The following is a 72089-nucleotide window of genomic DNA, read 5'->3' on the forward strand; positions in this document are numbered from 1 at the left end:
AAAATTTTGTCAGAATCACCAATGTGGACTGTAAAATATTGGGTTTGTGTAGGTGACCGCCCACCCAAAATGTTAAGAGCTAAAGTGGGTCATGTTATAGAAGGTTTTCATATATTAAAAAAATACAGTGAATTGGGTTATTTAATTTGCTCTTTTGGTAAAATAATTGAAGATCTGGCTCTGAATTTATAAAGGAAAACAATCACCAACCACTTTCGTGTACCCCACCACAGGTACATCACTCACCCGTGTCCTTTATATGAAGTGACATCAAAATTTTCCCACTCCATTCTGTCTATTGCTTCCACTTGAGTATTCTTCTCTCTCTCTCTTTAGCTCTCTGATATATTTTTCTCCATGGAGTTAGGAAGTATATTACAGTTCCTTGAGAACAAGTCCATTTTAATCACTGGTGCTACTGGCTTTCTAGCAAAGAGTACACCCCTAACTCTCTCTCTCTCTCTCTCTCTCTGAGTGTGTTAGTGTAACGATGATTTTAGTGATAAATTTGCTTGTATGGATGCAGTTCTTGTGGAGAAGGTACTGAGGGTTCAACCAGACTTGAAGAAGCTCTATCTTCTTCTAAGGGCTAAGGATACTAAGTCAGCCACACATCGGTTAAATAATGAGGTATATACATGGTTATATATATGGTATATAGCTTCCATTAAGTACAAGAGAGAAGTACATATTTCGAACATTCCTTGCCATTTCTTGTATTTTCTGCTTCAAGTGTGGCAGGAATGGACATATATATTATAAGCAACTTAATTATATATATTATAAGCAACTTAATTATCTTTTTTAAGCAACATTTGCATACTAATATTTAAAGATCTTACAACTATTACTCCATTCTCTTTCACTATTTGGCAATTTTATATTAATGGCTAGCTATACTAATATTGACTAGTGATCACAATATTGTTGCATTTTTTTTTTTTTTTTAAATAGATCATAGGGAAGGACTTGTTCAGAGTGCTAAAGGAAAAGTTGGGTACAAATCTAAATTCCTTTGTCTCTGAAAAAATAACTGTGGTGCCTGGGGACATCTCTCTTGAAGACCTGGGCTTGAAGGATTCCATTTTGAGGGAAGAGATACTGAACCAAGTTGATGTCATTGTTAATTTAGCTGCCACTACCAACTTTGATGAAAGGTAATCAGTGAGTACCAAGTTAATTACTACTCCATGGTTTAGCTACTTAACTGAAATACTAATATATACATTTTTTTTTTTAATGTCACCCAGATATGATGTTGCATTGGGGCTCAATACATTTGGAGCTAAGTATGTTTTGAACTTCGCAAAAAAATGTGTTAATCTAAAGGTGCTTATCCATGTATCCACAGGTTAGTGAAGTACCTTTCCACTTTTACTATTACTACTATTATTTTTTATTGGGGGGAACAAAACTAAGATATATAATTTGTTTATCAAGTGTTGCGTCTTAGATTTTCTTTTGGAATATCATAGTGATAATGTCAAATTCTTCAATTTTGACTTTTGTTAAAGTCAAATTAGCATTAACATTCCCTAAAAATCAATTTTTAGTTATACTAGTAGAACCTGCTTATTTACTAGTAGTGTTTCTTCAGCCTATGTATCAGGAGAAAGAGGAGGACTAATTCTGGAGAGCCCATATCGCATGAGTGAAACACTTAATGGGACCTTTGGATTAGACATCGAAACAGAGAAAAGACTGGCTGAGGAAAAAGTGAATGACTTACGAGCCGAGGGAGCTACAGAAGAAGAAATTACGTTGGCCATGAAGGATTTTGGTCTTGAAAGGTTTGTCATCTAACTATAATATTCCCTAAAATCTTAAATGTTTATTCAACCAATTTGGTGCTATCTATGCCTGCATTGAATTTAATTTATTTTAGGTATTATCCTTGTGATTCAACCATGTCTCATATAGCTAGGGGTACATATGAAACTAAAGTAATTAAGTTTGAAAATATTATTTTCTTTTAACACTGAACTGGGATTACGCAAACATTTAAAAAAAAAATTGGGATAAGAATAAGATAGCTATGAACAAGACTATAAGTTATTTAGTGACACAATTTGTCATCAATAAGATTTGTGATTAGGTGCAATAGCTATCAAGAGTTGAGATTGACAGTTGAAAAAGTAACTTTCAGTATCGATCATTCAATAAAAAAGAATGAAAAAAAAAAAAATGCTAAAGTTGAAAATAAAAGATGGTAAAAATGTTTGTGTGTGGGAGGGGTGAATTGCACCAGCAGTAGTATCCTTATACCGGGTGGGTATTGCATCCGATTCAAATCCCTCCGTTAGGTATGAGTGATTGGCAATAAAAATGATGTTAATAGTGATTTCATGCAAAAGTAACTACCTACAAATTATAATTTGTCATTCTAATAAGTTGTGAAAAAAAAAAAATTGTGTTTGTTTGTTGGTCAACAACCAATCATAGGATGCCATGTCTACTCAGGGACTTAGTGTTTGCATGTTTGCTTAGATGATTTTTTTATTTTGCTTTTAGGGTTTTATTAACGTACTAGTATTTGTGTGTTTGTTAGATGATTTTTTATTTTGTTTTTAGGGTTTTATTAACGTGTATTTTTAGAATATACAGTAGTAAATTATTTTAAGAATTTTTTTTTATTATAAAAAGTGATTAATTTTCCAGACAGCTTTTTTAATTTTGATAAAATCCATTAACCGGCCGGACCCTTAATTTTTAATACTTTCAGTTTGTTGTGTACTGAAGTTGTTGGAACAAATAAATCCCAATAGAAGTATATTTCCCTATATAAATTTCTCTTTTGAGAGGTAAAATTAGGTCCATATGTACAAGGGGTACAGGTTCATATGAATAGTTAAGACTCCTGATTTATAGGTCACCAATCTAGACAAAATTTACTGGCTTCAACTTACTGATTGTGTCCTAAAATGAAACAAAGCGAAAGCAACTAATAACGAAGTAATTAAGAACTTATTGGGACCATCTTTCACACATTTAAACCCTGAACTGACTCTCCCACCAAACACAAACTACCCCGCTAGCATCAAATTATATTTGTAAAAAATGATGATTTTTCCTCATTCCTAGTCTCTGTAGCAGAGTCGTACTAAGGCAAAAAGGCAACCGTTAGGTTTGGCTTTCAATAAATCACGACAAAGAATTAATTAAAACTTTAGGAGGTTAGTTGAAATTGATTTGATGGTCATCATAAATATCCTGGCACCTGCAAAATAACGAGAACAATATTTTAAGATCAGACCAAAACATTTCGAGTGTCCTTTTCTAATGGCAGCAAACATTTGAAGTCGTTTAATATTATATCTCAACAAAAAAAAAAAAAAAAAAGTCGTTTTATATTTTCCCATAAAAAAATAACGTTTATATTTTTTTGTTTAATATTTTGACATGTATCTTAGAAATGCATACATATCCAACCCATCCAGCAAGTGCAAGGCGGCCGGATAAAGAATTTTATTAGATCGAATAAATGGTGCAAAATATAATACTATATGTCAAGGTTTAGCCTATGTTTGTTTTTTGTTTCTCTTTTCAATAAAAGCCTTATTTCCCATTTAAAAAAAAAATATGTTAAGATTTGTGAGATGAGATATCCAATATTCATTTATTCATTCATAAACATGTCATGTTCGTTGAGGATATGGTGCATTTATGATTCAAGTGTTATTGCGGGTCTCGATGTGCCTCACGCAACTGCTACAATGAATTATTAATTATTATGACACAACATTAAGTTCCTACTTAAATGACTTTATATCATTAATTATTATTGTTTGGACCAGATTTCTCAAATTTCATTGAACATATGGGTTACTTGGCACACATGCCCATAAAAAACTGTTAGGAATAGACAAATTCCAAACAGTCGATTCGTACAATATTTAGAGGCAGGTCAATTCCAAATCTAAACATCACTGTAGCAGGTCAAGTAGGGCCAATTAGCCATATTAAATGGGTTATAATTTAAAACAAAAAAACAAAACCTAGTTTCAAAAAAAAAAAAAAAAACCTTTACACTAATTCTGAATATTTTATAATAGAAAATATAAACTTTGAACCAGTTTGTACTTTTCAATTTTATCGTCTCAAACAGTCAAACCCTTATGCCAATATAAATATATATATATATATATATATTTATATAAATAATTAAACCCATGCCCTTATCATTGATATTTTAACAATGGTAATTTTTGTGATTTAAAGATATTTAATTGTCATGGATACTGGGCATTTTTCATATATATATATATATATATTTGTTTATTAATATTTATTTTTTTTATTGTTGTTAAAATGTTGCATGCTTAACACTTTACATATTATTTAATTATTTAAACAACTGAAAAAAAAAAAAAAATCATTAGATTGACCCGAATATGAGCATGGTCAAGTGTGAGTTTAAGAAAAATAAAAATCCATTTAAATCCAGATAGAAAAGGGTACCAGCTGTAGCTACATAGATTAATAGTATATTGTAATTAACTGAAAAAACAAATAAAAAATAAACCTTGCTAGGTCTGTTTTTTGTTTTGTTTTTGTTTTTGAATACCGATTGCTGTGTATTGGTCTTAGGTAGAAGCATTGAATATGATTTTATGAGGTCCATGTGATACCTTTACACTTTGGTATTAGGCTGTCACACTTTTGCCCTCTTGTCATGTTACTTTAATACGAAGCAACATTTTCAATGAGCGTGTATATATAGTTGACACTCGCACAGTAGCAACTACTTAATTAATTATCACCGACTAAAACTCAAAAAGCATTTTCAAGGATTTTTCATTTGCGGCACAATAAATAAAGTGGGGTACGACACTGTTTTAAAGACCCTAAATATTGTTTTCCTTGTCGTGTTGGATTTGACTGAGTGGTTTTGGTGCCCTTTTATTGGAACATTTATGATCTACCTAATTGCTTGGCACCATCCATCAGTCTTTATCTCGTACGTGCTCATAATAATTATAGGAATATCAATCCCTTTGAATGTTGCTGCAATAGATGGCTAAACTTCAGATTCATCCCCAAAAAAAAAAAAAAAAAAAAAAATCCAAACTTCAGTAATACAAAAGTTACTGTTAGGTAAAATAAATTTACAGTGTGATGATATGATGAATGTCAACAAATCGGTTTGAGTTGAGTTTGACCTAAACTGATCATGTTGGGTGGGGAAGAGCAAAACCTGCTGGGTTTGTTCTATGACATCGATCTTCAAATTTTAGCCAAATGCTTGTGAGGCTAATATATATATATATATATATCATTATTTATTTTATTTTTAGGCAAAGTAAAGCAAAAGTACTGCTACACTTAGATGTTTTCCATAAATTGGGATTGTTACTATATTTCTGACTTTTTTTATTCTTATAAATTGATGTTCTTGTGATTTCGAATTGACTTGAAACCCAAATTATTCTTTCTTGGAGTTAAATTAATGAATTAAAAAAAAATTATTTCTAACAAATAATGCATTCAACTATGGGCAATGAATTCTAATAGTCTTACCTACCTTTGTCCAAATATTTTATCAGGGCAAGGATGTACGGATGGCCAAATACTTATGTATTCACAAAAGCAATGGGAGAGATGCTTATAGGGCATCTAAAAGAAAATGAATCTGTGGTTATCTTACGTCCTACCATTGTTACCAGTACTTTCAAAGAACCTTTCCCCGGTTGGGTTGAAGGGATAAGGTGAGAACACAAAATCTTTCTTAATTACATTTGTGCAATGGCAATTAACCCTTGTTCTGAATTATAATTTATTATCATTTTATTTTCCTATAGCATTAATTTCTTGTTTGGTTATGGAGAAAATGAGAGAAAGTATAGTTTGAATTATATTGCAATTTTAATTTGTAATTACATTTTGATGTTACAGGACTATTGACAGTCTAGCAGTTGGCTATGGTAAGGGAAAACTTACTGTCTTTCTTGGTGATCTTAAGGCAGCCCTTGATTTGGTGAGTTGATTAAGTCAATCATAACTCATTAATTATTATTTATTTACATATTATAATTTCTTAAGCATTAAAGATAAAGTGGAGACATGCTTTGAATTGGGAACTCAAAATCATTTGACATGATACATAATAAATTATTAATTTTAATTGTTCAAAAAACTCAAATGGCTAAGAAGCTATGAATTTAATCATTGACCATAATAATTTTAAACATGAGGTTGAATGGGTATAGAGTTTGACCTCAAGATCAGCTTTGATACCATATCTCATTTAATAATTAAGTTAAAAATCTCACATGTTTAGCATAGGGAAGTCAATATTGCACATAAGAAATATACCGTATTGGGCAATAGACCGGTATTAGTACTCCTCTAAAATGTATAGAGTTCGAACTCAAGATTAGCTTTGATACCATATCTCATTTAATAATTAAGTTAAAAATCTCACATATTTAACATAAGGAAGTCAATATTGTACTGGTATCGCCCGTACATAAAAAATATATTGTACTGGGCATTAAATCGGTCTTAGTACTCCTCTAAAATGTATAGGAAAAAATACCGGGTTATACTAGTTTGTAGCGGTTGTACTGGGCATATTTCGGGTATTTTGACCGGTTTGCCGTTCGGCCGGTACAATAAAAAAAAATTAAAAAATGTTAAATTTGTGATTTTTTTAATAAAAAATATGTTATTTAATCTAATATATTAGTTAATGTACTTAAGCTAATATTTAGGCTTATAAAATGTGGATTTAAAAATTTATGTTAATAAATACTATAAAAATGAATAAATTCATACTAACATAAATAAATACAAATAAACACACACACACACATATATAGGCAATCCCTAAATGATACACCGGTATCAACTAGTACCAAAACATTTTTGTTTCTTTGGCCAAATTGAAATGACATCTGATATGAAATTGATTCCCTTGGTTTAATTACTTTGGGTGAATGTGTGACCAAGAGTGTTAAGAATATTATAATTAGATGAATTTTTTCTAAAAGTTTAAATTGTTAGAAAAATGTGATGAATTTGATCATTTAGTTTATTATTAAATGAAATGTAAATAAAAATGCAGATACCCGCAGACTTTGTGGTGAATTCTATAATAGTGGCAATGGTAGCTCATGCAAATCAACCTTCTGATGTGATTTACCAAGTGGGTTCTTCAGCAAGCAATCCTATGAGAAACGTGGATCTTCAAGACTACGGCTATCGTTACTTCTCCCAAACACCATGGATTAATAAGGATGGAAAACCTGTCAAGGTTACCAAGGCTTTGGTATTAGGCGACATGGCCAGCTTCGAAAGATACATGGCCCTTCGTTATTTGCTTCTACTGAAGGTTTGTTCTTAGTTTGGCCAATACATTTATATGATATGCATGCTTCGTGAATAAAAATGAGTGATCATAGGTGTATTACTAACTTTTCCATTATTTTTTGGGTACAAATTAGTGTGATAATCAATGGTGCTGCCGAGTATGATATATGTGATACTCACCGATTTGAATCCATCTAGGACAAAGTTATAATACACACATTACATTTAACAATTATTAGTGGGTATAAATAAAAAAAATAACTAAATTTATAACATTTAAACTCTAGTAAATTAAATTTAATTGTTTATAGAGAAACTTTTGTTAAAAAAAAAAAAAATTGCATGAGGAATAAATTTTATCACTTTTGAAATGTAATGCTATTATATTTTGTATTTTTTTTTAATCTTTGATTTTTCCTTGTTATTTACTTTTTTTTTCTTATTATATGTATGTTCTTTTGAACCCCTAAAAGATATTGATAGAATAAAAAAGAATATATATATATATATATATTTGTTTTTTTTTTTCTATTTTCGTACTGAAGTTTGACACATAAAAAGACAATAGTCAATTAATTATGCTATAAAATATATCAAGAAAACAAATTCAACAGCGAATCGAACAAAGGCAAAATATAATAATAATAAAAAACAAGAAGTTTGTAATTGTAATAGTCCAATCATTTTTCAATAAAATAGCTGGGTGTGACCAAGAGGGGTGCATGTTATCTATCATCGATTGCCATGTCAAATGTTCTTGCTTCATTTTCCTTTGTCAACCATAGCATTATGGTATTTCTCTCAGCACCATGCATCTTCTGAACTCAAAATGCCCTCAGTTCCTTCTGCTAGCTATATATTATCTTTATTTCAATTGATTTTTTCTTCTTCTTGTTTTACAGGGACTAGAAGTGGTGAATGTAGCGCTTTGCAAGTATTTTCAGGGCACGTATATCAATCTCAGAAGAAAGATCAACTTTGTGATGCGGTTGGTGGAACTGTACAAGCCTTACTTGTTTTTCGGGGGCATGTATGTGTATGCTTTTACTTTGGTTCTTGTATTTGCTAAGTTAACCATTTTTTTCCTTCAATATATATATTAATATAAGCCTACTTTTGCATATAGCTTTGATGACATGAACACAGAGAGGCTGCGAATGGCATTAAGAGAAAGTAGTGCAGAGGCAGATTTGTTTTGCTTCGATCCAAAATGCATCAAATGGGACGAGTACTTTCTGAATGTCCATTTACCTGGTATCGTAAAATATGTTTTTAAGTGATATCCACAAGTGGATTATAGTATTGTGTTTTCAGAGTTTGTACTACTTTTAAAAACATGTGTGTTCCTCTAGAGTAACTTATATAGAAATATCTGTTCAACGCAGTCTATTATTGCTGCAAATTTATTTGAGAACTTAGGCAAGTGTATTAATTATGATATGTTCTAGTGTTGTACTAAGGGATGTGATGGATTTCTGTTACCAATATATGATAATGAATTAAATATATATATATATATATATAAAATAACAAGAACTTCATTGTTCTTGCTTTCATTATGGGGAAAAAAAAAAATTATGATATTCATTCTTTTTGCTGTCATTATGAAAATCTGGGATCTGCAGCTTGTTTGGGAGGAAATATGGGCTTGCTTGGAATCTTTGGATATATCGAGTTTGTTTGGAATGTGATGAAGCTTATTTGACTTTTTAGCTTCTTTTTTGTATTATTCATAGATCTTATTGCACTTTTTGATACTATTTATAAGTCTCATTGTACTATTCAGCTAGCATTTAACTTTTTTTTTTTTAATATTTTTTAATTTTTTAACATTTTCAACAAAATTTTTCAATTTCAACTAAATAAATTGTTCCCAAACGGATCCATCATCTCGGAAAACTGTATTCTGAGACTTGTTTACAAGAAAGTAAACAAGCCTTGCTTCTGATCTTTTTTTTTCTCCACATAGTACCCACCCCCTTCCTTCTCTTTTTCTCTCTCCTCTTTACTTTCTATTGTGGTCTTCTCTGGCACATTCGAGATGGTTAGCCCTGTTAGGCTCGAGATTTTATTTGAGAGTCTTAAGCCCAAAGCTTAACATTTATCCAAAGAAGAGTAATGGTTACCAGTGTACCTTTTTTTTTATTACAAAGGAAACCTACCTTGAAATCAAAGGAAGTATGGATAATGAATGAAAGTTTGATATGTATCCAACTATAAAAGGATAAAACAATATATTATGTACAATGATAAAAGTAAAAGTGAATAGGACAATGAATATCCATAGATAGAATAAAACATAACAATAGACTTTCAGCAATAAGATAAAACCGAAACAAAAACAGTCTCACCAGTAGGTGTAGTTCATTACAAAAGCAGTAAAAGTTCAGTAAGTGGCATATCTCAATAGTACAAAAAAACTACTAATTCAGTGGTAGTAAAACTATGAAAGTAAATAAGGCTTTTCATATTAATTTTTTCATTAGAGGGAGAAATTATGAGTGTAGTGGGGATCGAGGGATAGAGTGTAACCAACTATGTATAACAGTAAATTGACCAAGTTCCCTTGTTAACCACTAGTTTTGCAAAGTATGGGTCTCCTTGATAAAGTTCCTTTTAGTGAAGTGAGGATGGAAGATGGTGAAGATGTGGGAGAAGATTTTTTGAGATGTTATTGACTCTGGGTGGTGAGTGATAATAGTAAGGACTTATTTCTTGGTTCAGAATGGAAATTGATTTGTGTGTGTGTGTGTGTGGAAGTAAGGTTGTTGTTTTAGTGCATCTAAAATTGAAACTCATATAGGTTTGGCCAAACCTGACATATTAGTGTAGCCATGAAATCATGCAACGGAGAAATTATTAGGTCCACTAGGAGAACTGCTGACGAGGTCCTTCTTGACCTCCCAATCAATAAAATGCTTTTATTTATGTAAATGTGATATCACTTGATAATTTTTTTTATTTTTTTATTTTTATTCCTTGTGCTGATTAAGAAGTTCACTCACACATTTGCATAAATGACATTATCTCATTGGTTGGTAGGACCACATCAATAGTCCTCAAGCTAGCCAACCAACGGCATATACTATATATTAGGCTTTTAGAGCATCTCTAATAGATTAGCTAAATCTATTTTTTGGAGAGCAAACCCCAAAAATCAGCTCTAATAGATTCTCCAAATGCAAAACTTTTCCAAATATTTTTTGAAGTTGCTACACTGGTTCTCTTGATATAGAAAACATTGTAGCAACTCCATAGACTTATTTTATCTTAAAAAATTACCCACCCATATTAAATTACTATTCTTTCTCTCTCATTAAAACTCTTTTCCTTCTCTCCATTGTGCTCTTGGTTTCTCTTTAGAATACATCAACGTAGCTCTCTCTCTTTAGAAACTCTTCTCTCACAAAATCAACCCATCGCTGTTGCTGTCTTCACAAAATGATTCCCTCTCACAAAATGACTTGCACCATGGCTTTCAATCGAAGTTGGCTCAGCCACCTATGACGAAGAATGAAGTTTTGAAAACATTGGCTCAACCTTGAATATTGGTACCCAAAATTTTGATTTCATAGGGTTTTTGTCATGTTTGAATTTATTAGTTTATTGTACGAGTTGATGATTTGGTGGTTTTGAATGATTTGCTATTGTTCTTCACCAGTATCTAGGTTTAGGTTTTGGGTTTTTGGGTCTTTTCTCTCTGTCTCTCTTTCACTCTATTTCTTAATCTTATCTCTATTTTTCTATTTAATTAATCTTATTACAGTCAATAAACTAATCCGCTTCCCCTAATACGTGAATATTGCGTGGTTTTTTAAGTATCAGTATGTGAATAATTCACACATGTTGCAATAATTGTGTGTTTTTTTGCTGGCGGCAACTTGGGAAATTTGTTTCTAAATGACTTAGATTCTAATGATGATTTTGAGATAATTACGCTTCTTTCATTGGAAGAAGAATGATTAGAAAGAGAGAGGGCGTCAACTTCACATCGTGGTTCTATTCGAAGCCATAGGTTCATCCAACGTGATCATGAGCAAGCCTCCAAAGACTTTTTCAAGACTATTTTGCAGAATCACCGGTATATCCTCCTAATGTATTTCGGAGGAGGTTTCGAATGAATCATTCTCTTTTTCTACATATTAAATCTAATCTAGAAGAGAAAGATGAATATTTTGTTCAAAAAAGAAATGTTGCCGGAGTGCTTGGTTTGTCTTTCCTTCAGAAGATGACTGCCGTACTAAGGATGCTTACATATGAAGTAGCGGTAGATTTTATAGATGAATATGTGAGAATTGGAGAAAGCACTACAACAAAGAGTCTCAAAAAATTTGTTGAAGCCATAGTCAATATTTATTCTACAGAATACTTGAGGTCACCAAATAGCAATGACATTGCTTGGTTGCTAAGAGTTGGTGAAAGATGTGGATTTCCAGGGATACTAGGGAGCATTGACTGCATGCACTAGAAATGGAAGAATTGCCCATCGGGGTGGAAAGTTAAGTATACTGGTCATAGTTGTGAGCCAAAAATTATTTTGGAAGCAATAGTATCGTATGATCTTTGGATATGGCATGCATTTTTTGGGTTACCTGGATCTCATAATGACATCAACGTGCTAGACCATTCTTTTATATTTACCAAGCTCGTTTAAGGCCGTGCACCTTCAGTGAATTACTCAATCAATGGTCATGATTGTACAATGGGATACTATCTTGCTGATGGTATATATCCTCCATGGTCCACTTTTGTAAAGACAATCCCAACTCCACAAGGTAGAAAGAGAAGTCTTTTTGCTACAACTTAGGAGTCAACAAGGAAGGATGTAGAGCGTGCATTTGAAGTGCTTCAAGCACGATTTGTAATTTTTCGTGGGCCTATACGTCTTTGGAGAACAGAGGCTCTTGATTACATTATAAAGGCATGCATAATATTGCATAACATGAAAATTGAAGATGAACGTGATGCCAGTGGAGCAGAAGACTTTGATTAGGAACAAGTGCTTGAAAGCGTCCATACAACAATGTCCCACGAGCCTACAGAAGAATTTAGTCAATTTACGGCGTTCATTGCAGCCCATGAAAAAATTAGAAATAGAGAAACTCATTCTGAACTCCAATCGGATCTCGTTGAGCACTTGTGGCAACAATATAGTGAGTTGTAGGATCATCTAATTTTAAGTTTTATGCTAGCATTAATTTTTATGTCTTTAGTCTTTATTGTAATTTGAAATTTCTCTTCATTTATGTTAGTCTTGTATAAGTAAAATTCGATGTAATTTGAAATTTATCAAATCTGTGTTAATCTTGAAATTTATCAAGTCTTTTTGAAAAATATGACTATATAGAAATATTACCATTTGAAAAAATATGACCCTTAAAAAAAAGGCTACTGAGAAAATATAATTGTTGGAAAATTTAAAAATGTTATCGTTGGGAAATTTAAAAATATAGCTGTTAGGAATTTGAAAAATATAGTTGTTGGGAATGAATAAAGAAAGATTAAAAAAAAATTAAAGAAAGAATGAAGAAATAATATTTAAATGAGATGGAGAAAGGATACAGAATCTGTTGGAAAATGTATTTCAAAAAGTAGGTATGTAAAAGACAAATGTCATTGTTCACCCTTCAAACACTACAAAATTTTAGATAAGCTGTTGGAGATGCTCTTAAGGCTCTCTCTCTCTCTTGCCTACTTTCTTTCTCATTCAAGAATTTGAGACATCTCTCTCTCTCTCTCTCTCTCTCTCTCTCTCATTGTTTTTCTTTTTGTCAAAGTAAAATCAGATAAATTTAATTACAACAACAAATCTAAAATCAGAATAGAAACAACAGATTAAGAACAGGGAAAAAGACAAATTTAATTAGAACAACAAATCTAAAATCAAAACAAAAATAACAGATCAAGAACATGAAAGCCTATCTAAGCTCCATTGTAACAACAAAGTGAATCAGAACAAGAAAAGAAGGAAGAAAAACAGAGAGAGACAAAAGCCGATTTGACCCGACTAGGTTTGCATGCACTTGGTGGTGAGGAGGAGGAGGACCAATGGTGGTGAGTGGATGATCTCCGCGGGCCTTCGCAGCGACGACCTCTCTCTCTCTCGGCGATTTCTATGGGATGATTTCTCTGATCTTTTTTCTCTCTCTGAAACAAAAAAGGAAAGGGGTGGAGAAAAAACAGAAAAGTGTGGTAGAATTGTTTTTTAATGATACTAATTATGTTAAGTTTTTTTTTTTTTTTTAAGGAAATTAATTATAATTTAATGAATAATAAGAAATAAAAGGAATTGGTCTAATCCGTGTGGTGTGTGGTGGACTTTTTTTAATGAAAAATATGGTAAGTTTTTTTTTTTTTTTTTTTTTTTTTTTTTTTTTTTTATAATTTTCTAAACAGTTAATTATAAGTTAATGAATAATAGGAAATAAAATGATTGGTTTGAACATTTGAGAATAATGCTAGAGATACAAACATTTAAAAAGAAAATTATAAACTGCTAATGTGGTGTTAATGGTAGGCCTAGATGAAAACCAATAAAAAGTTGGTCAAATCAACAGTTTGTAAAAATGTTGTAATTTAGTTTGTGGCTATAACATTACTCATAAAAATAAAAATCTCTTAAAAAATATTACCATTTGAGAAATATGGTTAATGAAAAATTTGAAGAAATTATTATTATTTAAATATTTTTGTTAAAAATTTAAATGATATAGTTGTTAAGAATGAATAGAGGAAGAATAAATGAAGATTAAAAAAAGAATAAAAAATGAATGAAGAAATAGTATTCAAATGAAATGGAGAAAGGATAGAGAATCTGTTGGAATATGTATTTGAAAAAGTAAGTAGGTAAATGTCACTGTTCACTATCCAAATAGTACAAAAATTTAAAGAAACTGCTGGAGACCCTCTTAATTAAGGTTTAGATTGATGAATTTATTTATTTATTTATTTTTTTTCTGTGGATTAGATTTCCGCTTGGTTTGTAGGTTTTGTTTTTAGGGTTTGGTAATTTTTTTTATTTTTTATTTTTTTATTTGGGTTTTGGGGGGTTTCAGGTTTTAAGTGAATGACGGTTGGTTGTTGAATTAATATAAGCATTTTATGTTATGTTTCCTTTGTTTGTGTATGTATCTCCCTACTTTACTGTACCGTGTTTAAGATTTGTGTTCAAAACAAACAAACCATGAATGCTTGTGTTGTGTGAATGAATGAAAATTATGTGTGCATGTGCTCTTGTGATAAAATCTGTACATAGGTGATAAAGAGGGACTTGTAACTGTATCTGTATGTATGTTTTTGCTGCTTCCATATTATTATTATTGTTGTGTGTGTGGATGTGGAATACAAAATTTATTTAACCCCTCTCTCTTTTGGGCTTCGAAGTTAGGAATCAAGGCAGATGTGGAGTATGAGGACTATGAGATCGTAAAGTTTCCATACTTCTACGAAGTCTTGACTAATGCTCCATCTGAACCAGTGAAGCTACCTACCGCTACCATCGACTAAAGTGACTTTGGCTTCCCCGCAAACTTTCATGTTACAATTTGCGATGAACCAAAATGGACCCTTGCCACGGAGGTATGTACTGCTGTGCTACTATATTGTGAGTAGCACAATACAGTTGTATAACATTTTGGGTTTGGGTAAAGCTCTGGGGTTTGATTAGGTGTACTTCCCAGTTCGAGTCCCACCAGTTGCAACACCTTGTGGCCAGTGGCAGGCTCCCACTGCGAGCGGGGATTAGTTGAGGTGTGTGAAAGCTGACCCGGACACCTCGTGACTCACGTGGAAGGCAATTGCTTAAGGCCTTCAAGTGGAAGGGAGGCCCCAAAATTTTAGAAATGAAGCAGTAGTAGGGGAAAAAATTTGGTTTCAAATGAATCTAAAAATTCCAGAACATCCTTTTAACCAAAAAACAAATTTTTTGTTATACCCAGTTAAATATTGGTAGCACAAAAAAAAATTTTGGTCTAAATAAAATCAATTTTCCCAAAAATAACATCATCGTCCTCTAGATAAACCAAAATTCAACAAGATAAACTACAAATCTAGTCTAAGAAATTAACCACAAAACAATCAACAATCAAAACAAATAAAAAACCTCAAATCCCTAAAATTTTTACTGTCTTTTTCTCATTTTTTTTCTCTCAACTCTTGCTCTCTACCCTCTCATTCTTTCTCTCCACTGTTGCTGGGCCTGGCTGCTTGGCTCAAGCTTCCTTTCCTCCGATCTAATCGAAATCATTCGATTGCCTGGCTGCTGGCTCAAGCTTCCTTTCCTCCACCGTCACTGACTGCCCTTTTTTTTTTTCACTGCTGCCGTCAGTACCGTGTTGCGTTTTGATTTTGGCTGGGTATAGTGGGTAACGGGTTTTGACTTTTGAGCTTTAGGTATAACTCTATAACTAATAAGGCTTACGCTTGCTTAGTTGCTTTCCATTCTACTTTGGATTTTTTAAGAGGGCTGGGCCCTGCGTTTTGTGTGTGTGTGTGTGTGTGTGTGTGTGTGTGTGTGTGTGTGTGTGTGACTCTATAACTAATAAGGCTTACGCTTGCTTAGTTGCTTTCCATTCTACTTTGGATTTTTTAAGAGGGCTGGGCCCTGTGTTTTGTGTGTGTGTGTGTGTGTGTGGTTGTAGTTGTAAATGTAATAGGATTTGTTTTAAGTTTTTTTGTGGGTGGGTTTTGGCAGGTTCTTGGCTGGGCTGGGCTTGTTTTTGTTATGGTTGTGACTTTTTTTTTTTTTTTTTTTTTTTTAATTTTAATCTTGTGTTTTTATATATATATTTTAGTGAACGGTAATCTAATGAATAAATCTTTATTTATGCAGGTTGAGATTGCTAAAATCTTATTATTATTCAGTGAAACTACAATAATACTTTTTATATAAATCATGTTCTATTTTTCATTTACTCTATACTTGAAAGTTATTTTTTATTTTAGTCTTTATAAATATATTGTTTGATTAGAAATGTCTACTAGAAAATATGCATTTGGATATGAAAAAATTAAAAAAAAAAATTGCTAAAAAAATATTAAACAAATATTAATTTAATTAATACATAAGTATAAAAAATGCCCCAAAATTTTTTTTTTTTGAGAGTCAAAACAGAGTAATATTATTATGATGCTGGAAAATCAAAAATAACAACATGACTAATGTCTGTTGGAACATGCTCCATCCAGACTAATAAAGGAAAAGAAACAATTGCTCTCTTAGCTAAAGCATGGGCTATACAATTACCTTGCCGCCTAGTATGAGAGAAAGAAAAGGTTCTAAGCGAACCTACTATAGACATTGTGTCTTTGATAATCACCCCCATGGCTGAATGAGCCCCATCCGCTGCCTTCAAAACCCTCCAAACTACCTCAGAATCTCCTTCAAATTCAGCAACTGATAAGCCCAATTCCACAACAAATTTTGCTGCTCTTCTTGCAGCTAATGCTTCCAACACCTCCACTGAACCCGGGTAAGGTATTTTTTCAGCTAAGGTAGCAATCACATCCCCTTTATCATTTCTAACTATAACCCCTATCCCTGCTTCCTCCTACTTGGCGAACACAGCACCATCATAATTTGCTTTATATATTCCGACCCCTGAAGGTATCCATTTTGTATTTTCCTTCCGTTGCTGCACTTTGGTCTCTTGGATTTTTGATTGAAAATCCGAGAGGTAACTTCTAGCTTTTTCAAAAAGCTTATCTCTCGGCACACCTTTCTCATTTAGCCTCAGCTTATTTCTTTGAGTCCAGATAAACCAAGCCACCACCCCCAAACAGCTCCAGTCCCTTTGCCCTCTGTTCGACCAGGTTTAATACTTCTTGCATGTCTTGAAGATGAGGAAACTTTGTTCAGACACAGCTGAAACAGGGGTTCCAAGTTTCTTTGAGTGTCTCGCAACTCCACAGTGCATGGAACGCTGTTTCCTGATCCAGAAGGCAGGCACTGCACCTCGCATCCTCAAGAATTTTCCTTTTCTTCAAATTATCCTTTGTGGGCAGTGCATTAGAGCAGACTCTCCAGAGAAAAAACTTGATTTTGTTAGGGATGTGAAGCTTCCAAAGGCATTTCCAAAAAGCTGATCTGTGCGACGAGTCCAAGCTTGATGCAGTGCTGGAGTTTGCTTCCTTACACAACATTTGATACCCCGCCTTAACCGAATACTCCCCATCGTGACTGTCGGGCCAAATGAGGCGATCTTTCTGTTCAATCCAACTTAGTGGAATTGCTTTTATTCAAGTAACCTTAGAACTCAAAAAATGCTGGTTGAGCAGATTAATATTCCAAGACCGAGTGTTTGGATTTATTAGTGCAGCAACCTGAGATCCTTTTAATGCCGCTACTTGTGGAGAAATGATCCTGGCAGACCCCTTCCCTGGCAGCCAATTTTCTCCATATATATCTATACTTTTCACATCTCCTATTCTCCATCTCATACCCATCAAAATCACCTTTCTTGACTTAAGGATACTCTGCCAAGCATAAGAACTCGTGGCTGCTGAGGCTTAAAAAATGGACCCTTTGGGAAAATACTTCGCTTTAAAGACCCGATAAAAAAGAGAGGATTGGTCCTTCAATAGTCTCCACACTTGTTTTGCCAACATTGCATCATTGAATTTTTCCAAGTCTTTGAAGCCTAACCCTCCTTCTGATTTAGGTTGGCAAAGAACCTCCCATTTTTTCCAATGAATTTTCCGTTGCTCACCATTTTGTCCCCAAAAGAATTTCCAGATTAATGCCTCAATTTCTTGACAAAGACCCACCGATAATTTGAAGCAACCCATTGCGAATATAGGAATCGCTTGCACCACCGCTTTGAGTAAAATCTCTCTACCTGCTTGGGACAATAGCTTTTCCTTTCACCCTTGAAGTTTGCTCCACACCCTTTCTTTGATGAAATTTAGACTTGCTTTCCTATTCCTTCCCACCACCGCCGGCAAGCCAAGGTACTTCTCATACTCTTTCACCTTCGGTACTTGTAAAAAATCCGAAATTTGGGCCTTGTGTCTTCGTTCACTGCCTTGCTAAAACAGATGGTTGTCTTCTCCCGGTTTAGCTTTTGACCCGAAGCTTGTTCATACAGTGACAGAATATCTTGGATTGCCTGTAAATCTGCCAAAGAAGCTCTACAAAATAATAGGCTGTCATCTGTAAAAAAATAAATGTGAGATTTTTGGTCCCCTTTTACATAATGAGAATCCCCTTATTCTGTCATTGGAGGCTGCCTGCTGCAACATTCTATTCAAACCTTCTGAACAAAACAAAAATAGGTATGGAGACAAAGGATCTCCTTGCCTTAAACCCCTTGATGGCCTAATATCTCCCTTAGGCTCTCCATTCACCAGAATCAAATAGGACACTGTGCTAATACACTCTAGAACAAGAGACACTCACTTTTCACAAAAACCCAATTTCTCCATAATCTTTCTTAAATAGCTCCACTCCACCGGTCATACGCCTTACTCATATCTAACTTCATGGCCAAAAAACCTATTTTTTTGGATTTTTGGTTTTTCATATGGTGAAGGGTCTCAAAGATAACCAAAATATTATCGATGATTGCTTTACTAGATTGAAAGGCACTTTGAGATTCTGAAATAATGCTAGGTAAAATCTTCTTAAGTATATTTGCTATAACTTTAGAAATAAGCTTATACAGAATATTACAAAGTGCAATTGGGTGATATTTAGAAACTCTTACCGAGCTTTTAACCTTTGGGATGAGAGTGATAAAAGTGCGATTTATTGAAGGTGGGATTGAACCTGTATTGAGGCATGTGAGAACTGCCTCAGCTACTTCATCACCAATAACCGACTAGAATTGCTAGAAAAACAATGGAGGCATCCCATCAGGTCCTGGAGATTTCAGGGGGTCCATATGATTTAAGGCAATGTCAACCTCGGCTCTCCCAAAAGGAACAACAAGCTTATGATTCATCTCCTCCGTTACCACCTGTGGTGTTGCTTCTAAAGCTTCTTCAATCTGGTTTGGTGAGGATGAAGCGAATAAATTTTGGTAAAAATCCACGAAAATATTTTCTATGCCATTCTCATCCTCACACCTCTCACCCAAATGGTTCTCCAGCTCCTCAATTTTATTTCGGCGATACCTGTGAGTAGCTCTACTATGGAAATACCGAGTATTTCTATCTCCTTCATGAAGCCACAATTCTCTAGATCTTTGTTTCCACATTTTCTCTTCTTTTGATAACAAATCATTTATCTCTCTTTTCAACCATGTCACCCGGTTTATAGACCTCCCCCTTATTGCCTCCTCTTCCGCCTTTCTTAGCAACTCTTTTTTTTCCATCAATAGTCTAGTAATATTCCCAATTGCAACCCGGCTCCACCACTTGAGTTGTGTTTGGCAATGACTTATCTTCCCCTCCACCCTAGTCATAGCTTGATCGGGTGCATTGAAAAGCCAAGCAGTTTCTATTGTATCTCTACAACCCTCTTCCTCCAAACACATATGCTCAAAACACCATGGCTTTTGTCGGATTTTTGGGATACCCTTGAGACAAATAAGAATAGGTTTATGATCAGATGAACCACACTCTAAATGAATTACCTTAGTTGCAGGAAATTTAGCTAGCCATTCCATCATAGCAACTGCTCTATCCAGCCTCTCCCAAATTGTAAAGCCATTCGAATGTCCATTACACCATGTAAATTTTCCTCTCGTAAAGCCAAGGTCCCGGAATCCACACTCATCCAGAACATCTCTAAACTCTTCCATTTGTCTAGCTGGTCTTTGCCTCCCTCCAAGTTTCTCATGACTCCGTGCAATCTCATTAAAATCACCTGCATAAAGCCATGGGATTGAATTTCTGCCCTTTAGTATCCTTAGACAAGCCCACGATAAATAGTGATTACTTGTCTCAGATTCTCCATAGAACCCCGTGAACCTCCATTCATCCTCCTTACCCTTATTCAAAATACCATCAATGTGATTTGGGGAGAAGGTACCTAGAGAAAAATCTACTTCCTTTCTCCAAAAAATTACTATCCCCCCTCCTCTTGTATCTCTACACACTTCAATCATACCACCAAAATTTAGTTTGACTCGAATATCTTCTAGCCTAGCCTTATCCAGCCATGCTTTGGCTAAGAACACAACTGAGGGATCTTATGCCCAGATAATATCCCCAAGCTCTTGTTCTGTCAATTGGTTCCCAAGCCCTCGACAGTTCCAACATAAGAGATTCATTGCTCTTGGCGGGGCTACCCAACAGCCTTCACCATTGAAAATTGTTTTTGACTGACATGATCAACCAATCTCCTCTTGTTTTGTAATTCACAACCATCAATCTCCATGAAAAAGCGTTTATAAGTACCAGCTGCTTCTGCCTTTGTCTGAGCATCACCTTTCTGAGCAAAACGAGCTACCCGAGTCCAAGTTCTAGTTTTAGCTTGGCCTTCCTCTCCCTCACGGCTAGAAGCCCTTCCCTGAGTATCGGGTTTATTTTTTTTCCTTGGTTCATCAGTTAAGGGATTTAAAGCAACCACGTGACTAGCATCTACCTCCAAACCCTTTTCTAAAATTTCTGGTATCTTATTTGGTGACTCAGCGTTAGGGCTATCCACGTCTGTCTCCTTGTTTAATGCTGCCTCCCCCCTTTCAATTCTTTCAGTGATTTCAACGCTATTCAATTCTCTATCAATCTCTAGAATCTGATCCTCCAACGGGTTCCCATTATGTCCATAAATAACTCCATAATTCCCGCTATTATTCTCTCCATAAATGTTGCAATTATTCTCAGTTAACACCTCTACAGTTTCAGGTTTGGAATTCTCATGCACATTTATTTCTTCCGTGATCTCCTCTTCTGAATTTACTGCTACCCTCTCCGCCACTGAGTTGGCATGTTTGGCCCGCCCTACACTCTTTCCTCATCGGTTTTTGCATCTCAGTCACCGGAGTGTTGGACTGAAGACCACCCTTCTTCCTAGCCTTATAGTAACCTGGAACCACCACCATAGATTTCCTCCTTGTTTGGGTTGGTGCTGCCTGAATCCAAGGACTATACTCCCTCTGCCTACTATCTAACCATACTCCCTCTCCCTACTATCTAATGTTCCATCGCTTTCAATCCATCTCGCATAATCCCTATCGGAGTGATCCAGACATCCACACCAATAACAAATATTGGGAAGACGTTCATATTTGAATGACACCCAACACTCTTCGCCATCCTCCATTGATAACACTCAACCCCGACACCAAGGTATCGAAATATCAACACGCACCCGAATTCAGAAGAAACTGCCATGATCTACTTCAATATCCTTTGCACTTATATCCACCACGCCTATTGCTTCACACAAATCCTCAGCCACACCTCTGTTCAGATAGCTCACTGGAATATGGTGCACCTGGACCTATAACGATATTGAATCCAACTTCAATGCATTCATTGAGGTAATGCTCTCTAATCGTTGGAGGATCACGAGATGCCTATCAAAACTCCAGGGTTCACTCATCAAAATTTTGTTCACTACTTCTACATTATCAAACACAAATAACATTGTATGTTCGCCTGCATCACGAACTTTAAAACCATTTTTGGCTCACCACAAAGGGATGAAAGTCCTCATAATCGCCTCAGTGTTCAACACACGTTTTGTTAGAAATTTAGCCACAAGAGTAAACTCTTGGTTTGCTCTATCCTTCTTCACCGCCAGCTTGCCTCCCTCCCTTTCATTGAGAGACAAACTATGCCAATGCTTCGTCAAGTTCTCCGTCCCTTCTCTTGTGTTTCCCTAACCCCAAAAGAAAGACAACCCACTAGCCCTACCAGTAAACTAGTTACCCTAGGGAACCCAACAGCCTTACAAGAAGGAACTCTCACTTCTGCTACCTAAGAGGCAAAGAGTCTAGGACCCCTCCCTTAGTGTTAGAGAAACCTTTTCAGTTCAAAGCAAAACTTGGTTATTGGTTATGCCCCATTTTGGTTCTTGCCTTAGGCCCTAAAATGTCTAGGGCCAGCCCTGCCGTGAGAAACCAAAAAATTAAATAAATTGGGTCTTTCTTTCTTTGGCTGGCAATGGCATATTCTCTATCAAACACCAGACGTTCATTCTTGTGGGTTTCACTTTCACATGGGATTGCAACACAGACGTCACTCGGTCTTTTATCAAACTCAAACTCCAAAGTCCAAACGTCTAAAAGCCATGCACAAGGTCCTCTAATGTCAAAACTCCAAAGAGTAATAATGGGATTTGTTTTGGGAGTGACAATAGTATTGTTATTATGAATAAATTCTTTTTCATTCATTCTTTACAAACATTAAAACAATAAATAATGAAATTGTTTAATCTTTTATTGTTCCCTCATTTTTCTTTTTCAATCTTTTTTTTTTTTTTTTTTTAACCCACGAACTTAGTGTTAACCAATCATGTGTAAAATCTAAGTCAGGTTTAGGAGGGAAAAAAGGACGTGATGCAGCCTTGGAAAATACCAACGCTAAGATAGTTTAAAATTCAACAAGCATTTTTTTTTTTTTTTTTGGTAAATTAAAGTGGGAGATTTATGGTTATATTACACCTCCGGACAGGGTGCCAGGTGAACCGAATTTATGGTTACTACCTGTGCGGGATTTTAACCCCACTAAAGATGCCCACCAACGGACTCTTGCGGGTAGTAGAACTCGAACCTAGGTGTGTTGCACGAAGCGCCCGAGCCTTACCCACTCAGCCAAACCCCCGTTGGCTAAAATTCAACAAGCATGATTGATTGAAATACATTCCTTCCCACATTGAAATTCTGTGTGTGTGGGGGTGTGTGTCACTTTTCTGTTTTATCTAATTAGCATGATTCCAAGTAGAAAGCTTTATTTGCCTGGAAAAAAAAAAAAAAAAAAAAAATGTAGACACCATTATGGCTCTAACTCTTTAAGTAAACATCAGCAAGTGTCTACGAATATAATCAATAAACAAAAAGTTATAATCCTTCATTTTATTGTGTTCTCAGTTAATAAACATGAATTTAAAATCCTTCATATTGTTGTTGGAAACTTGAATTTTGATTATTGTACAGTACAACAATGGAACTATAAGAAAATTTATCAAGTGCACGATACAAATTGAGGGAAAGGCAAAATCCGTCATTGTAAATGTTATAGGTAGAAGACCACTTCAAGTATTGAAAAACATTGACTTACAATAGGTCACTAACGCTGCTGTTGCTGCTGCTCTATCATTCCATCATGCTTGATGGACATTTTTGAAACAATTGAGAAGCCTCTGACATGGAACCAAGTCATTGCTTCATTAAAAAGTATCAGTTAGGTGTATGAGATGGCTGGGAAGGAGATGGGGATCTCTCTTTTCGTTTACCCGTCAAGGAAACAGCTTTATCATCAGAAGACTGAAAGGAATGCACGCTGTTATGTAAGCCATTGCCTCTTGTAACACTCTCTGACTTGCAAGGACTTCTTGAATCCAGGTTGGAGATGCAATGACCATTTTCAGAAGTTTCTGCATTGACTGGGACTTTATCAAAAGCTTCACAAGCACTTGGCCTAGTAATGCAGAGCCAAGTTCTTAAAGATTCATTGCAGTCGCTGCTGTTGCCAGCAACAGGCACATGCCATGATCCTTTTTTTGATTCCTGAAATCCAGATTAGTGTCTCAGCACTCCATACAAGAAATGAATCAAGATATAGTTTTTAACTAATCTAAGAAAGATTAAATGGAAGCAGCCAGTTTCTTGTAAAAAAAAAAATTTAGGAACACATGGGCCAGAATACTCCATATGTACAGCCCAACTAACAAGTACCAACAGTCATTCCATTAGCCACAAAACTGTAACTATTAAGGGAATTATATATAAATTTGTGCATAAAGCTGCTTGAAGAATAGCCTTTTCCATTCAAGGGGAAAAATCTGATAAAAATTTTATACAGTAGAGAAAAATATATAAAAAATTCAAGATGGGGTGGGTTTTGGTAGACTTTAGGTCCAAATAAAAGTAACATTATCAACATTCTTTTTTTTTTTTTTTTTTTTTTTGGATAATGACAGACTATAAAAGTATCCAAGTATAATCTTGTACATTTATGAGCCATTATAAATGTAATGTGTTACTCAAGATGGGACTCCTCCTTCCCCCTTTCCTTTTTCATGTGCCTTGAAGGTTCATCTCATTTTAATGCAGAAGAAGATTGAAAAAATGACATTAAGCTCAGTTGTTATGAAATATATGATAAACTACAAATGCCCAAAATCAGAAACCACGGGAAGTCACAGAGAACATCTAAGCATATTTTTACTTTCATTTGAAAGAAGTTAATCACTTAATTGGATTTAGATTCTATTCTCTAGTATATCATAGAAATGTAATACCATGAACAACCACCAATATGGCTCGAAGTCATCAAAATTGTTGAACTTGTCCAAATTAAAATGTACATGAAAGTTACTAGAGGTATATATAGGAAACAAGCAAAAAAAGAATTTTACAAGAGGACCAAAAGTTTTTGTTCAGTAACAAAATGTGATAGACATGAAGTGTCTGTTTGGCAAAAATAATTTTTGCCAACTTATTTTATTATTCAGCTTATTTTTGTTACTATTTATGGGTCTCACTGCATTTTTGGTACTATTCATGGATTTCATTATACTATTTCAGATAATTTTTACCTTTATCTACAGTACTTTCAGCGAAAAGTTTTCAGTTTCAGTAAAATAAGCCGATCCTAAATAGACCTGAACTCCTCATTCCCTTCCAATTGAATTCCCCAAAGTGTATGCATAAAGTTGCCCAAAGTTTAATGGTTATGAGATAGATTGTACAACTTTGTTGAGTGCTTAGGGACTCATTATATATCACACAAGTCATTGTGAAAATAAATTTCATCAAGTTCCTATGTGATCGCCAAACATCATTCCTGCTATATATGCCTTTCAAATTTCAAACTCACACAAAATCATTTAAATTTCTATCAAATTCCGAATCTTACCACATTTTCCCTCTCCTTTTAATATATCAAGATCATAATCCATTTTGAAATCTAATCTAATGAGTATTGACCGTTATGGTTTTTTTTTTTTTTTTTTTTACAAAGTAAATAAGGATTTTATTGAGTAAGACTACTTCATAGTTATACAAGGAAATGAACACAAAGAAATCTAAAGAATTACTAAAGGTTACGTGCAGCTCGACAATCATTTTAAAAAATCAGCAATGGAGACAAAAGTGACAAACACAAGCACACAAACTTGCACATTCACGCGCTTGTGCACACACATACAGAAAATTAATGCTGAAATGGATTACGAAGCCTACAGAACAAATCTCTATAAAGACTGTCATCAAGTTGAGAAAACGATTGATGAATTTTTTTTTTATAGGCACATATGGGAATTTCTTTTATCAGACAAAAATTTAAAGAACCAAATTACGAATGGTACCTGGATGACAGAAGAATATGGTGGCGGCATCTGAAGTTTCAAGTTACCTTTCACAAAAGTATACCGAACCTGGAGCATGGGATGCAACAAATGTTTATTCGTACAGCGAAATAGGGATCTAACATATGATTCTCATCAAATTGATATCTAAGACTTAAGAATACATGCTTTGAAGAAGAATCCTAAGAAAATTTGATATTTGTAAATCTGAAAAACTGTTTCTTATTCCAAATATTAACTTTATGAAATGTGAACCCTGTTCCCCCTAAGGTCATTCAGATTGAGGAATAGTAGGGTAGCTAAGGACAGTAAAACATACATTTACTTATTAAAAAAAAGGCTCAGGACAGGAAAACAACTATAATCATCTCATTATCTGCATAATGACAATCAGAAGAAATGCCCTGTGCCTGATGCAGTGCCTCAGCTAAGCTCAACCAACTCACATTGCGCAATGTCTTTTATATTCTCATTCTCAAGATATGTGTATAATATAAAAATGCTTGGCTGTGTCTTGATAAGAGGGTGTGATTATCCATCTTATGTGTGAAACAGAGAATTTTCTGCATCTTAGAGTGTAGTCATAGGAGAGCCGGGGGCTAGCCAAGACGCCCGGACGAGGCAAGGCACCACTAAAGTGCCTTTAGTGAGGCTCTCGCCTTTACAGCCTAGGGTGAGCAAGGTGACTGCCTTAAGCCATGAAAAAGCGCTAAGGTGAGAGCCTCCGTGTTTTTAATTTAATTTAATTTTTTTTTAGTTTTAAATTTTGAATAGAAGGTTGTTGTAAAACCTATCATTAGATTATTAATTTTAAAAAGCATGTTAGAAAACCTATTGTTAGATAAATTATTTTACAAGAGTTTTTTGTAAAACTTATTGTTAGATTAATTAATTTCTAGTAGAAGCTTGTTATAAAACCTATTTTTAGAATAACTAATAGAGCCTAAACCATGTTAATCTTATTTTGAAACCATTTGATAGACCTCATTTTTCATGCAACACATTTTTTTGATAAGTAATAAGTTTTATTGATATCAAAAAGGGACACCCTAGTACACAAGGAGTGTACAAGGGGTCAACAAATCAATTGCAACATATTTAAAAACACTTTATTATAATATTTCAATACACCAGGAACATATGATTTAAGTTGTATACGTATAATAAATATATTTAGAGTTTGGTGCCTCGCTTTACTCGGGCTAACGCATTTTTGTCGCCTCACGCCTCAGGCAAAACAAGCCCTTGGCACCTTTTACTTTTGACTACCCTGTGTTAGACATAGTTATAAGTCAGTTCTTTGACCATATTAAAACAACAGATTTGGCAATTCATAAATGAACTTTTTGGACAGAGGTATTATAGACAAGGATTTGAATTTGCATTTTTAGTTTAAATGACTAGAAGAGATTTTTTTTTTTCCTTCTAATGATGAAATTAATAATGGATTTGAAATGATTATGTGTAAGATGTCATTTCAAATCTATAATATTACAAGTGTTAGTGATTGAGCAAAATCTTAAAAGCTTAAATCATCAGTATAGTAAGATTTATATTAGCATTTGCTCTTCAATCAAATGATTTTAAATCCTTGTATACAATGCAACTAAACAATACTGAGCAAAAGGAAATACAGTTTAATAATGTAAAACCAAAAGCATCCCCACATCTAGCCAAAAGCGTGCTCTTCTTTTTTGACAAGTAATAAATTTATTGATGAGAAGGAACTACCTTGTGTATACAGGATGTATACATAAGATAGGCTAAAGAGTTACAAAATGTGTATCACAATTGAAACAAAAGAATCTATGAGATCTAAAATAGAAGATATATCATTAGGACTCAATACACATGACCACTCAAATAGCCAAAGGCACCCTTTACTGAAAATATAATTAAAAGAGAGATATAATTATAATTAATAAAAACACAGAAAAAATATGAAACAAAAATGACTATGTATAGGATAAGCTTTTCAGGCAGCACATACTTGATGTCGTTCTTTCCATTTGAGAAAAAAGCTACTTCCAAGGAGTTCAAAAATGTGATCTCGCATTTCATCATTTGTCACAAGTAAACTCTTGACTTTTACAGCAGCATACATCCAATACCTGAATTATATAACCCTTCATTAATAAATAAGAAAGTGATATAAGGAAAATATGCACAAGCTGTTGAAAACTGAATGAGTCCTAATTCATACATTCAAAATCATAATGACCTAAAAATGGATGTGGCTGTTTAAGGGTAAATACCAATCATCATTGGAACCAGTTGGTGTTGTATAAAGAATGCCGTTGTCCATCCACTCCTCGACCAGCTTTCTTTGGGAAGGATTTTCCAGAAGTGTCCGAAGACGTTTGTTATGCAAGACAACCAGCGGCCATTTGTTTCCGCTCCAATTATACAATTCTTTCACAACAGCATCAAGCTGCTCTATTGCAATTTGCAGGACATAAACATTAATGAAAGATACAAAAATTAGTGGTTAGATAGAAAGAGAAGAGGAGGAAGAGGGGGAGGGAGGAAACCAACACAAATAGAATGTACAACCTGAGAGACACTGAATCCACCATCTGCAAAATTTTGTTGGTAGAGCCCAATATTTGCTCCATCCACTATAAATTCAAAATCGCCATGTGTTTCCAGCCAATCCTTGAATAGGATATTTCAGTGAAGAAAGAGCATCAGTAAAAAGTTAGAAGAGATACAAAGTATAAAACACATTAATAATTTGTTTCTGAGCAGAGAAAATGAAATATTAAATCTTTCATATACCATATCAAAGATTAAGTGGTCCATGAGTTTTAGAAGCACAACAAGCAATAAAACCCTGTACACCTACATTAACTAGTCAACGAGTTAACAACCAGCCAAACCACTGGAACCAGACACTAATTCTATCATGCTGTCCAAAACAGACTCAACTAGTAACATTCTAATTAATCTGAAAATCAGAACCAATGATCAATGTGGTGACAGAAGCAGTAAATCAAACTCATTTCAATTCTTCTAATTCTACATAAATATATACAAATAACATTCCACAAAAACAATTAAACATTCAAAGTAGCCATATTATCTAAAATTCTTCAAAACACATACCAAAATCGAAAAAAAAAAAACACACACACACACACACTCACCTGGAACTCACTAAAGTTGGCCTTAACCTCCCTTTCTAAAGCCAATGCAGCCACGGACTGTGCAAACCTCTCAGTCTCAGCATCATCAATGTCCACACACGCCAACTGCTCCCCACATCCACCACACCGCCCAGCCGAATCCACATTGGCTCTCTTGACAACCCAATCACCCTTCCCAATCCACCCCAAACCATGCCACCCTCCCCCGTTTTTCTCCACCGCCTTTTCGACTCTCTCCACCTCCCAATTCACCTCTCCCACCTCTCTAGCCTTCTCACCACAAAACCAATCCTCAATAGCCTTCGCCGTGGTCGAATCCCCAATACTCCTCACCACATTCCTCAACTTATGCAAATACCCATAAACCCTTTCTCCATTCCCAGTCTCCGAGCTCACCTTCATTAAAGCCGCAAGCTCCGGCTCCTCTAAACTAACCCCAACTTTACCCATGTGTTCCTCCACCTCATAAGCCTTCTCCGCCTCCAAATTCTCACAGAAACACATCAATGCCGGGTCGTAGGTACGCAGCCTCGGCGCAATCTCCATGGATTTCACAAGACCAAAGGCGTAATCCCCGTCGCCTTTCGCGGCGGCGAGGCGGGCGGCGGAGGTGATTGAGGCCTCGTTGGGCTTGATGTGGAGAGACAGCATGTGATCGTATATGCGGAAGCCGTAGTTCAGAGCGAGAGGTTTGAGTGATGGGTCGGTGACGGAGTTGGAGCAGAGGTAAAGGAGAGTATTGAAGTGGCTCTGGTTGAGGCGCTGTAGAGTCGCGGACTCGTATAGCGAGATTGCGGCGTGGAGGTCTTTGTTTTTGGAGCAGAGTGTGAGGTCTGAGTGGAATTTTGCTTCTGGGGTTTGGTTCTTCTTCTTCTTATTCCTGTTATTGTTGTAAGTGGTGCCGGCAGAGGCGGCGGCGGCAGTGGTGGTGGTGGTGGTGGTGTCGTCCATGGCTTGAAAGTCTGAGCAAAAACCCTTTAGATTCAAAACCCCTGGTAGAGTTAAATGGGCATTTTTGTATGGGCTTGGTCGCATTGGGCTTAGGCTGGCATATAGAGTACTATTTACATGAATTCAACAAAATTCTAGTTATGAAATTTTTACTAGAAAATAATTTTTATATTTTAGCTATTACTTTTTTAAATACACACTACACTACAACAAACTCTTTATTTTTATTTCTAATATATTTATATTAATATATTTTTTTTGATTCTTTGTTAATATTTTTAGCAAACACTCATTTTATCAAAATTCTTCTCCCTTGAAATCAACAAGAGAAATGCAAAAGTAATTTTTAGTGACGGTTTCAAATTAGAACAAGTAATAATTTATTACCTAAGATTTATTGTAAAAGTATTGTGAAAATGTTATGGACATAGTATTTCTCAATCAACAACATTATTGAATACTATAACAAAACAAAAAAAAAAAAAGAAAAAAAGAAAAAGAAAAAGGATTTGTTGAGCTCATTGTGAATGATTTAATAATCCATCAAAACAAACTTAGGTAAATTGGTGCAGTACTTTATGTTCTCCATTTAAATTCAAACACACGATTGCATTGACCAAGGAAGTATAAATAATGCTACATTTTTAAAAAATGATTAAATTTAATATAGCTATGTGTTTAAATTTAATTAGCTAGGTTACATAATGTACTGCACTTAAGAAACTGTACTTGAGTTTTATCCTAATTTATACAAGAGTGATTTCGTTGAAAATTTTGTGGTAAATTACACTAACCACCCTTGATGTTTTACGAAATAAACTCATTCCTTAAGGTTTGTGTATAAACAAAAAATAAGTCTATGGGGGCCAGTTAATTAGGAAGTATTGTTAAGACAGTATTAACTGGGCCTATGGCCTTATTCGAGAACGTTAGACCATCCGAGGAGGTCCAAATAAGATTATGAGGAGAACAAAATGAAGAGAGGAGTAGTAACAATATGAGATAGGTCCAATAAGCGTCCGAAGACAAAAGCCTTCTCGGCAACATGTGTCTAAGGTAGATCTAAGTGTCATATCATCACTGACTTACTTCGAAGTTACATCACAACTAAGGGTTGGATATTGGACCAAGGGTAAGAAAAGAAAAGTAAACAAATATTTTCAAAAGCTGCTACCTCCGCATTAAATGCCTCTCAACCAACTCTCTAGCCGTATTAATGTGGAAGTGATGTCTGAACAGTGATCAAGCAATCTTACAGCTACTGGTTGATGGTTCTGGGAGGTGCTGGATGGGACAGGAAGGAGTCCTCCGAATCTAACATACACGTGAGTGGTAAGGATGACACCAAGATTGTAGTATATAACATGGGAAGATGTATTAAAAAAGGGAAAAAAAAATATATATAAATATATAAATATATATTTATATATATTAAGCAATTAGAGAATGAGACTGCGAACTCTTGTGTAATTTTATGGCTCAACAAGACAGTTTAATATAAATTCTTGGAGTTACTCTGAGAACAGATTTTCTCATCCTATTTGTGTCTAACAGTCTTACATTACCAAATTTAATTGTTTTTTCTTCTGGAATAGATCTAGTTCTTGCATCTACGCTCTACAAATTTATTGTTTGGGCCGCTTGGGCCAGAACCCAATCCTATTTTGGATCCAACCCAATTTCAATCCTTACAAAGTCTATTATTGATTTTCCTAATGGAATATATATATATATATATATATATTCTGTGCGTCCCCTTCCCCCTTTATGGTATCAGAGCCACTCTTTTCTGGCCGGTTGTAAGTGTGGTTGTGTTCTTTGTTTCTTGTCTGTGTCTACCCGAACGTTTGGTATTCCGTTGTTGTGTTCCCTTCTTACCGTCGTTGGCGCCACCCTAGTTGTAAAGTGAATTCCTAGGACCTAGCTGTAAGGCCCGTTTGAGCCAAGAGAGGGCGTGTAGGGCATGAGAGGTATGAGGTTGATTAGGGTATGTGTTAGGAAATGCAACGGTTGTGAGAAAAACATGATAACTGAGTGTTGAACCTAGGATAGTATGGATAAGTTGTGGAGATCCAACTCCTCTATCAGCTCCAGGACTAGTTGTCCTCCTGATATTGTAAATGAAGAAGATCACACTATTGATGATAATGAGATGATTCCTGATTTTCGTAAATGGACTATTCCTAAAGTTGATACTAAAACTATTTATAAAACTAGTTTTGTTGAAAGTACTTTTCATTCTGCTTATAAAGCTAGAACTGTTGAACAAATCTTCTCTATTTCGAAAGTTCATGAAAAATGCTGCTTATTCACTAAAAAGAATATTAATGACTTCCTTGCTGCTAAAAAATTCTATTATTTGCATATTGGTATGGTTCAAGTTGCTATTAAACCACTTACCCGCAAGGGCATTAATGCTTCTGTTCTCATGTGTTTAAGAGATGCTAGGTTTAAGATTTTTAAAGATAGCATTCTTGGAATGATCACTGCTTCTTTGTATGATGGTCCTGTTTATTTTAACTGTTATCCTGATCTTACTCTTGCTTTGGATGATCCTAATATTGTTAAAGCTTTAACTTTGAATATTGCTTCATCTGGATATTACATGGAAGAAGGTAGTAAGCCTTTTGCGTTGATTTATCGCATTTATTACAAACTAGTGGGTACTCAAATGAATCCTTGTGCTTTAATGCCTAGAGAACCTTCAGGTAAAACCATGTTAATTCAATGTTCAACTCCTGATGCTAAAATCCAAGTTCCAAAAATGATTCAATGGCAAGATATTAACCTTCCTAAGGATTGGTTGTTAGAACATGAAACCCCTCCTACTAAACCCATTTTTGATGAGCTTGATCTCACCCATATTCAACAATATCTTGATGGCACTGTTAAAATAAGTTTTCAAAACAATCCACCTTTTAAGATCAAAGAAGGAAGACATTCCTTTGCTGGATCTGAAAGTATTTCAAAAAGAGATCACGAGATCAATGAATTTTTGAAAAAGAATTTGGAAACATCCTCTGATTTAAAGCTAAAAGGTATTTCAAGTGATAAATCCCAATTTAGCTCTGTTTACTATTCAACTAAACCTGAAACTTCCACTCCATTTAGTAAAACTGCTAATGAAGATGAGGAAGATACTGTTTCTCTTAATCCATCTGATTTTGAATCCCCTATTGAAACTCCTCCTGTTTACCAAAATCAATTAAGAGTTTTGACTATTTTAAATGATGATTTTGAAATTGATTGGGATTCTTTGTACAATGAGTTTATGCTTACTTCAAACAAAACCAAGAGAAAATATTTCCAAGATAGTTTTGCTCAGTCTGATAAAGACCGTGTTAAAAGAAAATGGTTGGAAATGATGAATCAATTGAAAAAACATATTTTGTTTTTTGATTTTCTTGAAAATTATTATGTTCCACATAATGAGGTTTCAAAACAACATTTGAATGTGATAAAAAAATCAAATTTAGTTAAGACTGATAAAACTCCCATTGATAGCCTTATTAAACAAAACAATTTCATTAATCAATCTTTGCATACTATTAGTCAACAGCTTGACCGTATTGAAGAAAAAATTGATGAAAAATCTGTTCTTGCTAAAACCGAGAAACCTTTGACTACTCTTGAAATTGTTGAAAAAATGCTTTCTGATTTAAAAGTTAAATCTGGCGATACTTCTACAAGTATTCCAACTACTCAAATTATTTCCGAAAAAGAAAGTGTTCCTGAAGAAAATACAAATTCTGAGACTGTGTCTACTGATGAACTTTATGAATGGAATATTGATGGTTTGACTGAACTAGAAATCGTTAATAAAATGATTCACATGTCTATGGTTAGTATTGCTTATCAAAATAACCATGATCTTGATCAACCTGATATTATTAACTTGCTTGTTACTGGTTTTTCTGGTGCTCTTAGTGGATGGTGGAATTCATATCTCACTGAAGAATCCAGAGAATCTATTAAACATACTGTTAATAAGAATGATGAATGTTTGCCTATTCTTGATGAAAGTATTGTTTGTAATAGCGTCAATACCTTGATCTACACTATTCTCAAACACTTTGTTGGTACTCCATCCAATATTTCATCTCATGACTATTTAAATGATTTGGGTTGTTCAACTATGTCTGATTACAAATGGTATCAAGATGTTTTTATTTCCAGAGTAATGCTCCGGAAAGACTGTCATAAGAATTATTGGAAAGAAAAGTTTATTGATGGTCTGCCTCCTATCTTTGCTCATAAGGTAAAACAAGAATTAATAGCTAAAAATGATTCTATTAATTATAATAATTTAACCTATGAAGATATTTTCAGTACTATTAAAAAACTTAGTACCAATAGGTGTAATAATAAAAAATTGTTAAAACACCAATTAAGGTACAAACATAACTTTGTTAAACCTAATTATTTCTATGTTAAGAAAAGAAGTATTAACTATGGAAAATCTGGATGCTTTAATAAAAATTGTAAACCTAGTAATTTAAAAAACAAATTCAATATTGGTAATTCTCCTAATATTAAAATTAGTGGTAGAGGTTCTTGCTGCAATGTTATTAAAACCAATGTCCTCACCAAGAATAAAGAGGATAAAACTTTAAAAAAATTCAATAATAAGAAATCTAAAGAACTGACTGTTAATGATTTACAACATGAAATTAATATTGTTAAACAAGAGATAAGCGAATTAAAACATGATTCCAAAGCTATCAAAAGTAATAAAGATAACCTTAAACAAGGACTTGAGCATAAAGATGGAGATGAATCTTGTCAACAAGCTCTTCTTTCCAGTAAAAGTATTTCTGATGATGTCACTATTTCTCAACTTGCTCTTGTTAATAAAATAGTTCCTCCAAAATGGTTTATAAAAGTTAAAATTGTTGTTTCTCTTGATTATCATTTTACTGTTATTGCTATGATAGATTCGGGGGCGGATATGAACTGTATCCAAGAAGGACTGATTCCTTCAAAATATTTTGAAAAATCTACTGAAAGATTAGTTTCTGCTAATGGTTCTCAAATGCAAATAAAGTATGAATTGAATAATGCTCATGTATGCCATGCTAATGTCTGTTTCAAGATTCCATCCGTTCTTGTTAAGAATATGACTGATAAAGTGATTCTTGGTTTGCCTTTTATAAAAGCTTTATACCCCTTTTTTGTTGAACATGATGGAATTACTACTGATCCTTTTGGACAAAAAGTAAAGTTCAAATTTGCTTCGAAGTTTGATATTGATACTAATACTGCTTCAAACATGATTCATGCTAAAATTAAACATCTTAAATTTCTCCAGCAAGAGGTAAGATACAAGAAAATTGCTGAACAAATTTCTGATAAATTGTTGCATTCCAAAATTGGTAATTTTCAGAAAATGTTGATTAATGATGTTTGCTCTGATGTTCCTAATGCTTTCTGGCATAGGAAGAAACATATTGTTAATTTACCATATGTCAAAGATTTTGATGAGAAAAATATTCCCACTAAAGCTCGTCCTATCCAAATGAATGTTGAAACTGTTGAATTTTGCAAAACAGAAATCAACGATTTGTTGCAGAAAAAATTGATTAGGAATAGCAAGTCCCCCTGGTCTTGTTCAGCTTTTTATGTCCAAAAAAATGCCGAGATTGAAAGAGGAACCCCTAGATTAGTCATTAACTACAAACCATTGAATAAGGTTTTAGAATGGATTCGGTATCCTATTCCCAATAAGAACGACCTTGTCCATAGGCTAAGTGGAGCTGTTGTGTTCTCCAAGTTTGACATGAAATCTGGGTTCTGGCAAATTCAGATTAGTGAAGATGATAGGTATAAAACTGCCTTTACCACTCCTTTTGGTCATTATGAGTGGAATGTTATGCCATTTGGCCTAAAAAATGCTCCAAGTGAATTTCAAAATATCATGAATGACATTTTTAACTCTTTCAGTCACTTCACCATTGTTTATATTGACGATGTCCTTGTTTACTCTAGCTCCATTGACGAACACTGGAAACATTTGAATTCGTTTCTAGACATTATTAAAAGAAATGGTCTTGTTGTTTCAGCCAAGAAAATTAAACTATTCCAAACCAAAGTTCGTTTTCTTGGCTATGATATCTCTGAAGGACAAATTCGCCCTATAGATAGAGCTATCCAATTTGCTGACAAGTTTCCTGATGTTATCATTGACAAAACACAGCTCCAAAGATTTCTTGGATCATTAAACTATGTTGCAGATTTTTACAAAGATATGAGGAAACAATGCAAACCTTTGTTTGATCGGTTAAAAAGTAATCCTCCTCTTTGGTCTGATGTTCATACTTCTCTTGTTAAACAAATCAAATCTCATGTTAAGACATTGCCTTGTCTTGGTATTCCTACTGTCGGTGCCTTCAAAATTGTTGAAACCGATGCCTCTGACGTTGGTTATGGTGGTATCCTAAAACAAAAAGTTTCTTCTGAGTCACCTGAACAAATTGTTCGTTTTTATTCTGGTATTTGGAATAATGCACAGTTAAATTATAGTACTATTAAAAAGGAAATTTTATCTATAGTACTATGTATTTCAAAATTTCAAAGTGATTTGTTAAACCAAAGGTTTCTGTTACGTATTGATTGCAAAAGTACTAAATATGTTATTGAAAAAGATGTTGAAAATATTGCTTCAAAACATATTTTTGCCCGATGGCAAGCTATTTTAAGTGTTTTTGATTTTGATATTGAATATATTAAAGGATCTCAAAATGCTATCCCTGATTTCCTTACCCGTGAATTTCTGCAGTGTCCCAATGGCAAGTAGAAGGTCGAATGACAAGTCACCTGCCACTTCTAATTCAATTGTTAAAAAAGAACCTGTTTCCTCTTTGGATATTGTTAACCGTTTTACTCCCCTAGGTACCATTCCCAAACCTAATTATTCTTCTGTTTTAGCTTCACATTATGATCCTTATGCTTTAGCCACTGTTCACCAACCTGTTAGAACTATTTACCCCAATGCTTCCAATGCTTCCCAGTATGTTAGAAAACAATATATCCAAAACCTGTTCTCCGTAGAGCCAAATAGGGCCTCCATCACTAACCCTTTTAGGCTTGCCACCAGTTATTTTCCTCCAAATTTCCATTGGATTCCAGAACATGGCCAAAAGACTGTCCAATATTATTCTGAAATGCTTCGACATGAGAATTCTATTGTTATCAAAGCCATAACTGATAGGGCTAATAATAACAGTAGAATTATTTATCACAGTGCTTACATCAAAAATATTATTTCAGAAGAAATGTGGGGCCCCAATCCTGCCGCCACAAGAAGTTTACCAAATTTCCCTATTCCCTATTCATATCATGATTATGTTACTGCCTGGTTCAGGTTCATGCTCCACCAAAATGAAAATATGTCCCATTCATGGTTTATTAATTTTGACAAAGAGTTTGATTCTGAACTCCCCCTCTGGTTCTTCCGTTGGTGGACCCAGTTTGGTTCAATTATTGACATATTCCCTGTGCCATTGAAGGATTCTTTCCAAAATTTTACATTAAGATTCAAAACTGATGATCATGGAGCTAAGTTCACTCCCCTACTTCATTTCACTAAAAAATACAAGGTTCCTTGGATTCTAAAATGGCAGTATGTTAAAGATGGTGATGTTCTCACTCGCTGTTGTTATGTTAAATGGTGGGATAAGTTTGCCCATACCCAATCCATCATTACCAATGTTGCCAGAGATTTCCCTTCCCCGAGTGCTTCCCCATTACGAATCACTACTCCCATGCAAAAAGCGGTAATTGACACACATGCTTCCTCATCCGCTAAAGGGGGTAAGCCACCTGCAAAGAATAAGAAGAAGAGTTCTCCTTTGAATGCAATCCGCAAAGACCCTGATGCTTTATATGCCCTACTCTCTAAAATGATTAAAGAAGAAACTGCTGATTCAGATGATGAGCGCTCCTCTCAAGCCTCTGTTTCAAAAGACCCTTACTACCCTTACAATCAGGAGTTGTTTGGTCATGATGAAGAAGATGCTGATGACTTAGCAAATGATTGATTGGAAACTTGATTCCCCTATTTGTCTGGCCTGCATAATGGCCAAAAATGATGCAATGGTCTGGTCAAAATCTACTGTTGATTTCCACCACTAATGATAATGATTCTCCATGTTTCCCGTGCAATGTTCTGAAAAGATGATGCTCCATGTTTCCCGTGACTTTTAGTCACACCAAGATTAAACTTTCACTTTTCACTGTTGACTTTCACTATTCACAAATATTGTTTACTTAAAAAATATTGCCTATTAAAGGGGGGTTGTCCCTTAGGGCTTCTCAAGTCAAGTTTGGTTTCTGATTTCCTTTCCCTTAGAACTAGCCTTCTTAGAGAAAGAACTCACCCTACTTCTACTACTCATCCTTGTTTACTACAAACTTTGTAATTCTACAAACCTTGTAACTAGGTCTAGTTCAAGCTTTGTACTTGTTAACCCATAACTGTTGAGATCTTGTATTGACTACTACTACTGTAAGTGTTTATCCTACTTTCAATAACAAGTATTTTCAGTTCTATGTTCATTTCTTTACTTATTGCTACCACCACCTTGGACGGATTACCGCCATACCGGATGGTTCTAAATTGCTTTCATTTATTTTGAACTATTGTTCTTATTTACTTTAAATTATTTTGATATACTGCTTGGCTGGTTCTACCGCCTTAATATTGTTCTTACATTCAAGTCATTTACTTTAAAGCTATTTACTTTCAAGTTCTTTACATTATTTCCATTTACAATACATCTGTGCTTCCTTCTCTTTCTCTTCATCTGTGCGTCCCCTTCCCCCTTTATGGTATCAAAGCCACTCTTTTCTGGCCCTGATACCATAAAGGGGGAAGGGGACGCACAGATGAAGAGAAAGAGAAGGAAGCACAGATGTATTGTAAATGGAAATAATGTAAAGAACTTGAAAGTAAGTAGCTTTAAAGTAAATGACTTGAATGTAAGAACAATATTAAGGCGGTAGAACCAGCCAAGCAGTATATCAAAATAATTTAAAGTAAATAAGAACAATAGTTCAAAATAAATGAAAGCAATTTAGAACCATCCGGTATGGCGGTAATCCGTCCAAGGTGGTGGTAGCAATAAGTAAAGAAATGAACATAGAACTGAAAATACTTGTTATTGAAAGTAGGATAAACACTTACAGTAGTAGTAGTCAATACAAGATCTCAACAGTTATGGGTTAACAAGTACAAAGCTTGAACTAGACCTAGTTACAAGGTTTGTAGAATTACAAAGTTTGTAGTAAACAAGGATGAGTAGTAGAAGTAGGGTGAGTTCTTTCTCTAAGAAGGCTAGTTCTAAGGGAAAGGAAATCAGAAACCAAACTTGACTTGAGAAGCCCTAAGGGACAACCCCCCTTAAATAGGCAAAATTTTCGGAGTGAACAGTGTCATGAACAGTAAAAGTGAATAGTGATTTGTGAATAGTAATTCGTGAACAGTAATCAGTGAACAGTAATTAGTGAACAGTAATCAGTGAACAGTAATCAGTGAACAGTGTTTTTTCCACTTTTTGAAATCAAAACTTCTGAGCTTTTGGCTTTCATTTGGTCCAACATGTCAGGAGAATCATGGCAAAAGACAAAAGGAAAGCATGCATGTCTTCCACCAAGCACTTGGATGCTTCATTCTTTTCTAAAAAGACTCCAAAGGTGGCATGGTTGGTCAAAAGGGAACATCATATCTTCACAACCATCATGGCTTGTGCTTTTCAATTCTGAATATTGTAATAGATGTGGCCGTTGTGTAGGCTAGAGAAATAGTGGCCGTTGTGCAGGCTAGACAAATAGTGGCCGTTGTGCAGGCTAGACAAATAGGGGAATCAAAATCTTCCGCAAAATCCGGAATATCACGAGTTAGTTCCGGATTTTCCGCAACATATTTGTGAATGACAATAAAATATTTTGGCTGTTGTGCAAGCCAGACAAATAAAGTAACACCAGTCTAGAAATAGTAGTGACCTCATCAATCAGTAGAGGGAGCATCGGAGGGATAACCATCAAAGGGATCAAAAGGACCTTGTGGAGAATCACATATATGATCATGGTAAATAGCATACTTATTACAGAATCCACAATATAAAATTGGCTCAAGCTTTGGAGTTTTTCCTGGGATGAGGAGACTGTTTAGATTAGGATGATCTTTTGTCTGTAGGTGAACAAAGGCGTCAGCATAGGGTTTGGGGCCAAAAACAGCAATTCTACCTGTGCTTCCTATGAAATGGTAATTTTTCCATAGATTATGAGCAACTTCACGAATTTGATTATTAAAATAATTTCTCCAGCATTTTGCAAGAGTGGCATTAAGGGACAACTGAGAATTTCCCTCGAACCATGGCCCTTGGTGAGTATAGCCATTAATGAGGATGAGATGCTTTGAGGGTTTAACATTCATCCAGTTATTTGTCTCCCATTTTAGTAGAGTGCTCCAGCATCTGATGGTAACAAAAGATCTAGTGGAAGAGTTTTCAAACCCTTTAATAGCATTCTGAATGATCTGTGGAAGTTGGCTAGCCTGTTTATGACTTGTCAATTTTACTAACCTAACAAAGCCATATTCAAGCATTTGGGAAAGCCAGCTAGAATTAGGATCCTCATCATCACTATCATCTGAATCTTCATCAGTGAAATATGAACCAGTATCAAAATTAATAAGGAGACCAGGAAATGGATGTTTCTTTTCATATACTCTGAGACTGCTCCCAAAGTGGTCTTCCCATTCAAGCTGAATAAAGACATTATCACCTTCGTCTATTTCATTAGGGTCAGGAATAGTAGCAGTAACAAGTTTTCTGAAATATTTGGACCATAGGTCAAAAGACCGAGACATAGCCTTGCTATCCAGAATACGAGATTGTAAATCTGAAGGCAAGTTGGCAACAGCACTTCTTAACATGGATTGGGTCTTAAGACTCAATCTAGCATAATCAGTGCCCATTATAGTCTTTGTATCCATCGAATGGATTTCCTCTTTGCCAAAGAGTTGACTAATGTAGGTTTTGAGACGGCTCACAAGAGCCTCATTTTCTGAAACAAGGTTATATTCTGGAACAAAGTCAATATTTGAAACAAGGTCATTATTTGGAATAAGGTTACTATAATGGCTCATATAAATCTCATTTTGAGCAGTAAGGTTAACAAGGTGGATTTCAAGGGCTCTAAGGGTTTTATGAAAAACATTACTGTGGTTTTTGGTGAAAGCAAACTGAAGGTTATCAAGAATGAATTTAATAGAATCTGGTAACTCTGAGTAGGTACCATTGTGGAATTGTAAATTTTTTGACAAGACTTCTTGTAAAGCAATTAATATATTACCATTGGAGTATGTCACCTCTGCCGGGACATCTCCTTGAAGGGATGTTGATCCACTGGGTTTTACACCAGAAGATACGCCTTCATGCATTTTAAAAGGTCGTCCCGCTGGGAACCTTTTGCTTTGGGAATAGTCATGCGCAGGAGCTTTTCCCTTGTTTTTTCCCTCCATGATAATCCACTTACTAGTGGTATAAATATGAATATTATTATTATCCCACTTATTAGTGGTATTTATCCACGTATCATTATCCGAGTCCTGCAAAGAATCATTAATATTGTTAGGATAATGGATAGGTTTTAACATTTTAGTGTTATGAAAATCACCTTTAAAATCATCAGAATTCATTATCAGTTCTTGAACAAGGTCATTCATGGGAGAGTCTTTCTTATAAGACAGATTATCAATATCAATTTCAAATTTTGAAGCAAATTTGAATTTTACTTTCTGTCCAAATGGATCAGTAGTAATTCCATCGTGTTCAACAAGAAAGGGATACAAAGAGTCAATAAATGGCAGACCAAGAATCACTTTATCAGTCATATTTTTGACAAGAACAGAAGGAATCTTGAAACAAACATCATTATGGCACACCTGAGCATTATTCAATTCATACTTAATTTTCATTTGAGAACCATTAGCAGAAACCAATCTTTCAGTAGATTTCTCAAAATATTTTGAGGGAATTAATCCTTCTTGGATACAGTTCATATCTGCACCAGAATCAATCATAGCGATAACAGCGAAATGATAATCAGGAGAAACAACAATTTTAACTTTTGTAAACCATTTTGGAGGAGATAATTTATTAACAAAAGCAAGTTGGGGATTAGTAAAAGTATCAGGAGTACCTTTATCAGGAAGAAGAGCCTGTTGACTGGAATCATTTCCATCACTGTGCTCATTTTGTTCGTTACTGGATTTATTAAGATTTTTATCAAGTTTTAGCATTGTCAATTCTTGTTTGAGATTATGATTATCACTTTTCATGCTCTTAAATTCATGTTTTAATTCATTTATTTCTTGTTTAACAATATGAATTTCATTTTGGAGATCATTAACAGTTAAATCTTTAGATTTCTTTTTATTAAATCTTTCCAAAGTTACTTCAAAACTTATGGTTGATTTTGGTTTTTTACCAATTTCATCTCTTATCAAGTTTTTCTTAAACCTGTCCAAATAATCTTTCTGGAGTTCAGGGTTTTGAATTTGATTTATTAGCTGAATTATCAGTTTTTCATCTTCTTCACCCTTGGTGAGAGTATTAATAACATTGCAACAGGAATCTCTACAACCAATTTTAATATTAGGAGAATCAGAAGAATCATCAGCAGATTGGTAGCAAGAATCAGATGAAGAAGAAAAATCATCTTCCAAAGAATCAGATGGACTGTTTGATTCAAGGATTCTAAATAATTCTTCTTGCATGTTATCATCAATGTTTAACATGTTGAACTTGTTTTTTAACTTACCAGGTTTTTCTTTACAATCTTTACTAAAGTGTCCCGGTTTACCACAGTTAAAGCATTTACCTTTACTTGGTTTTTGTTTAACATGTTTTTTAAAAACATTTTTCTTCTTAGCATAGAAACCATTAGGTTTAAAAGTATTGCTGTATTTTTTATGGCTTTTATCATGTTTTTTACTTTTCTGCCTAGAAGGAGCAATAGGAGGCAGACCATATTGTTCACAAAAATTTCCCATTTCATATTTAGCTTTTCTTTTATTCTTTAATTGGTGTTTTAACAATTTTTCATCATTGCACATATTAATACCAAGTTTTTTAATAGTACTGAACATATCACCATAAGTTAAATTATCATAATCAATAGAATCATTTTTACCCATTAATTCTTGTTTTACCTTATGAGCAAAGATAGGAGGCAGACCGTCAATAAACTTTTCTTTCCAATAAGGCTTATGGCAATCTTTCCGGAGCATCACCCTGGAAGTAAAAACATCTTGATACCATCTGTAATCAGACATAGTTGGACAACTCAAATTATTTAGATAATCAGAAACACGGGAAGAAATATTGGATGGAGTACCAACAAAATGTTTGAGAATGGTATAGATCAAGGTATTAACACCATCAGGAATACCACGACCAATACTTTCATCAAAAGTAGGCAAACCTTCTTCATTCTTTTTAACAGCATGTTTAATAGACTCTTTGGATTCTTCAGTGATGTAAGAATCCCACCATCCACGAAGAGTACCAGAAAAACCAGTAAGAAGCAAGTTAACAATTTCAGGTTGATCAAGATTATGGTTGTTTTGATAAGCAATACCAACCATAGACATGTGGCTCATTTTATTAATGATTTCCTGTTCAGACAAACCATCAATATTCCATTCATAGAGTTTATCAGCAGAAACAGAAAACTGTGTTTGAAAAGATCTCTCTTCAAACTGCATATCAGGAGGAGTAGGTTTTGGATACCAATTTTTTGTAAAAGACATGGGTTTGGAGTTTCCAACAAATCTTTTAATTTCTGGGAAATCATTATCAAAGATTCTTTTTGCAGGAACAGAAGAAACAGAAGAAACAGTATCAGAATCTGTATTTTCATCAGAAATAATTTCTTTTTTGGAAATAGTGAGGGCAGTTGGAGTTCTTGTAGAAGTACTAGTACCTTCAGATTTAATCTTTAGATTAGAAAGCATTTTGTCAACAATTTCAAGAGTCTTGGACTGAGAAGTTTTAAACATAACTTTTTCTCTTTGACTGGGTAAATCAATCAAAGGTTTCTCAGTTTTAACAGGAACAGATTTTTCAGAAGTGGAAACAGATTTTTCAACAAATTTTTCTTCAATACGGTCAAGCTGTTGACCAATAATATGCAAAGATTGATTAGTAAAATTGTTTTGTTCAATAAGGCTAACAATAGGAGTTTGATCATCAGCAATTTTGAAAGGAGAGGCCTTCACTTCCTCTGTTGTCACTTCATCTTTCTTAGTGGTTATCAAAATTGAATCAAGAGGCGGATGACTAGTCCTAACAATGGTTTTATCAATCTTAACAAAATTTGATTTCTTTATCACATATAAATGTTGTCTTGAAACCTCATTATGTGGAACATAATAGTTTTCAAGAAAATCAAAAAACAAAATATGTTTTTTCAATTGATTCATCATATCCAACCATTTTCCTTTAGCATGGTCTTTATCAGACTGAGCAAAATTATCTTGGAAATATTTTCTCTTGGTTTTGTTTGAAGCAAGCATAAACTCATTGTACAAAGAATCCCAATCAATTTCAAAATCATCATTTAAAACAGTCAAAACTCTTAATTGATTTAGGTAAACAGGAGGAGTTTCAATAGGAGATTCAAAATCAGAAGGAGTAAGAGAAACAGTATCTTCCTCATCTTCATTAGCAGTTTTACTAAATGGAGTGGAAGTTTCAGGTTTAGTTGAATAGTAAACAGAGCTAAATTGGGATTTATCACTTGAAATACCTTTTAGCTTTAAATCAGAGGATGTTTCCAAATTCTTTTTCAAAAATTCATTGATCTCGTGATCTCTTTTTGAAATACTTTCAGATCCAGCAAAGGAATGTCTTCCTTCTTTGATCTTAAAAGGTGGATTGTTTTGAAAACTTATTTTAACAGTGCCATCAAGATATTGTTGAATATGGGTGAGATCAAGCTCATCAAAAATGGGTTTAGTAGGAGGGGTTTCATGTTCTAACAACCAATCCTTAGGAAGGTTAATATCTTGCCATTGAATCATTTTTGGAACTTGGATTTTAGCATCAGGAGTTGAACATTGAATTAACATGGTTTTACCTGAAGGTTCTCTAGGCATTAAAGCACAAGGATTCATTTGAGTACCTATTAGTTTATAATAAATGCGATAGATCAAAGCAAAAGGCTTACTACCTTCTTCCATGTAATAACCAGATGAGGCAATATTCAAAGTTAAAGCTTTAACAATATTAGGATCATCCAAAGCAAGAGTAAGATCAGGATAACAATTAAAATAAACAGGACCATCATACAAAGAAGCAGTGATCATTCCAAGAATGCTATCTTTAAAAATCTTAAATCTAGCATCTCTTAAACCCTATAGAACAGAAGCATTAATGCCCTTGCGGGTGAGTGGTTTAATAGCAACTTGAACCATACCAATATGCAAATAATAGAATTTTTTAGCAGCAAGGAAGTCATTAATATTCTTTTTAGTGAATAAGCAACATTTTTCATGAACTTTCGAAATAGAGAAAATTTGTTCAACAGTTCTAGCTTTATAAGCAGAATGAAAAGTACTTTCAACAAAACTAGTTTTATAAATAGTTTTAGTATCAACTTTAGGAATAGTCCATTTACGAAAATCAGGAATCATCTCATTATCATCAATAGTGTGATCTTCTTCATTTACAATATCAGGAGGACAACTAGTCCTGGAGCTGATAGAGGAGTTGGATCTCCACAACTTATCCATACTATCCTAGGTTCAACACTCAGTTATCATGTTTTTCTCACAACCGTTGCATTTCGTAACACATACCCTAATCAACCTCATACCTCTCATGCCCTACACGCCCTCTCTTGGCTCAAACGGGCCTTACAGCTAGGTCCTAGGAATTCACTTTACAACTAGGGTGGCGCCAACGACGGTAAGAAGGGAACACAACAACGGAATACCAAACGTTCGGGTAGACACAGACAAGAAACAAAGAACACAACCACACTTACAACCGGCCAGAAAAGAGTGGCTCTGATACCATAAAGGGGGAAGGGGACGCACAGATGAAGAGAAAGAGAAGGAAGCACAGATGTATTGTAAATGGAAATAATGTAAAGAACTTGAAAGTAAATAGCTTTAAAGTAAATGACTTGAATGTAAGAACAATATTAAGGCGGTAGAACCAGCCAAGCAGTATATCAAAATAATTTAAAGTAAATAAGAACAATAGTTCAAAATAAATGAAAGCAATTTAGAACCATCCGGTATGGCGGTAATCCGTCCAAGGTGGTGGTAGCAATAAGTAAAGAAATGAACATAGAACTGAAAATACTTGTTATTGAAAGTAGGATAAACACTTACAGTAGTAGTAAATGGAAATAATGTAAAGAACTTGAAAGTAAATAGCTTTAAAGTAAATGACTTGAATGTAAGAACAATATATATATATATATATTCTTACTCAAACTATGAATAAATGTTGAATTCAATGTTTTCTAATTGCATTTAGGACTTACCAATTTTGTGTGTCAAAATTAAAATGACCAAAATGCCCTTTATTTATCAAACTTTGATCACGTTGACTAATGATTAAATGAAGTAAAAAATTCACCTAATGAATTGCATTGCTACCTTAGCAATACTATATCCATCACGACCTCCTCTTCCAATGGATTTTTTTTCTTTGGCTTATTCATACTCAAACTATAAATAAATGCTGAATCCAATGTAATTTTTCCTAATTGGATATTGGATTTAAATTTTGTGTGTCAAAAAGTTTAAAAGAACTAAAATGCCTTTTATTTATCAAACTTTGATTATAGACAAATGAAGACAAAAATTTACCCAATTGAGGAATGTCAACACTATCTCAGCAATAATAACTACTATATGGACCAGATTTGAGTCCCTAGCTCAAAAGGTAGATAGACTTAGGCCCAAAAAACTCAAAACAATAAATTTGTAGAGAGTGAATTGGAAAACTGGGCTAAAATGAGTTGGATAACAAACAAAGCGGACTCAAATGACAAGAACAGAAAGATAGATTGATTTCAATTAAAGAGAATCGTCCTCGCACGCGGTCCGAGGAGATCAGTTCTTGTATATTTCTTATAAGTTTGATTACAAGTCTGTTTTCTTATTGCTATAGTGTTTCTCTCTCCATTTCTCTCCCTCTTCTCTTCCTCAAGGGTCTCTTCCCTTATATATCTCCCTTTCAATGATCTTGGCCTTTCAGTTGTTGATCATCCAGGGCATTACTTCAGTGCTTGTCCCATCGGACACCTTCTCTGGCCCTTTGTGAGTTAGGGTAGCTAAGGCAACACTGTTCAGGGGTTTTCTCCACATAAATGTGGCTGGAAAGTTAGTTGTAGAGTATTTAATGCGGTGACAGTAGTTTTTCCTTAAATATTTCCTAGCTCTCATCCCTCTAGTATGTTCATAGTTCGTGTCTTTATCAATAGAACCTCCTAGGTCTTTACCATGGATGACAGGAGGTACATCTTGATATTCGTTGCGCTTAGCCGAGGGGACATTCCTCCTCAAATAATCTCTCCCAGCCATTACGATCATAGTTTGCCCATGAAGTTTGAGGTATTTCGTCTTTCTGGCTACTAATCTATTTTCGGACCATTGTGCCTTCTCGGATAAGGTCCAAGGCCCAATACATATTTGGGCCTACGTCCCCACAACCACCATGACCTCCTCTTCCAATGAATTTTTTTTCTTTGGATTATTCATACTCAAAACTATGAATAAATGCTGAATTCAATATAATATTTCCTAATTGGATGTCAGAATTACCAATTTTGTGAGTCAATGTTTAAAATAATCAAATTGCCTTTTATTTATCAAACTTTGATCATATTGCTAATGGAATGAAGACAAAAATTCACCCAATTGATGAATTTCAAAACTATCTCGACGATACTATCCACCATGACCTCTTCCAATGATTTTTTTTTTCTTTGGCTTATTCATACTCAAACTATGAATAAATGCTTAATTCAATATAACTTTTCCTAATTGGATGTCGGATTTACCAATTTTGTGCATCAAAGTTTAAAATAACCAAAATACCTTTTATTTATCAAACTTTATCATGTTGACTAATGGTTTTTTTTTTTTTTTTGATGAACCATGTTGACTAATGGTATGAAGACAAAAATTCACCCAATTGATGAATTCCAAAGCTATCTTAGCGATACTATCCATCCTGACCTCCTCTTCCAATGGGTTTTTTTCTTCGGCCTATTAATGTTTACTCGGATGTTGATTGGTCTAAATGCCCTGATGACCACAAGTCCACTAGTGGCTTTTGCATCTTTCTTGGGCCTAATATTCTCTCTTTGAATGCTCAAATAAACAGTCCACTGTTTCATGATCTAGCACTGAAGCCAAATATTAGGCCCCTGAAACTACTACTGTTGATCAATATAATATAAACTTTGGATCTCTCGAAGGACCAAGTTGCTGATATTTTTACCAAACTTGTAGTCTCTACCAGTTTTTCTTATAGGCGAAACAAGCTAAATATTCATTTTATTATGGAGTTAGAGGAATGAAGTTTGGCTTCAAATCTGGTTATAGTATAAGGTAACAACTCAATTTAATATATATATTTTTATTGAATGTGAATTTTAACAAATTAATGATCATCAGTTATGTCATAAATCAAATGTTTAAATTTTAAGTTTATGTAGTTTAAAATTATGCATAAAAAATAAATTTGATTGACATGAAATTTGATGTGTGTTAAAAAACATGCAATCCACCAGTGTTAAATATATCAGTGAAGAAACATATATATTCCAAAGACCAACACTGCTACAGATTTGTATTAACAAAATTTCTATTCAAAATACTTCTTCAACTCTGGATAGAACTTCAACTATGAATATGGATACATTCTCAAAAAAAAAAGAAAAAAAAGAAAAGAACTATGTATATGGATAAGTCATCTAACCTAAAGAAGTCTTGATGTTTTCAAATTCCTTGATGTAATCCTTCTGCTATACAGTTTATTATCAAGCTGATGTAATTTATACCTATACATATACGATAGAGAAGCTCCCAAACAATTGTTGAGACTTGAGAAAGCAACCTTTACAGTTAAACAAATTTCTGTTCTCATAGTACGTAGCCACCTTTGTAACCACATACGCCTCGAAAATCTAACTTGTACTAATGACCGGATTATAACAATTGGGCAGGGGTATTGGTTTACACGTATTTTTTTCTTCTTCTTCGTGTAGTTTGGGCATTTTTGGGGGAGATGGAGTGAGAGTAACCATCGCTGATCTCTCTATCCATATTTACGTAAACGTTGATTTTTTTTTTTTGCCTAATAAACATTGATGGCTTGTGGTCCAACTAGCTTCCTACTTATATCTTTTCTTCTTTTTTTATTTTTATTTTTCAGAACTACTCTGCAGGGCAATTCAACAATGAAATTTTGGTAGACCCTTCATTGGGCTAATCTCCAACCATCTTGGTGCGAATATTTAACATACGAGTTTTATTTATGTGTACTAACTGCCAATTAGTTCAATTTGTGAAGTCTTTTTTTTTGTTGAATAAAATATTTGAAATTTGAACTTCATCTACATTGAAAATTGATTGGTGTCTTAGTTTGATGATAAAAACAATTTAATCATTTGTAAGGACACGATTCGTAACGACCCGTAACTGTGTTGGGTTCGTACGTAAAAAGGCCCAAACAATATCATTTGTAGAGCGTGGGTTTGAAAGGCTAGGCCTCAGTCACCAGACGGTGGGTTTTTCGTGGTATTCATGCATGGTTAAGTCGTTTTCGCCCTAGGAGTCTTTCTCCTGGAGGCGGGCTGGGAGACTCTGGTTTTTGGCCATTTTTCCCAGCCCCTTCCCCGGATTACTGATTTTTCCTTTTATACTAGCCTGTCTTCCTTATCCAATGTCCACGTGTGGGGTTCGATTTTCCAAGACTGATACTTGTCCCATCAGCCCATACCCAGAGTGGTTGGGGGTGGTTGTAAAAGCTGAAGGGTATGGCTCTGTCAGGTGCAGAGTATTGAATGACAGTAAGTGCAGCTTTCCCTTTGTCCTTGGTCGTTAAACTATCCAGGATGTTCTTCCCTATTGACATAGATATTTTTAGATTTTTTCCAGACAGTTTCTGTTCTGTTTTTGTCCTTCCTTCCAGGGGGACCTTGGACATGCCGAGGACTGAATCGTCCTCGGTTGCGTCCCAGGACTATTTTGTACTTGTATTACCTATCCTTGGCTATAACCTTCCTCGGCTCGGGCCTTAGGCCCCAATGAACAAATGGGCCAGGGCCACAGATTATCGAGCCCTACAATAGCCCCTCAAAATCCTGCTGTCCGACCTCTTGGTCAGAGAGGAGGGTTTTGGTAATGCCAAGCCTTTATTATGGCTCGTTTAACTCTGCCCTTCATTAATATTGGTATCTCTTCATCTACCTAGGAATCATACCGGGCTACGAGACATTCCTTCTGAATTCATTCACAATGCGTTCCTGCCGTTTCGTTATCCAAAACGCGCCTTTAATGATTTCCCTTTACGAGACCATTTAAATTCGACGGTATTTGATGGTGTGGGGAAGTGGAACGGGTATATTTTAGTTTACAGGTTTTCTTAGAAATCTGGACAGATTAAATATCTCTCGTTTTGCCCTTCATATAAGAAGAAAGGCATGAGGTTATTTCTTTCATATAGAGACCCTTTTAATCCCTCTGAAACCAGAAACCCTTAGCCACCTCCAGAGTTTACTTTATCTGCTAGTTACACCTTAAATTGTGATACGTTCAAGATAGGAGTGAGTAATGAAGGAACCATACCCTTCTCAGAAATACCATGTTCTTATGAAGTTAAAAATGGCTCGGTCAGGGCAGGGATGGCAAAGACTCAAGATACTTCTCACCCTCCTTTCAGTCAAAATCCGAAGCAGGGGCTCGTCGTGTCAAACTTTCGGTGCGACTGAGCTGGGGTCATCCATTATCAGTATCAGCCGCTCTTTCATGAGCATAGCTAACATAGCACCAGTGTGTTAGGAGTCAGGACTGACGCAGGGACTAAGTGCCCCTGCTTCTTCCTCTCTTCGTTCACTGGTGCCTCCTTTTGCCTCTCTTTCTTCTTCTTTCCACCACCAGATCCATCCTGGTGCTTTTCCTTCTTCCTCTTCTTCTCCTCCTTCTTTCTTTAAAGAAGGTCCTCCTCTCAATATGGGCGCTACTGGGGCAGAGTTTGGAAGGACTTCGGAGACGAGTTTAAAAAGACCTTTGACTGTTTATTTGTCTTATTGTTGTTGTTGTTGTTGTTGTTGTTTTTTTTTTTTTTTTTTTTTAATTGTTTTTGTAATCCACCTTCTGTATAGGCTTGTTTAAGCCCTTCTTTGTATGTTGTAATACCTCTTTATATTAATAAAAGTCGTTATTGCTCTATTTCACATGTTCTATCTCTTTATTTCTGAAATGGTTACGCAGTGAATAGACATACTATCTTGTGAATTCTTTTTATTTTTACACTTTGACCAATGCCTAGGACCGAAACCCCCACTAATAAAAAGAGCTTGCTCTGTGCTTATCGAAGTTAGTCGGCGTAAGAATGCTGATTTGAACAAATGACACTTAAGGCAGAAATCCTTACCAGGAAAAAGAAAAGTATATTATGATGGGTTTATTAGAGTTATCTGGCGTAATAATGCCGACCCAAGAAAACGATACTTAGGGCCGAAAATCTTTACTAAAGATAAAAGGTACTATTAAAAACGTATTGGAGATATTGTATACAAAAAGATCGACCTGAGAATGGGTTGCATGCCCCAAACTTAAACGAGGCAATGGCGGAACGCCCGATGCTGTGTAGGAAATAATCACCCGAGGATACCCAAAATGAACAGCACCTGCAAGTTGCTGAATAATAAGGCGTTTTGCCATCTTCCTAACAACTTTCGTAGCCTTAACCTTTTTCTGGTGTTTGGTCCGAGGATTGAGTAATTTAAAATTCTCCTTGAGTAGTTGGGGGAATTAACCCCTCGGCTATGGCATGAGACCTTGTTTTTAGGGGAATTAGCTCATTGGCTAAGCCCCTAGGACCATCCGTGCGGCTGATGCTACGAAGCGTAGCCCCTAATAAAGAAACATAGCCCTTAGTGGAACTTTACGACAGAACACTACAACCGGTTGTTAGAAATGACAAGGGGACTGTCTCGACCTACCGCCTATGCCAACACACAAGCCTTTCCCACAGACGGCGCCAATTGTAAGGACACAATTCGTAATGACCCGTAACTGTGTTGGGTTCGTACGTAAAAAGGCCCAAACAATATTATTTGTAGAGCGTGGGTTTGAAAGGCTAGGCCCCAATCACCAGACGGTGGGTTTTTCATGGTATTCATATATGGTTAAGTCGTTTTCGCCCTAGGAGTCTTTCTCCTGGAGGCAGGCTAGAAGACTCTGGTTTTTGGCCATTTTTCCCAGCCCCTTCCCCGGATTACTGATTTTTCCTTTTATACTAGCCTGTCTTCCTTATCCAATGTCCACGTGTGGGGTTCGATTTTCTAAGACTGATACTTGTCCCATTAGCCCATACCCAGAGTGGTTGGGGGTGGTTGTAAAAGCTAAAGGGTATGGCTCTGTCAGGTGCAGAGTATTGAATGGCAGTAAGTGCAGCTTTCCCTTTGTCCTTGGTCGTTAAACTATCCAGGGTGTCCTTCCCTATTGACATAGATATTTTTAGATTTTTTCCAGACAGTTTTTGTTCCGTTTTTGTCCTTCCTTCCAGGGGGACCTTGGACATGCCGAGGACTGAATCGTCCTCGGCTGCGTCCCAGGACTATTTTGTACTTGTATTACCTATCCTTGGCTATAACCTTCCTCGGCTCAGGCCTTGGAACCCAATGAACAAATGGGCCAGGGCCACAGATTATCGGGCCCAACATCATTAATTATCATGGAGTGGACACCATAATTTGAACCTCTATGGTATCTATAAGAATAAAAAAAATAATACAAAACATATTTTTATTATTTTTCCTTTAATAAGTTGGGTTTGGGTGAAAAATTTTAGAAATTATTTTGGCCAATATGTATTTGGTAATTCTATATAAAGCAAGGCAACTCTCAATTTAGAAGTCATCCACTTCTTGCTTTGAGATCATCATCATCTACTCTCTCCCTTTCTCATTTCTTCTCTCATGGAGTTGGAAGGTATACTCAGATTTTTTGAGAACAAGACTATTTTAAATTTTTAATCATTGGTGCCACAAGCTTTCTAGCAAAAGGTTCTCTCTCTCTGCCTGCACTCTTGAAATGCATTAATTTATGTTTGTTCAAAGCTATAAATATAAACAACCTATCAAGCAAATTGCATGTATATAGTCTACTTGACTCCATTCGTTTATGTGTGTATGTGTATATATCTATCTATTCCTATGTTTGTGTTATGCTTTGTTTATAATTCTATGTATGTGTGTGTTGAAAGGATGTTGGTGCTAGTGATAACTTGCTTGCATAAATGAACGCAGTTTAATTTTGTGGAGAAAATACTAAGTGTTCAACCAAATGTAAAAAGGATCTATCTTCTTTTGAGAGCTTCAAACAATGAGTTTGCTACACAATGGTTTTATAATGAGGAACCTCATTTAGTTTATTTATTTATTTATTTTTAAGTAATGGGAAAGAATTACACTCAAGCAATGTGGGACAACACCCACTTTATTTTTTTTTTGAAAAACAAACTAATTGTTAATCACACACACACACACACTTAATTACACTTTCTTACCAAACTCAAAACACATTACTTAACCCAAAGTACCACTACAAAAGGGCCTAACTCTTGTAGTAGTAGAGTGGTGCTTTATTTTAGTTCTTAATGTTGAACATTGTTCTTATTTTTGCCATTCCATCCATTTAAAGGAATGGTGTTATTGTTAAATGCCATTTAAACTCATAGGTTAAAACTATATCATTTTGTTCAAGAAAAAAAAATTATATGTAATATTTTTATTATTATTTTTTTTAATTCTCTCTCTTTAGCTATTTCTCCCCTATTTTTCATCTCTCTAATCTTTTCTTTCTCAGTTCCTCACATTTATGATTACACTACCAACCCCACCTCAACTGTGTAGATATTGTCCGTTTTGGGGCTTATACCTCTCACGGTTTTATTCTTCCCCATAGCACACAACAATTAGGAAAATGTCTCTACACAAATTAAAGGGAGTTTACTTCTTATAAGCACATCCCTATGTACTTCGCCAGGTAACTTAACAACACTAAGTAGTTTTTTTTTTTTTTTTTTTTTTTTTGAGAAACACACACACACACACACATACACAAAAGGGAGAGGGAAAGGGGTTCTAACACAAAAGCACACCACAACTCTACTCAAAAGCCATGGTAACTTTTAAGGAAGGGTGTGGCAAGTTATACTACACACAACACACTCTTTTAAGCAATGTGAGACAATTACCCATTCTTTTTTTTTGAGAAACAAACACACACACACACAAGGGAGAGGGAAAGGGGTTCTAACTTCTAACATGATATACTACACACAGTGAGTAGTTAACATGATAGACTAGTTTATAGGAGCCACATGGCATGATATACTTTAGCCAACTGGCACACATTGTAGGAATTGCTAATTTATTTGGCATTGTTAATGCCCATGTAATTTAACGGAAGTGAATGGAAGGACAGAAAAGGACAATGATGTTAAATGTTATATATGTATTAAAACAAAATTTTCAAAATATTAAAATCAAAATCAAAATTCCCTCAAACTTAAAAGGATGTATTTTTCATTTTAGTCTTAAAGAAAATCATGTATGTGACACGTAAAATCTCCTGTTTACAGAATTAATAATAATAAAAAAACTAAATGAGGTACCTCATGGCAAAACTGTTGTGTAGCAAACTTATTGTCTGAAACTCTCAAAAGAAGATAGATCCTTTTTACATTTGGTTGAACCCTTAGTATTTTCTCCACAAAAACTGCGTTCATTTATGCAAGCAAGTTATCACTAGCACCAACATCCTTTCAACACATGCATACATAGAATTATAAACAAAGCATAACACAAACATAGGAATATATAGATATATACACATAAACGAACGGAGTCAAGTAGACTATATACATGCAATTTGCTCGATAGGTTGTTTATATTTATAGCTTTGAACAAACATAAATAAATGCATTTCAGGAGTGTGGGCAGAGATAGATAACCTTTTGCTAGAAATCCTGTGGCATCAACGATTAAAATTGTATTGTTCTCAAAATATCGGAGTATACCTTCAACCTTCAAGAGAGAAGAAATGAGAAAGGGAGAGAGTAGATGATGATGGTGATCTCAAAGCAAGAAGTGGACGACTTCTAAATTGAGAGTTGCCTTGCTTTATATAGAATTACCAAATACATATTGTCACTACAAAAAAAGAGGGCTATAGTTGCATTTGAAAAACGCAGCTATAGCCCATAAAAACGCAGCTATAGGCTATAGCTGCGTTTCCAAACATGGCTTATGCGGTGTGGCTATAGCCGCCTGCGGGGACCTAGAGTTGCGTTTCTAAAAACGCGGCTCTAGATCGTTCTATAGCCGCATTTATTTTGCCCTATAGCCGCGTTTTTCCACAGCCATAGGTTTGGGACCTATAGCTGCGTTTTGTAGAAAACGCGACTATAGGCCCGGTTTGGACTGCGTTTCAAATGCGACTATACTACGATCTAGAGCCGCGTTTACAGAAACGCAGCTCTAGGCCTTGGCCTATGGCTGCGTTTAAAACGCAGCCCAAAATGGGCCTATAGCCGCGCTTTAAACAAAACATAGCTATAGGTCTCGCATCTATAGGCTGTGTAAAAACGCTGCTATAGGGGCCCAAAATGCAGCTATGGAGCAGCGTTTTTAGAAACACAGACAGGTACCCCGTTGGGCTTTCCTGTAGCCGCATTTTCTAAAACGCAGCTATAGGGTTTTTAAAAAAAATTTTTTTTTTTCTTCCTTAACACATTACTGCCCAAAACAAGACCTGTAATTCCACATACACATTCCTACCAACACTCAGTTGCAACGGTACTGAACCAACAAAACAAATTGCATAGTATCAAATCATTACCAAAATATTAATTACATAAACGATACTTTTACATAAACAAAACAATTAAGTTCGTTGCCAAAAGATTAATTACACAAACAAATAATTACATATAAAATATAAGTTCCCAACAAACTTTGGTTTTTATATCACAAAATAAAAATATCCCTCAACGAATTTCCAGCAAGCGTCATGGTACAGCCAATTACCTGTGACAATGAGAACATTGGAAATAAGCTAACATTTTAAGCTAAAACAAGCAGACTCTAAACAAAACCAAGAATTTTGCTAGCTGCACTTTAACAAGGTCAACATCCCTTAAATTTTTAGAGTCTTTTTGCTGTAAATTCATTTAAAAGCATAGCATCTTAAAAAAAGACTGAGAGTGAGACATAGGTCACTAGCTGCACTTTGAAAGGTTTAAATCTTTCCAAACTCTATACAATATCATAGATTCCACTCTCTTCAGATTCATATATATATATATATATATACATATATTTACATAATCCATATTGACTGCCATTTGTTAAATATAACAACAAATGTTATAATTTCTTAGATGGAATGCTACCTTCCAATAAGGTCCCTTCACATTCAAGCTCACTAGTCGTCAAATTTCTATTCTTTCAAGTTTCAACAATAAAATGCGAACAATACTCCATGACGAGTATACCATGTTCTAATTAACCACATTGCTATTATTATCCTTCCTTTTAAAAAAATTAAATTAATAATGGAGTACGTGGTTGACATTTAGCAAGTGTAAAAAGTCATGGTTGACATTTTCTAATTTGATTTTATGTCTTATAATACATCTACTTCCCTACTTCTTGCTTCATAATTTGATTTTATGTCTTATAATACATCTACTTCCCTACTTCTTGCTTCATAATTTGATTTTTTGTTTTTAATTTTTTCCCAATATAGTTGTATATGTTATAACGAATAGTTGTATTTGTTTTACTAGAGGATTCATAGTTTCATTCCCATGGAGAGTCCCCATCAAGCACTGCCACCCTAAATATATTAAAGGCATCGTATTAATGTCACATAACAATGCATTGCAAAAAGTAATGTTTTGCTAAATACACCTTCAATTTGGTACCTGTGACATTGACAAATCAAGTACACTACTGCCAGTAAGTTGGGCAAATATTGCATTCATGCACGTCATCACTTTGGCCATTTGTTGTTGGTGCCTTGCTTCTGATTGGGCAAGTTGTTCTTGTACTTGGGCTAGTTGCTCAGTCGGTCTAGAGAAGTTGTTCTCCAACTCCGAAATCCTTTGGGTTGTTCTGCTTGGCAACAATGGAGTCGAGGTAAACTGTGAAGCATTTGTGGCACTTCTTCTAGATAAGGTGATTCCAAGTCCCACCCCATGTACATGTCCAGGGTGCTCTAGACCAAACACCTGAGCATATGCATCATTTTTGGACCAGAGAATTCCACTACCAGGCTCTCCTTGTAGTCGCATGCCCTGTTGGCTCAAAAGTTCTTCCATCCTAGTTTGTACGTTTTTCCACAATAACCAAATAACATATTACACACTTTAAACAATACAAACACAAAATACACTAAAATTCGATTAAAATTGTGTTTACTATGTTCTCCTGCGCATAAGGAGTAACAGCAGTTCCATCTCTCCTACGGTATACTTTTAGATACACATCAGCGCGCTCGACCGGAGGCCCGTTAGCTTTTGCTTATATGATGAACAAAATTTCATACAATAAACACAATTGCTCTCAGATTTCTCATATTGTTTAACATTTGCATTGACTAAGGTGTTCATGAATTCTAAGTTTAGATCTACCACCAACAAGAAAGTAAAAGAGTATTTTCAACATTTAGTGTCATTCAGAAGCATAAAATCAGCTAATGTGATACACGAATACAGTAGCACTTGTAATGCATTTCTTACCATGTCATTAGAAATTTGTGCAAAACTTTGAGCCCCAGACGTTTCTATCTCCTTCTGTTTCCTTCGACTGACCTTATTCTTGTTACTTAATGTCTGCAACTACATTACTAGCAAAGTATATGAAAACGAAAGATCTCTTGACTAATGTATTTTACTACTTAATGTAAGTTTTTGTCTTATTTGTGCTTGTCATTGTGCATTCATAATATATTTATGTTTCTAATTACCCTCCTCCTCAGTGTTAAAATAGGAGTTGATAAAATTCGGTTTTGCAGCATGTGTGTGACCTGAATATACTTGTTTATTGTTTGCTATTAGTTTACCTAAATTGGTTATGCCCATTCATCTAGATGGTTTATTGGTGTGATTATGTATTATGTGCATTTAAGTTCTACGTTAAGAACTGCGTTGTAATCTTCTAAGTATCAACATAAACTAGTTAAAAAAACATGTTTTTAGTATTAAAGGAAGAAGATACATCATAACCTAAGCATGGAATAGGACATAAAGGACAAATGAATTTGGACTAAGGAGTATGTAAGACTTTGCCCACAGCCTAAGCTACATAGATTAGCCAGTGCAGCAAGATAAGTGAGCTAAGATAAAATTACTATTTCATTTGTTTACTATGACACAATTAATTTTTTTTTTTTTTTTTTTTTTTTTTTTTTATATTTCTTATTGAGACCCCTAGTATAAATATGATGAACTTGCATACCCTTGTAGTAGTCGTAGTCCCCAACCAATCTCTAAATAATAGTAATCTTAAGTTTATGTTGTTGATAAGGGCAAAACAACTCTATCACATCTATTGAAAAGTGCTTTGGAGCTAAACTAATTATATTATACATAACAAGAAGATTTAGGTTTTTTTAGAGTGAAACATGGCCAACATGATATCATTGACTAAATTACGACTAAAATGAGATAGATGAATAAAGTAGCAGTACCACAATTTTCTCATCGAACTAATAGTTAACCATCTCCACCCACTGGTCCTCCATTACCCCCCACAGTGTCTTCTTGGCCAATACTTGTTCCTTTGTTAGCCCTCATATGTTAACCTTCTTCAACTTAGTCCTTCGATTTCTCCTGAGGACCCCGAGTATATGCATTGCCCATCCCATTTGATCGGGTGGTTTAACAATATCGGGGTCAATGAGATACCGTTTCTGAAATGCAAAAGTGGAGTTAGCAAAACACAAGCATGGACCCTACTGAATATGACATTGGATATACGACAGCGGTTGTAAATGACTATTACTTATACTTTATTTTCATATTACCTCAATCTCCGTCCAACAATCCTCTTTATATTTTTTAGGGACTTTGGGCCACCCAGCGGGGACAAGTGGGCATAGTAACCCATTGTAACAAAAAGTTCCCAACCACCGAACAAACGTTTTTCTGTCCTCACCAATTGGTTGCCCTTGATCATTTAACAAAAACGGGATCTTCCAGGATCCATCCAATGCCCATATGTCAGCTAGGTTTGTAGGACCACATTTTTTAGTTGTATTTTCCACTGCTGGGCTTTGTTCATAATCATCTGTATATACAAAACCACCAATATTAGGGCTAAATTATCAATTCTCACAAGTAATGAAACATATCACAGCACGGAAAAATTAGACATCTACTAACTTAATGTAATATTAAGGGTTTATAATTTCATTTAAACAAAACATTAGTACATTTATGAAGGAGAGATTTCAGGAGGCGATTTTGCATTTAATTATTAACGTACAGGTTTTATGGGACAAAAAAAATAAAAATAAAAACTCATTATATAATCTCACAGCCAACCCATCAAGTTAATGATAATGGAATATCAAGTTCATGATAATGGAATATTAAAGATTTAATAGCTATAGTAGATAGCCAAACAAGGTCAATAATCTATATATATATTTTTGTAAAAGAAATTAGGAATAAAAAATAAATAAGAAAAATAAAGATTATGTGGTCAATTCTAACCATACCCTATTTGAACTAGATATATATCCAAATTGCACTAACTTTGTTATTTTTACTTGATGTTTAAGATTATGTGATGCAGCATTTGGAAAAGCAATCCTTACTTCATTGCAATATTGATAATAGGATTTCCTTACTGTTTCGAGTTCTACCCTTTAAGCATAAAGGGTAGTTTGTTGTTTCACCATCAAAGGTGTATTCAGTTTACCAGAATAATGCCCCTATTTAGTAAAACAACCCAAGATCACTCCATTACCTTCATGTGACAAAGTGTAATTGGTCTTGTAAAATTCTTGGGTAGTTTTGTGTGAAAGAGGCCTAAATCATGCTCATTTGACAAATGTTATACTGGTTAATACAAATATTAGAGTGCAGGAGTAGGCAAGTATCCACCTGAAATGAATAACAGTATCACATTCTCTATTTCTTTAAGGAGAATTTAGCCTTCATAGCACATGTAAATACTATTTCTATGACTGAGTTTATTATAAAATTGTTGTACCGAGTTCACTTGCTGGGAATTTTGTTTTATGCACCAGATCAGTTTGTATTGTCTACACAATACTTGGGGATGTCAGTATATATGTTGTGGGCAAGGATGAGTATAATGAACTTGCTTGTGAGTATTTTATTACTTTCTTTTAGTTAAATATCTAGAATATTATTTAACTAAATTCAACCATTGTAAGCTATTATTACACTACACTGAACTATTAAAAGCATAGTCTGCCAAGAAAAGTTAAAGTAAAAGAAAAGAAAAATCAATACGATTTTTATTCGAAGACATGTTAAGTACCAAGAGCCTGTGTCTCATCGTCATCAGAGGCAACCGGTCTTGCCTCTTGAGAAATATGGGCTTCGTCATCTTGTGCCTCCACCCTTTGTCGTCCATGTGCTTCATCATCTTGTGCCTCCACCTTTTGTCGTCCATGTGACGATCCTTCGCCGACATAAACAAGTGGCAACTGCTGTTTCCTCTTGCCCATACTTGCATCTAACACCTTCACAACACAAACATAAAGATAATTATAGCCAACAGCCAATCACATGAACAAATAACAACATGAAGAAATAACAATTTTAACAACATGAAGATAATATACTAACAACATGAGGAAATAACAGTTTTAGCGTTAATGAGATATATTAAAGCTGTTATTTCTTCACGACATCCACAAAGGACATTTAAAACATATATATGCAACAACATTAAGAAATAACAGTTTCATGTGATAATTACTTATGTTAAAACTGTTATTAATTTCTTAACAACATCAAAAGGAACACAGTTTTCACATATATATGCAAGATTCTCCAACTTTGCACGCAATAAACCTTTACAAATTTTACTTACAATTTCAATAATATATATAACATAATTACACATACAACAACAGTACCCTATTACACTACTCATCATTGCAGTACTCGACTTCATTGTTATCTTCATCATTGGACTTATCATCAATGAACTCACAATCATCTACGTTGTCCATTTCATGAAGATCTCTCTCGCCAATGATGGAGGCATCAATTGTCATTCCCTCCACATCATCTCGACCCCAACGAAGGTTTTCCCCAACAGCATCATTACTAGTTACACTATATGGAATGTTCTCATAAAACTCGTACGTGTCATCCTCATCACAATGGGGGCCAATACCAGTATCAACACATCTCTAGCTTTTGTTTTGACAACAACACACCAATTTTTGTGTCTTTTATCTTCAACATAAAAAACTTGTGTAGCTTGAGACACCAAGACATATGGTTTATCCACAATTTCCTCCCCACCATGTATGGAGTGTGTAAAATTCACCATAGAAAACCCAAACTCATCAGTCTTATATCCCCTCCTATTTTGATCATCAATCCATGTACACTTGAATAACACGTGTCTGATACTGCCAGAATAATTCATTTCAATAATATCTGTTAACACACCATAGTACGTAATGCCACCTTCAGTGACGACACTAACTCCACTATTCTGCATTTTCTTATTTGTCTCGACATTCGAACTCCTAAATTTTAACCCATTTATGACATAATGCTTCAACCGATTTACCAAAGTATACGACCCTTTGGAAAGTGTGATAATTGTATCAGTAAGTGAAGTTCTTTTCCTATCAGCATTAGTCATTAACATCACCTATTATAACCAAACAAACTTATTACACACCGTACAGTAATTCTACTTATGAGAAAGTTACAAGCTTGAGAATTTAAAGACGTGAAATGTACGTGAGACCTAAACCAACCACAAAACTTCTCCATGTGGTGCTTATGAATAATAGCTGGGGATATACGACGGTGGCCCCTTCGAAGTTCGTCCTCCACCACACTTTTGTTCATCCTACATGCGATGCCAATTGTGTTAGTGTTAATACACCTAGCGTACATTGGATTGTCGTGTAGTCTATATTGGTGTCTGTAGTACTTACTCACAAAACCGGTAAATGTTCTCGAAATTGAATTACACGTAACGATGAGCTTGGGTGAACTCCTTATTGTCTAGTGTCACACTTGAAACCGCCCCTGTTGATTCCTCCATCACCCTTCTGGGTCGTTTGAATATAGTTTCAACTCCTTTCATATACCGTGAACAAAACGATAAGCATTCTTCCACTATGTATCCTTCAGCAATAGACTCTTCTAGAGTAGCCCTATTTCTTACGTAAGACTTAAGGCTAGACAGGTACCTATAATACGCATGAGAAGATTAGTAATTGATACTAGCTATTAAAAAGCGCACATGAAGCTCATAATGTACACATATTACATATGACTTACCTCTCAATGGGGTACATCCAACGGTACTGATTTGGACCACCAACCTTGGCTTTAGTAGCTAAGTGCATGACTAAATGTACCATCACAGTGAAGAAAGATGGAGGAAATATCTTTTCCAATTCACACAACGTGACTACAATCTTTACCTCATCATTCTCAATCTCTGAAACCGTAAGGGTTTTAGAACAAATTTTTCTGAAGAAACAAGCTAACTTTATCAAAGGCCCAGTAATGTGTGATGGCAAAGATCCTCGTAAAGCGATTGAAAGGAGTTGTTGCATTAAGATGTGATTATCGTGACTCTTTAAACCAGAAATCTTGTGTTCTTTCAGATTGACACGGCGTGAGATGTTGGAAGCATATCCATCAGGCACTCTTACGTCCCGCAAAACTTGCAAGAAACCATCTTTCTTCGACGAAACCATCTTTCTTCGACGGAATCATATGAAAACACGCGGGCAGTATCGTATACTTATCATCACCTTTTCACCATAAGTGGAGTTCACTCCTTATTCCCATGTCTGCCAAGTCAAGGCGTGCCTTGTAATTATCCTTTGTCCAGTCCCTCAAGTTCAGCACTGTGCCAAATATATTGTCCATCACATTCTTCTCTATATGCATCACATCAAGATTGTGTCGCAACTTCTGATCCTCCCATTAAGGCAAGGTGAAAAGTATACTTCTCTTCTTTCAACCACACTGGTTTGCCTCACCTCTCTTTCTTTTGTTATAAAGAAGTTGACATTTCTTCCCCAGACAACGTCCAACTATTCTTTCAGTATCCACAAGTATGTCTGACGCAACTGGTGCCACAGGAGCCATTTGCATATCAATAGATCCATCAAATAACGTATCTTCATCCTGAAATTCATGGTCACTATCCAACCATCGCCTATGTCCCATGTAATAGAATTTGTGGCCATGTTGTAAATATCGAGAATCGGTGTCCGAGGCACAACAAGGACACACAAACTTACCCTTCGTTCTCCAACCTGACACATCTATGTATGCAGGAAAATCATGTATGGTCCACATCAATGCTGCACACAATTGGAATACATATTTTGAAGATGCATCAAATGCTTCTACTCCAACATCCCATAATTCCCTCAGTTCTTCTACTAAAGGTTGCAAGTATACATCTATCGCAATCCCTGGTGATGTAGGACCAGGAATAAGTAGTGATAGAATCAAGGATGACTGTTTCATGCACAACCAAGGCGGGAGATCGTAAGGGACTAGCATGACAGGCCAAGTGCTGTGAGTAGAACTCATAATTCCAAAGGGGTTGAACCCATCTACAACTAATCCAAGTCTGACATTACGAGGCTCAGACAAGAACTGTAAATGCGTGGTGTCAAACATTTTCCATGCATCTGAGTCAGTAGGTTGCCGCATGGCCCTGTCATCTGTACGACCATTAACATGCCATTTCATAGAACTAGCCAGGTCGGGTGACAAAAACAGTTGCTGCAATCTTGGCTTTAAGGGGAACCATCGTAGGATCTTTGCAGCTTTCTTCTTTCCCTTACTGGATGAGGCATTATTACCTGTAACGGATGCCTCATTCTTTTTCCACCTACTTTTTTTACAACAAGGACACGCCTCGAGGTTAACATTCTCCTTCCAAAATAGCATACAATCATCCGGACAAGCATGAATCTTTTCATAACCGAAACCCAAATCTCGGACTATCTTCTTAGCCTCATAATGGTCCTTTGGCAACTTAGCATCTGAAGGAAGCATATCCATCAGGACTTGAAGCAACATAGTAAATAACTTGTTCATCCAAAGACAAAGAGTCTTCAATTGGAACAGCACAACGATGGCTGAGAATATGCTAAATTTCATACAACCAGCATATAAAGGTTTGTTGACATCATCTATCATTTTGTAAAATTTTTATGCACCATCATTCAGACCTTCAACCAGTTGTTGCGCAATTTCACCTTGTCCCATTGGTTCAGCTGCCATTTCATGCGTGGGGTACAAATCATGCAACATCCCACAAAAGTCACCATATTGTTCATGGGAGTCTTGCACATGACTACTCCCACATTCGGGGGCCGTTGGCGCAGTCGTCAATTCCCCATGAAATTTCCAATGTGTGTAACTTCCAAGCATCCCGTTAGTCCACAGATGAGCCTGTGCCACCCCAGGCGATACTAAATTCAAGTTCACACATTCGGTACAAGGACATAAGATCTTCCCACCACATGCATGTAAAGATGCAAATTTCACAAAGCTAAGTACACCTTCAACGTATTCCCTGTCACCCCTCTTCTTCTTCATCCAACTTTTATCCATTGGTATACAAGATTTACAAAATCTGATCTACAACAACATTTGGTAATGCAGAGCCAATAAACCTTAAAATTAGATTCATAAGTGCTTTGTTAAGAATAGATGATTTGTTACGAACAGACATACTTAGCTATGCTTAGATATTCACAGACATATATATAACACTACTTCACGAGTAAAAAGATTCACAGTTTCAATTTTGTAAATAATAACTCTAAATCAAGCATAACGTAATGTGAGTAGTTGTGGAATATTTTAAGCATAATTGTTGGAATATTTTAATGTGATATGTAAAGTTTTTTAAAGCCTCACTTATTGTAACTATAGTCATATTTTTAAACAAATAATCGGTGTCAAAATAAGGTCATCCAAACGTAATCTCAATGATCATTTACCACTTCTTTAAGTAAATGTAAAATGTAAAATATTTATATATCCAACAATCTTTAACTTTAACTAATATATCAGTGTTTTTAAAAATGCAGCTATAGTTCCCTTCTATTTGTAATAGCTATTTATTACTTTCTTTTTGTAATTAGAACTTATTACAGAGGGACCTATAGCTGCATTTTTGAAAATACAGCTATAGGCATAGCGTTTTAGCTCCATTTATAAGAAACACAGCTATAGGGCAGCTATAGCTAGCTAGATTTTTGAAAACGCAGCTACAGGCAAGTGGAGTTAGCTACATTTATAAGAAATGCAATTATAGGGCAGCTATAGCTACCTAGATTAGGGAATACTGTTTTTATTTTTTGTAAGCATATATTACACACAGGTGCATTTCCCACAAAGCGAGTAATGAAAAGAAAGCTACCTTATCTCAAGCAAGCAGTGGAATATGAAGAAGAATCGCAGGTGCCTCAGTGTCTTCCTTCCTGAAATCCCCATTAAGAAGCAAAAATAAAGAAGTACGGTAAGATGTAGAACATTGGACCACATGTACATAATGCAGTACAATCATGTACACAAGTAAGATGTAGAAGAAAGCTAAATATTATATTACACACCAAATATGAGCAACAAAGGTTTAGGTTCACTTCTAATTTTTTAGCACTTGTTTGGATACAAGCTATCCACCTGATCCTATTGGATCGATCTGTCTTATTGTTGATCGTTTCACCTTCAATAAACATGATCGTTTCACAGGCCCTACCAAAGATTTCATTAATGAAAAAAATGGTGTTCATCAATTCTACCTCATCATAGTTATAGCATATAGACATACCCTTACAGGATTACTTTCCTTGAGATAATTATCTGTTACATATGGTCAACCAATTCAACATAATTGATCATTGCTGATCTTATTGTGCAATCTACCTTGCCTACCTATTTCCCCTTTAGTCATGGCAAGTTCAGACCAAATGATGGAAAAGTAATCATAGTTTTTTTTTTTTTTTTTTTTAAATTTTTTTTTTAATCAGTCACTTTATGGTTTATGTTATAAATTTCATACGACAAATAAGACTCATGAGATTAGGAAATTCATCTTCCACATGATCATCATTTATATAATAATTTTTCTTCAAACAAAATCTAACAAACTTTTTTTCAAAGAAAATTGGGGTAATTACACTCTACTTCCTTGAGGTTTGAGGGAATGTCACTACCCCAAACATGAAAGGAAAAAACACTTTCCCTATTAATGTCCATTTGACCAAACTTTGTTAAATTGATGTTAAAAATATTGGGAAAGAACCTGCCTTTTGCTTAAAAATTGGAATATTTTAAAATATTCAAAATGACTTTTGCTTCTTCTTTTGTTCAACAACTTAAGATGAGAGTTGTCGTTGCAACTCTTTTAGTACTTGATAAACTTTTTATTTTAATTGTAAATTTATTAGTTATGTTTTTACTCATCATGATTAAACTTTGTTAAAGAAAATCTTATAAAAATTTCAAATATTTCATTATTAATATAAACAAATGAGGGAATATTATTTTCTTGCTATTTCAAGAAAGAGGTGACTGTGGAGGTGAATGTTTTCTATTTTCAAGAAAGAGGAGTGTAATAATTACCCATGTGAAAATTTAGTAAACCTTCTTTTTTGTTTTAAATTTAGGCCTTTTATTCATGACAAGGAAAATGTATAAGTTAATCTCATTGGAATTGAGAAAGTGAGCAAGTCTAAAAGAATATAATTATTTTTATGGGATTTTTTTTTTTTTTTTGGGTCATGGTCGTGAATAGGCCCAAGTAGGCCCAGAGACCAGGTTTAGGTTTAGGTTGTCTTTTGATTACGTGGGCTAGCCCCTGTAAACTTAGGGCTCCATTAATAATGAGAGTTAAATATATGTCAAAATAAGATTACTAAGATTCTGGTAAAAGATTATTAGGATGATTAACTTCGGTTTTAAGAGGAAAAATTATTATTATAATATATTTTTATAAATGATATTGGAAGCTTAAATTATTTTAAAAAAATTACAATGAATCTATCAACATTGAGTTACAATAAAAAGCAATGACAGATCTTAACTCAATTTAAATAATTGAGTTTTTCCCAAAAACAGAAAGTTCCAACACACATTGATCATATCTAACAACATTATTGTAACGATACTTTTGTTTAAGGTCGTTTTGTGACCATTGTAGTATCGCATTTTGATAAATTAGTGGTCGGACTCTATTTCTTATGGGTAGTTGAGTCTATAATTCACGTGAATGGGTCGACTATTGGCCACTGCCATTGTATTGTCTCCTAGGCAAACAGACAGATAAGGAGTGGTTGTGTTATTTCATGAAGGACTTGAAGAAGTTAGAGATAATAACTACAAATTTTTGTTTTCAATTCTTGATCAACCCAAATTTCATTTGGGTATGTACCCATGGAACTTTGCAAATAGTAAATGGACATATCCTGGCACTAACTCATGCAACACAACAAAAAATAAAATACAGTCAAACAACTTGCCTTGCATGTGAAGATGACTTACAAGTATTGTAGATTTAAAAGCTGGCCAAGTTGTGGAACCAGTTGACCAGAAAGATTTGCAGTAGCCAATTCACAATAAGTAAATCAAGCTATTAAATTCTTAACCTGTATATAGAAAAAGAGATGTGTAAAGTTGTGATTTACAAATTTGTATTTTGTTGGCTTTTATTCCGTACCAAATTTGATTGTAATTATATTCAATTTTGTGTACCCTGTATTTATTGTGGGATGTGATTGTAAGGGTTGTGTACTAGAGAGAGAGAGAGAGAGAGAATGTGTGTGAAGACTCAAGCAAGTGAAGCTAGAAGATTTCTTGTGTGTCTCGCGACTAAGCTTCCCACGAAGTGAAGCATGTGCCTTGCACATGACTGGAATGCGAAGAGTCTGTACAGATGGAGATAGCTATGTCTCGCGAGTATCTCGCGGGTAAGGCCTTCTCACGAGAGACTCGCGAGACATTCTGTTCTGCCAGTCTGTACTATCTGATACACACTTTTTGTACCCTCACTATATATACCCATTTTACTCACAATTGTGAAGGAGAACTTCTGAGAGAAAACCCTAGCTAAAACACTTGAGAGTTAGAAATTGTTATACCAACAATTCTCTACACCTTTGTTTGTGGGATTTCCTCATCTCCTACCTCTCCATTTCTATACCATTGAAAGGGTGATTGCCCAAACACTTACCACATCCTTTGCGAGTGTCTAGTGAGTTTTTGGTGCTGCTGGGAAGCATTGGAAGAAGCCAAGGATGATAGATGCAACATGGAACTTGTTGTAGGATCCGGAGAGCTAGACAAGACACGGTTTCGAGAAGCCTTGTTAGAGTAGGAGCTTGGAGGGCTTAGGTACAACGGGTAGATTAGGTTTGCAAGATCTCTTACTTACCCATGTATCCTAACTGATTGTCTGGTGGATTGATTACCGCTTGGAGGGCGGCGGAGAGATTTTTCGCCGAGTTCTTCGATTTCCTCTTCAATAACAAGTCTCGGTGTTATCTGTGTTTGCATCTCTTTTCCCTACTCTTGTTCATTTCATTTTACTGCTGTGTTGCTTTAAATATGGATTAGAGTAGCTCTCGTGTTTGTATGCTTGTGTTTACACTATTTTGCACTTAGTATTAAGTTAGTGTAAAATCAACCAAGCCGTAATTTGAATTGAGGGTCCAAACAAGCTCTTGTGTTTTCACACATTTTGAGCTTTCAATATGGAACGTAAGTAACATACAAATAAACTTTGAGAGAACTATAAATCAGCACAATGTAAGAGAAAGATTGTAGAAGGAAAAGAGAAACAAAGGAGAAGAAACAATAATGACAATGATGGGGGAATGATCAAATATTTGAAGGATTTATTAGTAAAATAATGTTATGGAAAAGAGGATGTTGATCAATACACAAAATGTGAATTGACCTACTCCTAAAGGACTAAAATCCCAAGCTCAGAAGACCAAAAAAGTCACAAAAAGAAGATGAAAGGATGCTGCCTAAAACAGTCAACCACTCATATCAAGACTGGAAAAAAATTACTTAATTACACAAATAGGCCTTTCAACACCATCGAAAAATTACTTAATTTCACAAATAGACTTTGGACACCATTCATGTAGTTGACTATAAATAAAAGAGGAAAAAAAGAGAGCCTCTACAATAAAAGAACAAAAGGAAGAAAAAGAAAAAGAAAAAGAAAAAAAAGATAGCAACCCCTTTGATACGAGAGTTGTCGGTTCTTAAAGTTGGAAACTTTATAATAAAGTGAAAGTAATACGAAGACTAAGACTAAGCAAGCCTATCACTATGATTAAATTGTCAAACTATGATTATTTATTTATTTACTTTTTTTTTTTTTGAGAGAGTTTCAACCTATGGCGTTCGCTCCTGATGATTGCTCTTTATCATCAGACTAAGACACCAATCAGTTTTTGGTGTAGGCGGGGATTGAACCCCATATCTCTTATACAACCATCAGAGACTTTACCAGTTGAGCTAACTGGAACCCACTATTTATGAATAGGAAGAAGTTGACTCAAACTTATACAAGCATCTGATTGATAGGCTATCACTTTTAATGAACATGGATGATGGTGGGTTTGAAAAAAAAAAACTCAATCCAACGTAACCCATTATAGGGATCCAACCCAACCCACGTGGATCGGGTTGGAAATTTTTAAAAAGACCCTTTGAGTATTAGAATAGTAGCAACTAGCAGTATGAAAAGTGCCCTAACCATCTTCCAAAGATTCTAAGCATAGTATCAAATCAACACAAATAATCAAACAAAATGACATTTAAATAATAAATAGTAAGATTTCAAATAGTTTCATCCCAACTTAGTTGAGAAATAAAATAGAATAGTAGAAGTATTATAACTATTTCCTGCCCCCTGCCATCTTTTGAATTTCTAAGTAGTAGTATCACTTTATTTGTAAGATATTAAATAATTTTATCCCAACTTAGATGTAAGATATCAAATAGTTCTATTTTATATTAGAGAAAGGGGAAAACGAGTAATTAACAAAAAGATTTAATAGGAACGGGTTGGGTTAGGCAAATTTGTAAATGTCTTGAGGAACTTGACTCAACTTGTAACCAAGAAAAAAAAAATTGGCAACCCAACCCAACTCATCAATTAAACAAAACCAACCGAGTTGGGTCAGGTTGGGGTAGCTATAGCAGATTGGTGGATTGAACTATGGCACTAGCTAAGAAAAAATAAAACATACACGTGTGATGTGTATATGGGATTAAAGGGAAGTCATCATCATCCTAAGTGTCCCCCCCCCCCCCCCTCTCCCTCTCTCTCTCTCTCATGAACAAAAAAGATTTTGAAGGTTTAGTTCCACTCAAAATCAATTGTTGCACTAAACAATCAACAGGTCAGCGAATAACTCAAAACACAAATGGAAGTAAGAACAAACAGCTTGAAACTCATACCTACATCTAGATATGTAATCCAAAAAACAAATAAACAAATAAGCCCAAGGTGATCAAGTTAATTGGTCCTAAAAACCCAAAAATTGATAGAATATGGTCATAAACCATAAAGTGAAGCTAGGGGTCTGCTTAGTTAGACATTTTGGAAACCTAAAAAAGCATTTTTAAATCTCAAAACTCTGTTTCATAATAGAAACTCCTCATTTTTTTTTTTTACAAACGCTCATTTAAAATTCCAAATGTTCATATGAGAAGCATGGATATTTTGAATTATGAGCTTATATGTATGAGAACTATTTAGTTCATATATATATAATGTTAATTATTGTCGGTATCTATTGTGAAAATTTTAGTTTGAAAACCAAATTTATACCTTTTTTTTTTTTTTTTTTTTTTGATTAGGTGGGATTACATAAATTTCATATTATACACATTTTAAATTATACAAGAAATATTACAAAAAGTTGAACATAAGAAACACTAGAAAACAATCTCAAGCTCATTTTCAAGGTTGTTACTAAACACCAGAAAATGAGATAGTTTTCAAAACAAATGTTATCTGAAAAAAATTATGAGCTTATATGTATGAGAACTATTTAGTTCATATATATATAATGTTAATTATTGTCGGTATCTATTGTGAAAATTTTAGTTTGAAAACCAAATTTATACCTTTTTTTTTTTTTTTTTTTTTGATTAGGTGGGATTACATAAATTTCAAATTATACACATTTTAAATTATACAAGAAATATTACAAAAAGTTGAACATAAGAAACACTAGAAAACAATCTCAAGCTCATTTTCAAGGTTGTTACTAAACACCAGAAAATGAGATAGTTTTCAAAACAAATGTTATCTGAAAAATTACCAATTTTCCAAAAAAAATGTTAATGCTGAAACAAACAGATTAGAGAGTTTAGTTTTATTTTGGACAACTTGCAAATTACATACTAATATTTAGGAGTGTTTGGATTTTACATACTGAAATTCCAAAATTTGGATTTTCCCCCCTAAAGTTTGGGAGTGTTTGGATTATACACCCTAATGTTTTAGAATTTGGATTTTAACCCCTAAATTTTAGGGGTGTTTGGATTTTACTCCCTAATGTTTAAGATGTTTGGATTTTACACTCTGAAGTTTCAGAATTTGGGGTGTAAAATCCAAACACCCCAAACTTTAAAGAATAAAATCTAAATTTTGAAACTTTAGAGTGTAAAATCCAATCACTCCAAAACTTTAGAGATGTAAATTACAATTTT

The 72089-nt window shown here is 34.8% G+C and overlaps 4 protein-coding genes across 4 annotated transcripts; 1 reads left to right on the forward strand and 3 right to left on the reverse strand.

Annotated features, from left to right (window-relative positions):
- Positions 1 to 271: 271 nt before the first annotated feature.
- On the forward strand, positions 272 to 8767 carry LOC126721936 (fatty acyl-CoA reductase 3). The gene is made up of 10 exons (XM_050425033.1): positions 272 to 436; positions 527 to 630; positions 955 to 1157; positions 1251 to 1351; positions 1598 to 1790; positions 5544 to 5705; positions 5893 to 5974; positions 7064 to 7330; positions 8211 to 8338; positions 8435 to 8767. Exons 1-10 carry the CDS (start codon positions 358 to 360, stop codon positions 8586 to 8588), a joined length of 1473 nt encoding a protein of 490 aa, XP_050280990.1. The 5' UTR covers positions 272 to 357; the 3' UTR covers positions 8589 to 8767.
- Positions 8768 to 23241: 14474 nt separating this feature from the next.
- LOC126721941 (proteinaceous RNase P 2-like) lies at positions 23242 to 29892 on the reverse strand. The gene is made up of 6 exons (XM_050425049.1): positions 28870 to 29892; positions 28277 to 28378; positions 27979 to 28154; positions 27714 to 27834; positions 25724 to 25792; positions 23242 to 23921 (listed from the first exon to the last, which is right to left on the reverse strand). Exons 1-6 carry the CDS (start codon positions 29818 to 29820, stop codon positions 23592 to 23594), a joined length of 1749 nt encoding a protein of 582 aa, XP_050281006.1. The 5' UTR covers positions 29821 to 29892; the 3' UTR covers positions 23242 to 23591.
- Positions 29893 to 58933: 29041 nt separating this feature from the next.
- On the reverse strand, positions 58934 to 60844 carry LOC126719895 (uncharacterized). Its single transcript, XM_050422419.1, has 3 exons — positions 60655 to 60844; positions 59168 to 59430; positions 58934 to 59053 (listed from the first exon to the last, which is right to left on the reverse strand). Exons 1-3 carry the CDS (start codon positions 60842 to 60844, stop codon positions 58934 to 58936), a joined length of 573 nt encoding a protein of 190 aa, XP_050278376.1.
- A 2497-nt stretch (positions 60845 to 63341) lies between these two features.
- Positions 63342 to 64541, reverse strand: LOC126719982 (uncharacterized). Its single transcript, XM_050422496.1, has one exon. It carries the CDS (start codon positions 64539 to 64541, stop codon positions 63342 to 63344), a length of 1200 nt encoding a protein of 399 aa, XP_050278453.1.
- Between the last annotated feature and the right edge of the window lie 7548 nt (positions 64542 to 72089).

Source organism: Quercus robur, chromosome 1, assembly GCF_932294415.1.
Source record: "Quercus robur chromosome 1, dhQueRobu3.1, whole genome shotgun sequence".
Classification (NCBI taxonomy): domain Eukaryota; kingdom Viridiplantae; phylum Streptophyta; class Magnoliopsida; order Fagales; family Fagaceae; genus Quercus; species Quercus robur.

Coding starts and splice junctions, on each gene's coding strand:
- LOC126721936 (XM_050425033.1), top strand. CDS start 358: ATGGAGTTAGGAAGTATATTACAGTTCCTTGAGAACAAGTCCATTTTA. Junction 437..526: donor TACTGGCTTTCTAGCAAAGA/GTACACCCCTAA, acceptor GTATGGATGCAG/TTCTTGTGGAGAAGGTACTG. Junction 7,331..8,210: donor GTTATTTGCTTCTACTGAAG/GTTTGTTCTTAG, acceptor CTTGTTTTACAG/GGACTAGAAGTGGTGAATGT.
- LOC126721941 (XM_050425049.1), bottom strand. CDS start 29,820: ATGGACGACACCACCACCACCACCACCACTGCCGCCGCCGCCTCTGCC. Junction 28,379..28,869: donor CCAACTTTAGTGAGTTCCAG/GTGAGTGTGTGT, acceptor ATCCTATTCAAG/GATTGGCTGGAAACACATGG. Junction 28,155..28,276: donor GTGGATTCAGTGTCTCTCAG/GTTGTACATTCT, acceptor GCAATAGAGCAG/CTTGATGCTGTTGTGAAAGA.
- LOC126719895 (XM_050422419.1), bottom strand. CDS start 60,844: ATGGGCAAGAGGAAACAGCAGTTGCCACTTGTTTATGTCGGCGAAGGA. Junction 59,431..60,654: donor CGATGAGACACAGGCTCTTG/GTACTTAACATG, acceptor TTGTATATACAG/ATGATTATGAACAAAGCCCA. Junction 59,054..59,167: donor ATTGTTGGACGGAGATTGAG/GTAATATGAAAA, acceptor TTTGCATTTCAG/AAACGGTATCTCATTGACCC.
- LOC126719982 (XM_050422496.1), bottom strand. CDS start 64,541: ATGATAGATGATGTCAACAAACCTTTATATGCTGGTTGTATGAAATTT.